The sequence below is a fragment of the Myodes glareolus genome, chromosome 4 (assembly GCF_982192425.1).
Source record: "Myodes glareolus chromosome 4, mMyoGla1.1, whole genome shotgun sequence".
Lineage (NCBI taxonomy): Eukaryota > Metazoa > Chordata > Mammalia > Rodentia > Cricetidae > Myodes > Myodes glareolus.
Genome location: NC_142029.1, coordinates 72,769,202 through 72,828,952, shown reverse-complemented (window position 1 = coordinate 72,828,952; position 59,751 = coordinate 72,769,202). Strand labels below are relative to the sequence as shown.

The 59,751-nt window shown below is 51.3% G+C and overlaps 4 protein-coding genes and 1 long non-coding RNA gene across 11 annotated transcripts; 2 read left to right on the top strand and 3 right to left on the bottom strand.

The window, feature by feature from the left end:
- Positions 1–3,846: 3,846 nt before the first annotated feature.
- Rnf26 (ring finger protein 26) lies at positions 3,847–6,574 on the top strand. Its single transcript, XM_048417106.3, has one exon. The coding sequence runs from the start codon at positions 4,405–4,407 to the stop codon at positions 5,683–5,685; it is 1,281 nt and encodes a 426-aa protein (XP_048273063.2). The 5' UTR covers positions 3,847–4,404; the 3' UTR covers positions 5,686–6,574.
- A 1,640-nt stretch (positions 6,575–8,214) lies between these two features.
- C1qtnf5 (C1q and TNF related 5) lies at positions 8,215–10,190 on the bottom strand. The gene is made up of 3 exons (XM_048417400.2): positions 10,060–10,190; positions 9,446–9,709; positions 8,215–9,108 (listed from the first exon to the last, which is right to left on the bottom strand). The coding sequence occupies exons 2-3, from the start codon at positions 9,657–9,659 to the stop codon at positions 8,591–8,593; spliced, it is 732 nt and encodes a 243-aa protein (XP_048273357.1). The 5' UTR covers positions 9,660–9,709; positions 10,060–10,190; the 3' UTR covers positions 8,215–8,590.
- Positions 10,191–10,255: 65 nt separating this feature from the next.
- Positions 10,256–16,048, bottom strand: Mfrp (membrane frizzled-related protein). The gene is made up of 13 exons (XM_048417573.3): positions 15,483–16,048; positions 15,291–15,393; positions 15,068–15,181; positions 14,819–14,986; positions 14,471–14,684; positions 13,961–14,091; positions 13,720–13,845; positions 13,522–13,598; positions 12,565–12,713; positions 12,058–12,188; positions 11,806–11,934; positions 11,165–11,292; positions 10,256–11,076 (listed from the first exon to the last, which is right to left on the bottom strand). Exons 1-13 carry the CDS (start codon positions 15,534–15,536, stop codon positions 10,852–10,854), a joined length of 1,749 nt encoding a protein of 582 aa, XP_048273530.1. The 5' UTR covers positions 15,537–16,048; the 3' UTR covers positions 10,256–10,851.
- Positions 16,049–23,756: 7,708 nt separating this feature from the next.
- On the bottom strand, positions 23,757–52,091 carry Usp2 (ubiquitin specific peptidase 2). Of its 4 annotated transcripts, none has more exons than XM_048416931.3 (13): positions 51,938–52,091; positions 43,194–44,047; positions 30,042–30,092; positions 29,061–29,184; positions 28,208–28,319; positions 28,006–28,116; positions 27,431–27,495; positions 27,159–27,262; positions 26,997–27,077; positions 26,827–26,905; positions 26,537–26,644; positions 26,075–26,195; positions 23,757–25,553 (listed from the first exon to the last, which is right to left on the bottom strand). In XM_048416931.3, the coding sequence occupies exons 2-13, from the start codon at positions 44,004–44,006 to the stop codon at positions 25,466–25,468; spliced, it is 1,857 nt and encodes a 618-aa protein (XP_048272888.2). In that variant the 5' UTR covers positions 44,007–44,047; positions 51,938–52,091; the 3' UTR covers positions 23,757–25,465. The 4 variants fall into 4 exon arrangements, with proteins under 4 accessions (XP_048272888.2, XP_048272889.2, XP_085544766.1 ...); XM_048416932.3 differs by lacking the exon at positions 51,938–52,091 and adding an exon at positions 49,604–49,736; XM_085688640.2 differs by lacking the exon at positions 51,938–52,091 and adding an exon at positions 46,838–46,948.
- Positions 38,741–42,226, top strand: LOC125388683 (uncharacterized). Of its 4 annotated transcripts, none has more exons than XR_015001612.2 (4): positions 38,741–38,877; positions 40,284–40,405; positions 40,496–40,588; positions 41,739–42,226. It is a non-coding gene; the product is annotated as an uncharacterized LOC125388683 (long non-coding RNA). The 4 variants fall into 4 exon arrangements; XR_015001610.2 differs by lacking the exon at positions 38,741–38,877 and adding an exon at positions 39,588–39,728; XR_015001611.2 differs by lacking the exon at positions 38,741–38,877 and adding an exon at positions 39,739–39,874.
- Positions 52,092–59,751: the final 7,660 nt, after the last annotated feature.

The window sequence follows — 59,751 nt, the reverse complement described above, 5'->3', positions numbered from 1 at the left end:
TTGTCATTGTCCATAGCTGGGATTCTTGGTTCAAGGGCTGTGTCTCATTAAAGTGGCTTTGGGCTGGGCAGTGGTGGCCCACGCCTTTAATACTAGCACTCAGGAGGCAGAGACAGGAGGATCTCTGTGAGTTCGAGGCCAGCCTGGCCTACAGAGGCAGTTCCAGGACAGCCAGGGTTGTTACACAGAGAAACTTGTCTTGAAAACAAACAAAAACAAGCAACCAATAAACCCAACAAACAAACAAAAGTAACAACAAAAAAAGAGTGGTTTTGAAGTAGTGTGGTCTCATAACAGGCTAGGAAAGGGTCTGTTTCCAGGCAAGCAGGAATTGCCTTCAGGGACTTTGCTAACTCTGAGAAAGTTTTTCTGACTGTGGAAAGCTGGTTGCTTTGTTTTTTTTCTTCTTCTTTATTTATTTTGACTTTTTGAGACAGGGTTTTTCCGTAGCTTGGAGTCTGTCCTGGAACTAGCTCTTGTAGACCAGGCTGGCCCTGAACTCACAAAGATCTGTCTGCCTCTGCCTCCCGAGTGCTGGGATTAAAGGGATGCACTACCACTACTTGGCTGTTTTCTTATTAGTATTTTTAAAATTATATTTATTTATCTATTTGGTGTGGTGGTGGTGTGCATGTGTGTGTGTGTGTGTGTGTGTGTGTGTGTGTGTCACAAGTCACAGCTGGTGCACAGAAGTCAGAGGACAACTTTTGGGAGAGCCAGTTCATTCCTTTTATGTGGGTCCCAGGGAGTGAAGTCATTAGATTTAGCAGCAGGCACCTTTCCCCACTGAGCCCTGTTACAGGCCCTGACTGGCTGTTTAATTGCAGCCACTGCAGGTGTGGCATGTTTGCTAGGTTTGATCATGGACACAGGGAATGTGAAGCTCTAGTGTGATCTCCAGGAGCCCCACTTGTTTACTCTGCAGGCTGAAGACGACACAGATGGTGGGGGGGAAGCACGCTAGGCCTGGGGAGATGGCTCAGAGAACTGACTGTGTGTGCCAGCAAGAAGACCCCAGTTTGAATCTCCAGCACCATAGAAAGCTGGGTGTGACCAAGTACACCTGTCACCCCAGTGACTGGAGATGGAGAGACCCCGGGAGCTCATTGGCCAGAGAACCCAGTCAACACACGACAAAGTAAGGTGGAAAGTGACAGAAGATACTCTCCTGTATCCTCCTCTATGTGTGCAGAATGTGTGCGTGGGTATGTCCATTCGCGTATATCTGTGGAATCAGGTCCCTTCTTCCACTGGGGGCTGGGCTCAGGTCACCCAGCAGGCTTTCACCAAGTAAGTGTTTTTACCGTCTAGGTGACAGCACAGAGAAACTACTGAACTGGACTGCTCCCTGAACAGATGGAAAGATTTAGTGGAGATCAAACTGCCAAGACCATCTCTCAGTGTGTGTGTGTGTGTGTGTGTGTGTGTGTGTGTGTGTGTGTGGTGAGGACAGAGAGAAGAGCAACGTGGCGGAAAAGCAAGCAGATTGTATATGACAGCCAGCAAGGGTGAGACACCTGAGCTGACACACGTTGTCCGGATTGATCTGAACTAGGTGGCCTAGGCAGAGGGAGCTGATCTTAGGGGAAGATTAAGAGAACTTCTTGGTTAGATCTGATTTTCAGCTGGGTCTTTAATCCTAGAGACAGGTGGATCTCTGCATTCGAGGCCAGCCTGGTCTACAGAGAGAGTTCCAGGACAGCCAGAGCTACACAGAGAAACCCTGTCTCCGGGATGGGAGGAAGGAGGGAGAGAGAGATTTGATTTTCTAATAAATAGAAACCTTTAGGCTTGTTGTTTACCCAGTAACAATCCTTCTGTTTACCCAGCCAGAGGCCTTCTGTTTAGGACAGTGCTTCTCAACCTGTGGGTCTCTACCCCTTTCGGGATCACATATCAGATGTTTACATTACAATTCATAGCAGTAATAAAACTACAGTTATGAAGTAGCAACGAAATAATTTTATGGCTGGGGTCACCACAACATAAGGAACTGTATTAAAGGGTCACAGCATTAGGAAGGTTGGGAAGAACCACTGGTTTAGGACACGGTCACCAGCACTGCTTGGACCTCTCTCTGGTCATTTTCTTTTCTCCTTCCTTCCTTCCTTCCTTCCTTCCTTCCTTCCTTCCTTCCTTCCTTCCTTCCTTCCTTCCCCTTTTGAAGACAGAGTCTCTATGTAGCTCTGGCCCTGAAACTTGACACAGACCAGGGTGATCTGCCTTTGCCTCCTAGATGCTGAGATTAAAGATATGAGCTAATTAGCCAGGTTTTGTTTATTTATTTATTTATTTATTTTTGGTTTTTCGAGACAAAGTTTCTTTGTAGCTTTGGAGCCTGTCCTGGAATTAGCTCTTGTAGACCAGGCTGGCCTTGAATTTACAGAGATCTGCCTGCCTCTGCCTCCCGCGTGCTGGGATTAAAGGTGTGTGCCACCACTGCCTGACTATTTATTTATTTTTAAAGACAGGGTTTCATGTAGGCAAGACTGACTGTCCTTAAAACTGCTACATATCTCGGAAGCTGACCTTCCCGTCTGTCCCACAAAGTGCCAGCGAAGCCTAGTTTACGCAATGCTGGGTTTGTGCACAGGACTTCGCTCATGCTGGGCGAGCTGTCTGCTGACTGCGCTCCATCCTCCACTGGCTGAAGCTCAGAGGGAATGAAGAACTCGGGTGGTGTCCAGAGTTGTCAACAGAGAGCTTGAATTCAAAACAAGTAGGAAATTAAAACAAACAGTGGTGACCAGGGGAAGGATAAGTGTCCTTGTTTACTTTCTGTTGCCCTGATAAAACACTCTGACCAAAAGCAACTTGGAGAGGAAAAGGTTTGTTGATCTTGCACTGCCAGGTCACAGTCTGTCTTTGAGGGAAGTCGGGCGAATTGTCAAGGCAGGCGCCTTAACGCAGTCATGCTTCTTATTCCACACATTACGTCCAACCATGAAACTCATTCCCAGCCAAAGAACCGCAGGAACCATGGGGCTGCTGCTTGCTAGCTGGTTCACTCTCGGCCAGCGTTCTTATACAGTGCAGGAAAGACCCCTTCTATATCAGTTAACAAGACAAGTTTACAGACCGACCCGACCTAGACAATTCTTAAACTGAGGTTTCTCTCAGATGATTGACTGTGCCAAATTGACAGTTAAGGACAATGATAGTAGAAAGCGCCAGGGCTCTTGATGTATGGGGCACAGGTGACCTACAAGCTAAAACAGCGGCCAAGGTAGGAAGCAGAGCTCCTTCAATCTGTAGTTCCTTTCTCAATGACAACGAACTGCCTCCTCAGGATGCTGCAAAAATCTGCCGAAGAGTGTGGAACAGCAATTTGGGAATCTCCTGTAACAATCTTTTTCTCTTTGTGAATAGCTTTGAGAATTTTAAGACGGCGTCTTAAAAAGGGTTGTATTCCCAAAGCATGGTAGGTGCTTAATAAATGATAAAAATAAGTGAGGAATGAGAAGATGAAGGGGGGGGGGGAGTTCCTCAGAGGGACACGGAGGCGGTACTATCCCAGAGTCCAGCCCAGAGCTTAGAGAGCGCAAGCTCCAGGACCCGTAGAGGGTGAGGAGGAGGGGGTTGAGGGTGTTAACTCTCAAAAGCAGCCTCACCAAAGTCTGGCTCTGGCTCTTTAAGAGGCGGGATGGGGATTATACTGACATGCAAACAGACCAATCACTGCTTCAAAGATTAGGGACTTTATACTTATTTTTTTTCCAACCTCCCTTATTGGAAACTATGTCTTTTTGGCACCGTTCAAAAAGACCAATAGCTTTTCGACATTTCTGCCACAGACCTTCACCGATTGGCCATAGGTCATCGTTCCGCCCCCGCTTGCCCCACCCCTTTGCACACAAGATGGCGGCGCCCACTGGAGTGGAGGCCGCGCTTGGGGCTTCCCGAAGCTGACTCCCTGCCTCTCTCTCCCTTTGGTGACAGTCGCCGCGAGTGGGAGGACAGGGGCCGGGCGGGGACAGGGGCACCTGCGTGGCTGGACCGCGAGCCCGCACCCAGCCTGCGCCGCCCCCACCCGGCCCCGGCCCGGCCCGGCTTTTCCCGATCTGGTCCCCTTCTTCCCGGTCTCCTCCCGATCTGACCGGTTCCCGGCCTTGTCTGCTGCTCCAAGCTTCTAAAGCTGAGCGATTTCCTCCAGTCCCGCTCGCTGTCACTTTCGACATGTTCTGCCTCTCCGCTCCCGAACAGCCCGCCTTCCAAACCGGGACTCCCTTCGCTCTCTTAAGAGTCTTCCCTCCAACCCGCTTCAGACCTTGGTTCTCCCTCGGTTAGGGGTTCGCATCCTTCCCAGATTAGCCCCCCCCCCCGACTCTCCAGATCCTGGCAGCCTTAACACCGCCTTCACGGAAGAGCCAGCCTTGCTTTTGTCCTGAACTCCGCAGACCTATCATGGAGGCTGTGTTCCTGGTGGTGAACGGAGTGGGCCTGGTGCTGGACTTGCTGACCTTGGTGTTGGATCTCAACTTTCTGCTCGTGTCCTCCCTCCTGGCCACCTTGGCCTGGCTTTTGGCCTTCATCTACAACCTGCCACACACGGTCCTGACCAGTCTTCTCCACTTGGGGCGAGGAGTCCTGCTCTCGCTGCTGGCCTTGGTCGAAGCACTGGTCCGGTTTACCTTTGGCGGCTTGCAGGCCTTGTGGACTTTTCTCTACAGCTGCTACTCTGGCTTGGAGAGCTTGAAGCTACTAGGGCACCTGGCCTCTCATGGAGCTCTGAGGAGCCGAGAAATACTCAACAGGGGCATCCTGAACATGGTCTCCAATGGCCACGCTTGGCTGCGCCAGGCCTGTGACATCTGTGCCATTGCCATGAGCCTGGTGGCCTATGTGATCAACAGTCTGGTCAACATCTGCCTCATCGGCACGCAGAACCTCTTCTCCCTGGTGCTGGCCCTGTGGGACGCTGTGGCGGGGCCTCTGTGGCGGATGACAGACGTGCTGGCTGCTTTCCTTGCTCACATTTCCAGCAGCGCGGTGGCCATGGCCATCCTCCTCTGGACCCCCTGCCAGCTAGGGCTGGAACTGTTGGCTTCAGCGGTCCGCCTCCTGGCCGGCTCTCTTCTTTTCAACTTCACTGGTTTGGTGTTGCTGGCTTGTGTGCTGGCAGTGACTTTGACCGTGTTACATCCAGACTTTACCTTGAGGCTGGCCACCCGAGCCCTCAATCAGCTCCATGCCCGGCCATCCTACCACCGGCTCCGAGAGGATGTTGTACGACTCTCTCGCCTGGCGCTGGGTCTGGAGGCCTGGCGTCGAGTCTGGAGCCGAAGCCTGCAGCTGGCCAGCTGGCCAAATCAGGGAGGAGCGCCGGGGGCCCCCCAAGGTGTCCCTAGGAGGGTGTTCTCAGCCAGAATCCAGGGACAGGACACTCTTCCTGAAGCAGAAGAGGACGTCAGGACCAACAGGACGGCACCCGCTAGAGGCCGAGAGAGACTCAATGAGGATGAACCGACAGCAGGGCAAGACCCATGGAAGCTGCTGAAGGAGCAAGAGGAGAGAAAGAAGTGTGTCATCTGCCAGGACCAAAGCAAGACCGTGCTGCTTCTACCCTGCCGGCACCTGTGCCTGTGCCAGGCCTGTACCGAGATCCTCATGCGCCACCCCGTCTACCACCGCAACTGCCCGCTCTGCCGCCGCGGCATTCTGCAGACCCTCAATGTCTACCTCTGATGACTCCCTCCCTGACCGCCCACCCTCCGCGCTCCACACGCTGGGACAGCATCAGCATTCTGCCTCTGGGTTTTGGCCTGAGTCTTCTTTGCCTCAGCACGACGACGCGACTCCGTCAAGCCTCAAGCCATACATCCAGGACTTGTAGCTGGAACACTCTGGAAGACTCCAGCCTGGGTGGGACAGGGTAACAGTTTCTCTGAACCCTGTGTGGGGCCCTGTGATGTTGAGGGTGGTGAGTCTGTCACTATGCAAGGGCCCTGAGACTACGATGGGCTTTTCCCCAGTCTGCCCAGGGCCCACCCAGATGCCAGCCTCTCGGGCTAGCCTTTGCTTCTGGCTTTTCTGTTGGGTTTTTTGGTCCTTTCCACCTAGGCCACACCACATAGTGTCATGTGAGGATTTTGGCGACTCATGGGCCTTGGAGTGATCTTAATTTTTCTATTTTTCGGTTTTTCTTGTTTTGGAATGATCTTGAATCTTTATGTTTAGCCAGAGCCTCTGCCCTGGCGGGTCTGGGAGTAGAATCCCGTAGGTGCCCTTAGAGCCACTTCTGCCTGTTACTGTCTTTTAAAGACTCCCAACTTGACCCAGAACCTGGGGTGAGTAGTTTATCCCTGGGTACAGGGGTGCAGCTAAACCTGGCTTTGGGACCATTTACCCTGAGGCACTCAGTTCCAGGAGGAGCCTCAGAAGGAAGACCCAAATTTCTGCTCATTCCCCTCACATGACACTGAACATGGCATTCCTCCTGGTCTCTCTCTGGCTTCGGGGAGGGCATTCTGCACATTTCCCTAGGGTTCAAACAAGGGACTAGGCCTCGGGGCATGCAGCCCCGGTAGGTCTGCCTGTCCAGTTTCTATGAATAAAGCTGTGTTGATAGCTCTAACAGTTTGGTCCTTGCAAGTGCTAGCAGGTGCTCAACCAGTGTTGCCTGGGGGCTTTCAGACTGGCTAGAGTAAGTGAGCATCTGCATTGCCTAGTTTGGGGGTGTGGACGAGGAGATGGGGTGGCAGGGCTGTGTCCCCGGGAAAGCTTGGTGCTCACCCCTTCTGATCTGACTTATGCACTCATTTCTGGACCAGGCTTCTCTGTACTGCATTAAGTCCTTGTGAGCGGAACGTGAACTCGTTGCCCCTGTAGCCTGCCCTTCCCTGTGTTCCCGATTGTGCCACTCTTCCTGGGAGGGCACAGTGGAACCTGCTGCCTGGAGGCCAGTCCCTGGAGAAGCTACTGCTTGTTTGTCTTTTGTTTGTTTTGTTTTTCAACACAGGGTTCTTCTGTGTGGCCCTGTCTTTCCTGGAACTCACTGTAGACCAGGTTGGTCTTGAACTCAGAGATCCACCTGCTTTTGCCTCCTAAGTGCTGGAATTAAAGGCGTGCGCCACCGTGCCCGGTGTGGTGCTTGTTTTTTTTTTTTTTTCTTGGTACAGGGCCTGGTACTGTGATGGGCTGGAGTAAGAGACTTTTTGCTAGAGGTGTGAGCTGAAGCCTAGAGATCTACTGGTCTGTCTGGAAGATACAGGAAACCCAGAGCCTTTGATCCAGCACCCTCTCATGGCTGCAGGAAATTAGGGACAGCACAGTGTCTTCTGGAAGAGGGGAAGATGCTGGGTCCCGAAGGAGGTTCCTCCTCTCTACATGGAGAGGTTGAACAATTGTGATTAGCAAACCCGGGATGTTTGTTAGTCATAGCCTGGGCCAGCTAAACTGAATGTCAGTCATAGCCTGAGCCAGCTAAACTGAATGTCATAGGAGGTGAGCCCTCAGGGGTTCTGTGGCCAGCCTCAGATTTAATGGCTTGGCCCACCCAGGCTGTGCCCAGCACAGTGGAGACAGTTCTCCACTGCCCCTGAATTGGAGGCCTGTGGCCGGGCTTGCAACACACCCTTCATCCCCTCCCTACCCTACCCCCTGCTGAGCAAGGAGAAGCCTGGCTCCTTCCAGTCTCGGTTTAATGTGGAGGATAAACATTTTATTAGGGAAGATAAACTTCCTGAGCTGGGGGCCAGGGACCTCCTTTCCTTCCACCCGAATCTGAAATTCTTTCTGCAGATCTTAATAACCTTTCCCCAACCACCTTAGAAGCGCAGACCTTAAATCATTGTTCTAGTCTGGAGCGTGGTCGCCCCCTTGTGGTCATTCCAGAAACTACTTATCTTTGGGTGGGGGTGACAGCAACGGCTCTACAGTTAACTAAGAAAGCAAGTTTTCTTTACCGTTATCTGGCTCACAGTGAGGGCAGCCATGACTGAAAGCTCCTGATTCTTTTTTAGACCAGACAGTGGCTGCTCCCACTTGGTTTGGGGTGTCTGAATTAGAAAAATGTCCTTTTTCTGGGTGGCCAGAGCCCCAAATCAGGAGGGCAATCTGCTAGTCAGGCAACCCCTTTTGCAATCTACGTAGCTAGGTTGCAGCTCCGTGAACCGACTAACCTAGGTCTGCCTACTGTTCTCTCTGCCTCATGGCTCCATCCCACCCAGGAACCCTCCTTGCTGTGGATCCTCAGAAAAAAGGCAGAAACCAGTGTTAGCTTTTTGAGGTTTATTGAGTGAGCTCTGAGAAAAAGGCTGGCCCTAGGAGCAGGAGAGATGGAGTCAGGGACCTAGAGGGGACACAGGACTAGGAAGGAGCATCCCACCTTGGAATCCTGGACCAGGACAACCAGGAACCCACAGTTGCCAGCACAGCACACTCCTGGGCAGAAACCCAGCGGCTGTTCCACGCTGCCTGCCTTGACCTCAGCCAGCCTGTCTCCATTCCTTGCCAGCAGTGGGACAGGAGGTGGCTCCCTCTCTTCCCTAGTCATTCACAATATTCCAGGGGGCCAGCCCTCCTGGTATGCGCCTGTCAATATCACACACCCTCTTCTAGGAGCAAGTGCCAGCTCCAGGTTCACTGTTTATTAGGCGAAGACTGGGGAGCTGTGCCAGTCAGAATAGACGAGAAATCCAGAGAAGGTGCTGTCTGTCTTGATGCTGGCATAGATGCCAATGTAATCACCCACGCCCACCTGCACCCACACCTGGTCCTCGGGTTCCAGCCTTACCATAGCACCCCCTGAGAGCGAGGCTGGCTTGGGCCACCCCCCGAAAAACTGGAAGAAAGAGGCGATGGACTCGCCATTTTTGACAAGATCAAATTGCAAGCTGGCCCGGTAGACGGTAGCGTGGACGGCGAAGTAGTAGACGCCAGGCACTTGGCAGGTGAACTTGCCCGTAGTGGCATCGTAATGTCCCTGCTCATTTAGCAGCACGCGGTCGAAGGGTAGGGGTGCGTCGGCTGGCGGAGGCACTCTGCTCTCGGAGCGCTTGGCACTGAAGGCTGATCGCGGGGGCACCGAGCACTCCCCAGCAGGTCCGATAGCCCCCACAGGACCTGCCTCTCCACGAGGCCCGGGCTCCCCTCGCGGCCCAGGCAGTCCTGGGGGTGGGGGTGGGTCGAAGGGGAGAAATTAGGAGTCACAGTGGAGCGCAGAAGGGTAACTCCGTTGACTGTTCCTAAGTCGCCCAGCCTCCCTGGTTGTTGCCTCCTGAGGGGAACAGATCTGAAGTGCTGAGTAGAGGGATCTAGGCTTTCCGACTCCCTGGGGCTGACTCACCCCTCCACCCACAGCCCACCTCTCCCCACCCCAGCCGACTGGAATGGAGGGGGAGTAGCGCCCCCTGGCGGGACCCTTGAACCCCAAAGGATTCATGAGAGCAGCTGCGGCGCTCACTAGGATATCCCCACGGGGACTGTGATGAAGATGACTTCTTACCCGGCCTCCCGCCCTCGCCTTTCTCGCCCGGAGCTCCGGGTGCACCGTCGCGGCCATCACGACCGTCGCGGCCAGGCAGGCCTTGGCTGCCATGGTGGCCTGGTGTGCCTGGAAGGCCGGGCTGCCCGGGACACAGGCTGGGGATCTTGTTGTCATCCAGTGGAGGAGAGCCTGACACCAACCCCAGAAGCAGCAGGGCAAGAAGTGGCCTCATGGTGGTGACCTCGGAGGCCCAGACGCCAGGATCCTCTTGTAGTCTGTGGGCTGGGCAGGACCAGAGTCGGAACCCAGAATGTCGGGACCCACCTCGCGCCCCACCCAGGTGGAACCCAGCAGGTCCCCGCTCCACAAACATGCCTTTGTGGCTGAGTGTAATGTGACAGGATGAAGAAGAGGGTGCCCCAGACCAAGAATTGGGAGAGCACAGGAAAGGAAAGGAAAGACAAGCCCTCCCTACCCGGTCCCCTAGCTGGCGCCCAGGCGTTCCCACAGTCCCCTCCCCCACCCATACTTCTCCTCTGCCAGTCTCACCCCTCCCCTCTCCCCAGCTCCCCCTGCTGCTCTCTCTGAATGGCTTTCTCAGACCCTCCACCTGGCCCTGCTCCCACTCCTACCCCAACCAGGCAGCCCCTGCCCTTGCTGACTGATCCCAGCTTCTGTTGCTCCTTGCCGGCTCCACAGCGCTCCTCCCAAACTCCTAGAGGAAACCAGTTGTTCAGGGGCCAAGAGCTCCGAGGCTGGGAAATAGCAGGGAAATAACTCGTGGTGTCGCCCGGCGGCCGGCCAAAGTTGTGGGGGTGTGGGGGGTGTGGAGAAAGGAGGAGGAGGAGGAGAAAGACTTGAGCCTGCTTTCCACAGAGGCTGGACTGTCAGACAGACACTTGTGACTCCAGTTCCCAGGAGCTGGGCGGGAGGGAGGGGTGGATGGGGCAGTGACAGGGACCAAGGTCAAGACTAGTGTGTGTAGGGGGGGGGTGGAGGCAGGTGGAGACCTGGATCAGGAGACCCCAGGCGTAGATTAGGGTCCCACCACACCAGTAGACTCTCAATATAGTTTTTGTTGACTAAATGGAAAAGCTGAAGTCTGGTGATGGTGATTTTAAACACTCAAACGGGAAGGGGTAAGGCAGAAGATAAGGTATCAGGGTCAGAGACTTGGATAAGAAATCTCTAGGCTCTCTAGGCTATAAGGCTGTCTTGGCAAAGAAGAGCACAGGGATGGTACAGGGAAGATCGGGTGGCCCCATTAGCCCTGGGCAGGATCAGGTCCCGCTCTCTGGGAAGCACCAAGAGAGGATGGGTGGAGGCCCATGCCCAGGTCACTCTTCCCTTTGTTTTCTGCCTGCCCTGTCCACCCACATAAGTAGAGGAGGATGGGCAGACAGAGGGTAGGGGCTGGCTTCAGGTCAGGGCTGGGAACAAGCTTCCAGACTAGCCGCCTCAGGCAGCCGGTTGCAGTTGAAGGGCCAGGGGGTGCCCAGTAGTGCCAGGCTAGACTGGCATTGTTGTTCTGCCTCCTGGCAGACAGAGCGGCAAGGGGGTAAGATAGTGCCTAGTGGGGTGCAGTGAGGTACAAGCAGTCTGCAAAGGAACCTCCGGAAGTTCTGATAGCAGGGTAGAGTTGTCAGACTCTGTGGGAGGGAGAGGCAGACCTCAGATGTCCAGTTCCCATGCGCCCACCTCTCCCTGCCTCCTCCCGCCGCCTCTGTGTCCCAGCACCTTGTAGCCTCTGAGGATGTCTGCCACCTCTGCCTGGGTGGCCAGGCCCACCCAGATGTTGGGGAAAGCTGTGGTACTGTAGCTTAGTCCAAGACACATCTCCACTTGGACAGGTTCACAGGTCAGCTCTGTAAGGGAGAGGGTGGATCACTGTGGGGAACAAGACACTGCCTGGCCCTGGGGCCTTGTTTCCACGTGGGTCACGGGGACTTCTGTTGAGCATCTCAAGAGGCACCACAGAACCGTTTCACACGCTTCAGCGGGCCCTTCTGTTTGCCAGAGCATGCACTGGCCAGCCTGTGCATCATGTAGGCCCATCTGATCTTAGGAAATGTGGAGCGCACGCTGGGGACTACTTGGAAGCACTTCTATCTTGTGATCTGTGAAGCAGGCTGTGGAGAGGGACTCTGAGTTGACAAGGTAGATAAGTCTCGATACCCCTACCACTGACTCCCAAATTCCCGTGTCCCTCTCAAGTGACATTAGTGTACAATGCCGTCACTGGCCGAGAGTCCCAGGATGAGGAGAGAGGGGCCCAGGCACAAACTTCCCAAGAGGGAAGGAAAGGGAGGTGAGGAAAGTGTGGCAGGAACCCAGCCTGTTGTGGCCAGCAGGACTTGCTCAGGGTAAAGGCTCCCTACCTGGTTGTGGGAACAAGTGGCTGCTGCAATTGTCATTGCTGTCGTTTTCACAATCTCTCCACAAGTCGCACATCCATTGCAGTTCCCCACACCCTCCGTCCTGGCAGAACTCTCTGGGCCCACAAGGATCTGCGGGCACAGAGGCATGACAGTGCCCTAGGACATGCCCGTACCCACGGTCCTCCAGGGTACCCTTTGATGTTCCATGGAGGAGCCTCTGTTGCCCACACCCCCCTGCCCAGGGGCACCTACTCTCTGTAGTATTGATGGCCTGGTAAGTGGCTAAGAAGCCCCCGCTGCTGATACCAAGATCGGTCTTAAAGATTACAGCCAGCTGGTGCCGTGAGGAGACGAGGTGGGGTGGCAGCTCTGTGCCACAGAACCTGCCCAGATCAGAAAAATAGCCTGGCACAGGCCTCTTGCCAGTCCTGGGGGCTCTTGGCCATACCAGATAGTGAACAAGATTGCTGATTCATGGAGTTTAGGGTCTAGGGAAGGAGACACATGCTGTCTGTCACAGAAAGTAGGAAATGGCTTCTTAGACTTGGGGAGAGTCAGGGAAGACGGCAGAAGGCAAAGGCCCTACAGGTGCAAAGAATAGGGCTGAGCAGCTGCTGAAACGAAGGCCCGGTCAGGAAAGCACACGCTATTTCGCGGGGCCGGTAAAGAGCTCTGAGTTTATAGAGCAGCCAAAGACAGTGAAGCCTAGTGTTGGGAGCCCAGGCTGCCAGATGGGGAATGGGGTGCCTTGACTGGTACCTGCCCAGGAAGCTGAAGGCCCCGGAACTGCTGGCCTCATACACCTCCACGTAGTCAAACTTGCACTCCGCTTGCTCTTCCAGGCTGAAGTTGTGGAACCGCAGTCCTATGCCGTATCCCACGGGCACTGAGATGTACCAGGTGCAGAGCTGGAGGAAGGCGTGTGTGAAATAATTCACTAGGACCTTCTCCGCTCTCAGCCCTGTCTTGCAGGGGGCACTCTATGCCCACAGCAGACTAGGCAGGGTGTTGTCTACCTACATCATCGGTGCCTCTTAAATAGGAATGGTCAGTCAGATAGGGTGACTTACACCTATAATTCCAGTACTTGGGAGCAGGGTTCAAAGTCAGGCCAAACTTATATCAAGTTTGAAAGAAGCCTCCTGAGCTATATACAGAGACTGTCTCAAAAAGCCATGAACCAGGGATATAATAGCTCAGTGGTAAAGGACTTGTCTGTCATGTACAAGATCCTGGGGTTGTTCCTCAGCATGGAAAAACAAAAACAAAACCAAAACCAAACACAAAACAATCTAGCAGGTGTGGGGTTGGGGATGAAGGTGTGGAGATGCACGCCTTTCTTCCCAGGCAGCGGCAAGTGGATCTCTGTGGGTTACATAGTGAGACCCTGTCTCAAAACAAAACAAAGCCAGGAGGCTCATACCTATAATCCAAGCACTTGGTAAACTGGGGCAGGAGGATTCTCACCAGTTACAAGATCAGCATGGGCTATAGAGGGAGACCTTGTCTGTAAATATATAAATGCCCTTTCAATTGTCAGAGATAAAGGTGTTTACCCAGCATAGAAATATCTGGGTATACCGTTGGTACCTAACAATGTTTCCTTCTGGCTGGCAGGAACTTATCTTACTCAGGTACACTGTTCCCAGGCTCACAAACCTAGGCACCCTGGTGTCTCATGAGTACTATACCAGTTCCTGAGGGCACTGCGTTTACCTGTTGTTGAGGGTAGTGCTGTGGGTAGTTGGGAGTAGAGAACACCCCATGGAGCCCAGTCAGATTTCCTCCGCACCCTGGAGAGACGTCAAATGGCCATGAGTAGCCAGGCAAGAAAATTCTGGGTCAGAACAGGGGAGCCCAGCCTGGGACAGAAGCCTGAAAATGTGCCTGCCCTGTCCCTAGCTGGGCCCGTACCCAAGGTCTTGGCACTGCAGTTGGCCTCGTCAGTACCATCGGCACAGTTGGTAATACCATCACATACTAAGTCGTGCGTCAGGCAGAGGAGCAGGTCACAGCGGAACTCATTGTGGGCACAGCTCCCTGGAGAAGGGCACGAACCATCTGGCGTCAGAATCCCCCAGAGTTGCCATCCCCTTTGCTGTATCGGGAGTAGCTGAAGGGGTGGCAGCTGGGGACATGATGGGAAGTCACTCACAATGCCCCGGGGCCACAGCTTGGTACCAGGCCTGGAAACCAGACCCTTCCACGTCAGCATCAGAGACGAAGGACACACGGAGGTGGCTGGTATTGGTGTTTAGTGTGGCTGGAGGCGTTTTACCACACACCCTGTCAAAGAGCCAGGTTGGGGGTGAAAGGGACCAGAGCCCAGAGGTGGTGGTGCACGCCTTTAATCCCAGCATTTGGGAGACAGAGGCAGGCGAATCTCAGTGAGTTCAAGGGCAGCCTGGACTACAAAGTGAGTTCCAGGACAGTCAGAACTACTGCACAAGGAATCCTTGTCTGGAAACTGTCCCCACCCCAACAAAAGAAAGAAATGGATCAGAGAGGGAGGTGACCTTCCCTAGGCCACACAGCAACAACGTGCTGGCAGGGGAGGAGTCAGAGGTTAGTTCTGTTAATTTCCTTCTTGTCAAGAGTTTTTGCTTCCACTCCCAGTTTCTCTACTTTTAAACAAGTGGGATCCCCTGGATGTAGAGGTACCCACCTGAGGAGAGGGCCTGAAGGCTCTGGGGTAATTTCCAAGCGATCAAAAAGACAGGCGAGCACACCTTCTATGCTGAGGGCTTGAATCTTGAGCTGTATTGTCTGGCCTGTGGCTACCTGGATATGCCAGACACAGTGACTGTGGGCTGGGTAAAGATCTGGGTAGTTGGGGCTGCTGAAGAAACCCCTTGGACCAGGAAGGAGGCCTCCGCAGGCTGCAGGGGGTGGAGGTTAGAGTTCAGAGGTCAATAGAAGGGAGGCCTTCCCCTCACTCCCAAGGTTCCTCTTCCAGGCTTTTCTTCCCCACTACCACCTTGGGCATTCTCCACGGAGTGCCCTTAGAACTCACTGGTCTGGTGTGTAGGGCTCACGGCTGCCTCCTGCTGCCCCGCGGTTGTTGGAGAGATGGTGGTGGTGCTGGTGTTAGGACTGGTACTAGGAATGCTACCCTTGGGGGCGAGGCCTTGGGTGGGCAGTGGGCTCTCGGTTGTCCTAGGGAGGGATGTAGCCTGCAGCTCTGTGGGCAGGAGGATGGAGGAGTGTCATTTAGAGGAACAGGTTCATGGACTCTCCATGTAAAGTCCTCCCAAGCACTTACGGGTCAGGATGACAGTCACCAGTAGCCCCAACAGCAGGAGCAGCAGGCCACTGAGCAGCAGGATACAGAGGCAGGAGAAATGGCAGTCTGGTTGTAGCCCTCGGAGATGCTGGGCTGCGGGGAGGACACAGTGGGCTTTTTAGAGGCTCCCCTGCCTGGGATGGCCCTCGCACCTTAGTTCCTGGACTCTCTCCTCTGCCTGGGCAAGTCCTGAGATGGTTACCACGCCAGGGAGCTTTGAGGCTGCTGCTGGCATCTTTCTGTAAGGCTGGTGGAGGGCAAGAAGGTCCTGCTTCAGGGTCGAAAGCAGGATTGCAGAACTCTGTCTGGAATGGAAGATAGAGGCTTATGGGCAGAGACAGGCAGGTTCACTGGGGACCGGGATCTTGGGAGGTGGATTCCATGTGGGCCTTACCTTACTCAGCTCAGTTGCCTCTGGATAGAGGATGACATCGGAATAGTCCTTCATGGCTCAAGATGCTGCATGGCTTTTTGGAGATCCTGTGACAGCCCAAGACCCCTAAGAGTCCACTCCGAGGTCACAAGCCACCTATCAAAGACGCAACCTTTACTCTCGAAGGAACAAAGCTATGAGGAGAGACCAGTTCTCTGACTGCCTTCGGCAGAATGGTTGGGGCTCCAGGCTACTCTGTCTCCATGTGGGGGAGGGAAGTGAAGCGAGAAGGAATTCACAGAAGGCACGGAATGGTCCTTAATCCAACTCAGCTGAGGATGCTGAGGTCAAGACCCTGGCACCGAGCAGCAGTCCTTAAAGGCACAGGCGGTGGCTGTGAGTACCGACAGAGAAGGAGGTGTTCTGTGGGGTGTGACTAGGTCAGTCACCATGCCCCCACCCCAAGGTATTGAGGGAGCTCCTGGGGAGCTGGAAGACAGAGAATGCTGGCATCGGAGTCTCAGGTGAAGAGAGACAGAGACAGGGAGCAAGTGCTGGGGTGGAGGTGGGCAGTCTTCTTAGGGTCACAGACAAACCCAGAGGCTCACTACTTTGCCCCATCGGAGTGGCAAAGTTACTGACTAACTCTGGACCTTTGGAAGAAGACACTCCTCCACCCTGGCTTTTTGTTTTTGCTTTCAAGTCAGGGTTCTCTTTATAGTCCTGGCTGTCCTGAAACTCTCCCTGTAGACCAGGCTGGCTTCAAACTCACAGAGATCTGCCTGCCTCTGCCTCCCCACCACCCTGAGGTCTGGAACTAAAGGCATGTGCCACCACCACCTGGCCAGCTTTTTTTTTTTTTTTTTAAGGTGGTCTCATATTGCCTGGGTTGGCTTCAAACTATATAAGCAAGAATGACTGTGAACATTTTTTTGTATATATATGTGTGTGTGTGTGTGTGTGTGTGTGTATGTGTGAGTGTATGATGTGGGTGTTTTGCTCATGCTTGTGTGTATGGCGGCTAGAAGTTGATGTCAGTATCTTCCTTGATTTCACACACACACACACATGCACACGAGCACACACACATATGATATTATATACTGAAGCAAAGTCTCTCACTTGAACCCAGAGCTTGCTTGGTTTTGCGTGTCTAGTCAGCCAGCCTACTCCAGGGACCACAGATGGGGCCGCCATGCCTGCCTGGCATTCACAGCCTTTCCATGAGTGACAAGGGCTTTCTCTCCTAAGCCATTTCCTCAAAAGGACCCGGAGCTCCTGAGTCTCCTGCCTCTGCTCCCTGGAGCTGTGTGTGCTCCCACATGGTGTCGGGGTTGAACCTTCATGCATGCTGGGTCAGCCTAGGCAACAGAGCTTCTGCTCCAACTCTGTATTTTTGTTGTTCTATTATTATTGTTATTGTTTCGAGACAGGGTCTCTATATGTTGAAGCTAGCCTCACACTTGGATCCATCCTTTTGCCTCTGTCTCCTTGCTATTAGGAGTGTGTTTTCATACCTGGTTGGGAAAGGCCCCTGTTTTATCCATTGTCTGTGTTACAAGAATGAGGAGAGAAGCCATTGCACAGACAGCCGGGCATGGGATTGAGGGGCTGGCTCCCCACATCTGGGTCCACAAGCCTGCAGGAGGAAGGACGGGGGTGGGGGGATGCCTGACATCGTGGGCAGGTTGAGTTGTGGAGTCAGGCTGTTGGTCATGGTTGCTGTCATTAGGTAGAAGGCCGACACCACAGCCGAGGGTCCCATCCCTGCCTTGTGCAGCTGTTCCAGTGCAAGAGGCAAAGGCCTGTCCGGCTGTCTCGTTTCATCACGGGGTTGGGCCGGGCTGAGTCTAGAACAACTCCGTGTTCCTGGTTATGACTTGTAGAATGTCGGTAATGTTTTAGGCCCTGGGCAAGAGGTCTGACATATTGTTTTCTCTCATTTCAGGCATAACCATTTTCAAAAGCCACTATTAAGGCTCTGAGAAGTCACACAGAAGCTAGAGATGAGTTAAAATGGAGCTTGTGTTCTGTATGTCTACAACTGTCCTCTAGAGGGGGCCATGCTGTGTTAGGAGAGTGGAAGGGGCAGGCAGATCTGTACGCGGAAAAACAGCCTTTCTCCAATGCTCTCTCAGAGGCTTGGCTACTTCTGTCCAGGCCTCAAGCCTCTTCTTGGACTCTGAACGGAGAGTTCAGCAGTCCTGGTCTTCAGGGAAGGCCAGCTTAGGTGGCTGTGGGGGGTGGGGTGGCGGGCAGGAGTCTTCAGGAGGCTGTGATAGGTATTCTTTGGCCACAAGTCTTGGCCCATTTCTGGTTGGACCACACTGAGCAGTATTCCTAGCCATGCAGCGTTTGGAATAGCCAAGTATGGTGGCTCCCACGTTTAATCCCAGCACTTGGGAGGCAGAAGCAGGCGGATCTCTGTGAGTTTGGAACAACCCTGGTCTACACAGTGAGTTCCAGAATAGCCAGAGCTACATAATGAGGCCCTGTCTAAAGAAAGAGAGAGAGAGAGACGAGAGAAAGAAGAGAGGAAAGAGGAGAGAGGAGAGAGAGAGAAAAAGGGAGGGAGAGAGAGAGACTGGATCAGAACCTATGGACTGGCCTGCGTTGGGCTCTGCAGATGGTGAGTTTGGGGGTGAGCCCCATGTTGTGGTTATTCACTAAAGGTTGCAGGCATCAGGTCTGGCTGGGGATGAAGTGGGTGGGCTGATGGAGCTGGTTACCCTCCTCTTAGTAGCTTAGTGGGGCTCAGAGTCTCCTCCTCCTGTCTATCTCCAGTTCAGGTTGGGTAGGATTTATCAGTCATGACTTGGTGGGAGTATAGGGCAGCACAGTGGAACCCTCTGTGTGCAGGGCCCTGCACTTGTCCAGGGGACAGCCACCAGGGATGAGCCATGTCTCAGCTGCCACTGAGTGAACTCCCACTACTTAGAGATAGGAATCTTCTGGAAGCCAGAACTTGTCCCTACACAGAGGCTCAATGACTTTTTTTTATTCTACAGATTAATGTGGACAGATAAGATGACATGACCAATGTGAACCCTGGCCACTGCTAGGGGCTTCCCAAAGGCACCCACAGACCTGCCTGGAGCCCGGGTTGGGGACAACATTGACACCAGATGCATGAAGACCATTAGACAATTATCTCCAAGGCCTTGAGGGCAGCCCATGTAGTCTATTAAGGAGGTTGCTTTCTCAGCCACTGCATCCTCTTTCTTGGAAACCTTTTTTATTTCTTTGAGACATGATCTTTTTTTCCTCCCAAGGTTTATTTTTATTTGTGACTTTGTGTGTGTATGCCTGTACCACATGTGTGCAGATGCCTGTGGAGGCCAAGAGCGATTCTCTCCTTCTACCATGTGGATTCCAGGGATTGAATTTAAGTTGCCAGTCTTTGGCAACAAGGGCCTTTACTTGCTGAGCTTTCTTGCCAACCCAGTTCTAACAAAAGGCTGTATTATCATCTAATAACGCATACTCATGTACTAATATTATCTAATAAAAGACGTGTGTGTCTGCACACATATACGCACAGGTGTGAGCTTGGAAGTTACGGGTCAACTTTCCGGAACCAACTCTCTCTCGCCACTGTGGGGATTGAACTCAGGTCTGCAGGCTTGTATAGCGAATGCTTTTAGGTACTCTCTGAGTAACTCTCTGACCATAAGTTGCTTCCTGTCAGGTATTTGGTCATAGCAATGAGAAAAGATTACCCCCCAATCGAGTACCTATTGTGTGCCACATTTTTTTCCTAAACAGTCTCATAGCTCTGAGTTGGTATTATCATAATCAGTTTACAGATGGGGAAACTGGCTCAGGGAGGTTAAGTCATCTTGAGCTGTGGTTGCCAGCCACTTCCTCCTGCCCTTTGCCACCCACACAGGTGGTTGTTTGTGCCCATGAGAGTTGAAGGGTAGGGATCCTTGGACGTGCCCAGCTCCAACAGATCCTAGCAGGGCTTGGCTAGCTCACGCTGGCTTTGCCACTGGGCACATGTGCATGGTACATGGCTGTTCGGTTCACTTCCTAATAAGGGAGGAAAATTCTGTTGTGAGGCCTGCCGAAGGCTGTCAACGATTCAACCAAAAGGCTAGGTGAGCTCCATCTTCTTTCTGCCGCAGCCAGGTCTTTGGCAGGTCTTGTTGAGCTCTCTGTACCCTGTCAAAATGACAGGTGGCCACTAAGTTCTCAACCCTAAAGATCCATAAAATATCAATCGGGCTGTGATTGAGCTATCAACAATGAACTCTGAGGCTGGGGTGATGGCTAGCGCGAACAGGTCTGTCCCTGCATCTCCTTGTTATCCGTTTCGGTATGGGCCCTTGTGGCAGAGCCTTGATTGACGTGGTAGGAGAACTGATTCTTGAAAGTTCCGCACGTATGCCACTGTGTGTGTGTGTGTACACGCTGTCCTCCTAGAACAGGTAAACGTAAAACAAACAAACAAACAAACAGCAACCTGTAAACTGGGCCAGGGGCCTTTGGGTGTGTTAAGTCCCTATTCAAGTGTATATTTGGAAGAAAAGTGAGTTAGCGTGAAAATTTCTGAGCTGGAGGCCTACAAAGGTGGGGGGGGGATTCTTGTTCAAGGTCACAAAAGCAACTGCAGAGGCAGTGCCTCCTCTCAGCCAGGGCCAGCAGGAGAATGGGCGAAATAATCCAAGTTGCTAGGAGGCGAAGCAGATCGCAAAGAAAATGCACCGACTGTTTGGGGTTTGGTGCAGTCCTAGGGACCGTTGCCATGGGGATGAGATGGCACCACAGGCTAAGCAGAGAAAGGAAAGCTGGGAGCAAGGGCAAGGGCTGGACTTGAGTCCCCACTTTACGGTCTGTGCTCTGGAAAAGAGAATGCACAGGGCAGCTTCTACCACCCCCGAAAAACCAGGCATCACTTGGCTGCGAGCCACTTCCTGTTTAGAAGACGTTGTTTACCTGTGGCTGATGGGAGAAGCCGTCAGCTTTTAAACATCTCATCCTGGGTCCTGTCACTCCTGGGGTGGACAGGGAAGTTCAAGTTCCTCAGAGGGAGCCACAAAGGTTTATTCAAATCTTTCTTATGTTGCTGGTGTGGTTGGGGGGGGGGCAAAGCTCCAGCCTAGCATACCAGAAGCCCTGGGTTCAATTCCCATTATCAGCTAAAATGGGATGGTGAAAGCACATGGGACTGTAATGGAAGCTCAGCCCCTGTAGAAGTCGAAGCTGGAGGAGCAGACTTAGCTCATCCTAGGCCTTAGGCAGCTCAAGGGCCACTTGGACTGTATGAGATCTTGTCTCAGAATAAAAGTTAAATCTTTCTTCCCCACTGTTGTGAAATTCCCAGATTAAAAAAGCTGTCTTCCGAGCTGGGCCTGGTGGTCCACGCCTTTATTCCCATCATTCCCAGCATTCAGGAGGTTGAGTGGGTCTCTGTGAGTTCAAGGTCAGCCTGGTTTACAGAGCGAGTTTCATTACAGCCCAGGCTACACAGAGAAACCCTATCTGGAAAACCAAAACCAAAACCAAAGCCAAATCCAAACCAACCAATGGACCAACCAACCAATGGACCAACCAACCAACCAACTAAATAAGCTGTCTTCCTCCGCGAGGTGAGGCGTACTGCAGCACAGGCCCCGTTGCCAGCAGGTACTTGTGCCACAGCAAGGATGGCTAGATGGACTTTTTTCTCCCGGTGTTTAGAGCAGTGAAGGTAGCCAGGAAGAGGAATCCTGATGGAACATTCTAAGCTTATGGGAGTGGGAGGAGCATCAGTTCTAAGATCAGCTGAAGAAATGATCTCAATCCCGTGCCCGGCTGTCTGTGCAGTGGCTTCTCCCCTCATTCTTGTAACACAGACAATGGATAAAACAGGGGCCTTTCCCAGCCCCAGCAGACAATGTCGCTGTGTGCCCTAAAGAGCTCGTACCCCTTTTGTTCTTGTTTTTGTTTTTGTTTTTCGAGACAGGGTTTCACTGTAGTTTTAGAGCCTGTCCTGGAACTAACTCTTGTAGACCAAGCTGGCCTCGAACTTAAAGAGATTCTTTGCCTCTGCCTGCCAGTGCTGGGATTAAAGGTGTGCACCACCATCACCCGGCTTCGTACCCTTTTTTGTTTGTTTTCTTACTATGTAGTTTTGACTGTCATGAAGTTCACTTATGGACTAGTCTGACCTTAAACTCAGAGATCCACCTGCCTCTGTCTCTCAAGTACTGGGATTAAAGGGGTGCGCTACCATGCCTGGCTTTTTAATGTGCGTGGGTGTTTTACCTGAATGCATGCATGTGCACCATGTGCATACGGTTCCTCCAGAGGTCAGAAGAGGGCTTCAGATTCTCTAGGACTGGAGTTGTGAACTGATTTGTGCTTGCTAGGAATTGAACTGGGATCCTCTGGAAGTGTAGCTGGTATCTTTAGTCAATGAGCCATCTCTCCAGGCCCTCTTCTCTTTTTTGAAACAGAAGCTTGTGTGTGTGTGTGTGTGTGTGTGTGTGTGTGTATCACCAACTGCCCTTCAAGTTGCCATGTATTTGGGAATGACTTTAGACTTCTGATTCTCTCACCTCTATCCCTGCTCCTCCAAGTGCTGGTGTTCCAGGCTTGTGCCACTATGCCTGGCTCTCAAATTTTGATGGAAATTCTTTAGAAAGTGGGAGTGTGACTCAGTATACTTAGTGTAACACCTGCTTAACATGCACAGGCCCTGCATTTAATCTCCAACATCCTAAAACAAACCAAATATCAAACCTCCTTAGTGGATATGATGGTTTGAATGAAAATGGCCCCCATAGGCCCATAGGGAGTGGTACTATTAGGAGGTGTGGCCTTGTTGGACTAAGTGTGACTTTGTTGGAGGAAGTGTGTCACTGGGAGTGGATACGAGGTCTCAGATGCTCAAGCCAGGCCCCAGTGTCACTTTTTCTCCCCAATGTCTGTGGATTGGGGTGTAGAACTCTCAGCTACCTCTCCAGTACCTTGTCTGTCTCTATGCTTCCCACCATGATGATAACAGGCTAAACCCTTTAACATGGGGGGGGGCAGTTATTTCTAAGTTTTTTTTTTAATGTATGCAGTGTCCTGCCTGCATGTGTGCCTGAATGCCAGAAGAAGGCACCAGATCTAATTACAGATGGTTGTATCATGTGGTTGCTGGGAATTGAACTCAAGACCTCTGGAAGAACAGCCAGTGTTTTAAACCTCTGAGCCATTTCTCCAGGCCCGATTTCTAAGTTTTAATGGGAAATGGAGGGCTTCGGTCACCAGTTTGTTCTAAGGTAAGCAACACTGTGTCCAGCATCTGTTGGGGACATCTGCAGCAGAGGTCTGGCCTACACAGATCAGTTCTCTTATGGAAATGTGAGTGATGTGTGGTGGCTCAGACCTGTAATCTCAATACCGTGTAGGTTAGAGCAGGAGGGCTGCTGAATTCAAGAACAGCCTGGGCTGCAGAGCCTGTATTTTAAAGGGGGTTAGCAAGTAAAAGCGCCTGTCCCAAAGCCTAATGGTCTCTTCTGATCCCTGGGACCCACATGGAGGGAAAGAACTGACTCATGCATGTTGTCCTCTGGCCTCCACAGGTACACGCATGCACCCCTCTCCCAGTAAATGTAAAAACCTCTTAAAAAAGAGTCACCGAAAAAAAAGAGTCACTGCCAGATATGTCAGTTCTCCCAGGGGTTTAGACAATGCCCTATAGGATAATGTCTTTGGAAGTATGCTATAGCCCATAAACATTTTGGCCAAAAGAATAAAATACATATAAACACAAGGACAAACTCAATCTTGGAATCCATATGTAGAATATAAAATCTGAAACACATACTATTTAAAGAACAAAATAAGAATCGAGCTGGGTGGTGGTGTTGCACGCCTTTAATCCCGGCACTCAGAAGGCAGAGAAGGCGATCTCTGAGTTCGAGGCCAGCCTGGTCTTCAAGAGCTAGTTCCAGGACAGGCTCCAAAACCACAGAGAAACCTTGTCTTGGAAAAAAAAAAAAAAAAAAAAAAAAGAATCGAATGCTGGACAGTGATGGCGCACACCTTTAATCCCAGCACTTGGGAGGCAGAAGCAGGCTCAACTCTTGAGTTTGAGGCCAACCTGGTCTACAGAGCGAGTTCCAGGATGGCCAGAGCTATACATAGAAATCCTGTCTCAAAAAAAAAAAAAAAGAGGAAAAGTTTAAGTAACAGGTGTGTTAAGTTTTTAGAATGCAGTGTTCAGAGGCCAGCAGAAGTGGTGAACTGTGTGGCCCTCACTAAGCTGGAGCGCGTCCCAGATTTAAGCCCCTCCCAAATCAAGACTGGCACACCGGCAGCTTCTTTCTCAAAGCTACTATTTATTCTGTACAAGGCTCCACTGTACAACAGACATTTGCCTCTTGCTTACATAGTAAACAAGTGTACACCAGCCCTTGGGCTCAGGTTCACAGTCTTCCCTAGAGAAGGGTATCAGGCCAGGTAAACTCGGTGTCTTTCTCGGGTGCCTCATCCTGGGAATACTCAAAGCATTCCAGGTTCTGAGGGCATCATCCGGGCCCACCTGTGGGCATGTGCAAAACACCTTAGTGCTGAATAGCTTGGCTCTTGGGACAGCGTGGAGTTTTGCCTAATGACTGAGGGCCAATCAAGTCCACGGAAAAGAATCCTCCGAGACAGCCCCGGACATGCAGGCTTTAGCTCCTAGGTAGGACCAGAGACTGATGCCAAGAGGGGGTTAGGGTGGCATGGGTGTCCCTGAGCAGCTCAGTCCAGAGGGCCTTTGTCCAGGAGACTCTGAGAAAGGGACAGGTGGCAGGAGGCTTGGGGACAGGGGCATTAAGAGGAGAATAAATTAAAGGTGAAGCTCTAGGGACAAGGGGCCTGGGCTGTCCTTCAAACAGCTGGGGAGTAGACCAGGGGTGGGTGAGTGGACAGCAGGAAGAGCTAGATACACTATCTGAAGAAATATCCTTTACCCATTTCCCGCTTACCCTCACTGCAATGCACAACAAGCCGGGGGCTAAAGGCAGCACCTTATGTCCCCAAGAGTCTCTGAACATGGCACTGGGATAAAGGGAAACAGCTGAGGGATATCTCAGGAAGGGGAAGTTACCCCCTGGTCCCCAAATGTTATAAGGCACAAATCTTGGAGGCAACTAGATTCCATCCAAAACATAAAAAAAAAAGAAAAACACACTTTGAAACATAAAACTTACTTAGATCCCAGGTCTACTGTGACTAGGCTTGGGCCTGGCTGACACTCACCTAACACCACAGGGGGCTAGCATTAGGGAAGTTGCATTTGGAGAAGGAAAAATAAAGAAAAAAAAAACAACCCCCCCAAAACCAAAACCCAACAAAAACAAAAGAGGGCCAGCCCAGTGTCCCAGCTGTGAAGAGGTGTGAAGGACGGCATCTCCAGTCGGAACATGTTCGTTACAGTTAATTTTTTAAAAAAAAGTTGAGCTTTTGAAAACCCAAACCAGCTTTTTTTCAAAGATGTCCCTCTCATCTGTACCCCTGGACTTAGCAGCGTTAAGCGGGCTCTTGGCTCATGGGTGTTTCCTTTCTGGGCTGGTAAGCAGGTCCAGGGGGCCTTCGGCCCAGGCTCCTCCCTAACTCCATCCAGCAGCGATGCTCCCAGCAGACTCCAGAGGGCGCTGTCCTCCCAGAAGGAGTGGGGCAGCAGAGGGCAGCAGGTGGCCTGAGGATCTTCTCCCCACAGACTGCTGTTGTTTATTACACACAGGAAAAAAAAACCACAAACTTAAAAATGCAAACAAGAGAAGCCGAGGAGCTGAGGAACACTGCTGTCGTCTCTGATGAGTCCGTCTTCCCTGACGCGCCATGGCTCAGGGGCACCTGGCTCCTTGCTCCAGACCCCGACCAGGCCGTACCAACTTCTGCTCGGCAGCTTTATTTTACTTTATTTTCTCTTACTTGTCAGGATTTTGTTGTTTTTTTGTGGTGTTTTTTTTCTGAATTTTTAAAAAACTTAGGACGTGGGGCCGCCACAGGGAAGAGGGAAGGGCTGTAGCTCCGCAATGCTACATACGGGAGGGTGGACTGGCCAGTTCATAAAAGAGCAAATAGGCGTCGCTGGTGCGCACTTGGCTGGAGGACATGGGTGTGACACTGTGGAGAGACCAGGTAAAAGTCAGAGCTTGTCAAGAAGGTCACAGGGACACAGAGCTGAGTGTCGCCAGCTTCTCTATACCACCATAAGCTCTGCCTCTGTCCTTTCAGGTTTTTTTTTTGTCAAGATTTTTATTATTTTTAAATATGTATATACGGTATGTGTGTGGGTACTTGCACAGAGTGCAGGTGCCCATGGTGGCCAATGGCAATGAACTCCTGTCCTCAGCAATAGCTGTAAGCACTCTTAACCACTGAGCTATTTCTTCAGCTCCACCCTCTTTTTTTGAGACAGGGTCTCATATAACCCAGGCTGACTTCAAGCTTGTTACACAGCTGAGGATGACCTTGAACTCCTGATCATCTTGCCTTCACCTCTCAGAGGCTTGGCTACAGGTGTAAGCCACCATGCCCATTTTTTGACAGCCCCAGAAAGGGCAGCACAGACTTTGTCTGTTCAAGATGGAAGCTGTATGAGGTGGTCTGCTGTCTAGGAGCCCTGTCTGAACCCCAGCTCTCACCTGGAGTCATTGAAAGTGTGCCATTCGCCCGTTCCTGGACTTCGGCAGTAGGCTGTATAATGGCCTCCCATGGTGGTTCCGGAGTGATTGGACACAGCATAAAGGTTGTAAACAGCGTGGTCTGAGGAGGAGACACAGGTGTCGAGCCCTGGAGGCATTCCCTGCCCCAGTCCTTCCCTTCCTCTCTTTTATTTCCCTATATTTTTTTGTCCCTTAAAGAAACCATAGCTTCTACCTAAAAAGTTAATTTTAGTTACTCATTGTGTGTGTGTGTGTAGGTCAGAGCGAAAACTTGAAGCAGCCAATAGTCGATTCTCTCCTAGGTGGGTTTTGGGGATTGATTTCAGGTCAGTACCTTACCTGCTGACCTTTCTCAAGGGCTCCTTAGTTCCCAGTTTTTCCTAATTTGCTAGCTTTCCCCTCTGGCCATCTTCAGGCTTCCTCCAGATGAAGTATACTCACTGGTGTTTTCTGAAGCAAATTCTCTCAAGTCCAGGTCTCTTAATGGAAAATTCACAAATGTTGTGAGCTTGCTGGTTCGTATCCTGGATTCCGAGAACCGCTTCAGGTCTGTGATTGTTGCAAGTCAAGGACAAAAAGCCGGAACAGAGTCCTTGGTGAAGGCTCTTCTCGGGAGTAGGAAGGCAGACAAAGAAGTCTACGCTGTTCTTTCCCTACTCGGCTCCCCTCCCCTTTGGTCCCTTGTCATTAGTCACACCAAAAAGTCAGGTCCCACCCTGGGTTAAGGATACGGAGCACCAAGATCTTTGGGAACCTCTGCACAGAGAACTTCTTTATACATCGTTTTCTGGCTCGGCAGCGGCAGCATGTCTGAAAGACAAGACCTTTGGCTAGACCCGGGTGACCCCTCCCCAGCAAGGCACTGGGAATGGCTTCTCTGTCACTGAGGAGCTTGACTTACTGGCTTTTCGTCCCCATCCAGCACATCCTCTTTGGTGAAGAGCCTCATGCAATCCATTAATGTCACTTCAGGATAACCTCTCTGGAGAGAAAAAAAGTCCAGGTCAGCTGTGCACAACCTGAGGGAAGCTGACGCGGGGGCTACAGTGGGGCATACCTTTACCTTTGCAATGGGCAACGAGAGGTCCCAGAAGGGATCGAAGACTGTAGAGCAGTAACCGCAGTCAGTACACGTCAGGGAGCTCTTCAGCTGCCCAACGAAGAGATCTGGGGAAGAGAGAGCCAGGGAGTGCTTGTCTTCCTTTTCTCTCTGCTCTTGCCTTAGTTCTAAGAGCCATAGGCAGAAGCAAGGTTCCCTGGGAAAACAATCCTCGGAGCTTCTTAGGCAAAAGTAGGGAAGAGGAGATACAGGTATTTTCTTGTCTGTGTACTTACCCCCAATCCGACTGTCTTCCCTCTCTAGATACTTCCTCCACATCTGCCGTCCCTTTTCGTCATCCCTGGGAACCACAGACAGGAAGGCAGCTGTGTCAAACCCCGGTAGGCGAGGGGTTATCAGCTAGAATCTTTTATGTATTCGTGTGTATTTTCTTTGTGGTGCTAGGTATGGAATCCTGGATCTTGCTTGTGTTCTTCACATAACCCACTGAGCTGTACCTCCCAAGCCAAGGTTTTTCTTGAGACAGGATTAGCTCAGGCTGGTCTCAAATTCATAATCCTTCCTACCTCAGCCTTTTGAAATCTTGAATTACAGGAGTGTACCACCATGCCTGGCTTCAACCTTCTAATCTTTAACATAACTTAGTGGCAGAGTGCTTGCCCATCACGTCCAAGGCCCTAGGTCCAATCCCCAGTAACACACACACTACCATCACCAAAATAAAAAAGCTCATGTTTAAAGCAGTAACGAAGCAAATCTGATTCTCCCCAGATCACTACTCCCAAAGAAGGAGGTGCAAATTTCGAGTTCACAAAGACTTCCCCTCCAGCAGCATTCTCCTCTTACTTACGGGAGGTGATCAAGGTTCTCAGGACTGGGCTTGGGCCTCACTGTCACCCGGTTCACCTCATTGTGGAGCCCATCCAGGAGGAAGCGAAGGAACTCCTGAGCATCCTGCTGACTGAACCCAGAGAAAGTGAGTGAGCAGCACCTGCCAATACTCTGCTCACGCTACCAGCCCCCTGGGGAAGGACATGCATCGAGGCCCTTACTTATAGCCAACAAAGCGTGGTGCATATCTCTGAATCTGGGTCTTGAACTCAGACGGGCTCACCACATCATTGGGGGATGACGTCCATATGGTCTGGATTAGTTTTGCAAACTCTGTTAGAGGGAGTGACCAGAGAGAGGGTGGAGGAGGTGAGATATTTTCTGTTTAAGAAAGTGATTTCATTTTAAACTGTGTGTGTGTATGTGCGCGCACGCACAAGCTTGTGAGTACCCAAGGATTCCAGAAGTGGATGCTGGGAACCCTGGAACTAGAGTTACAGGTTGTTGTAAACTGCCTGACAAGGGCTCTGGGGACCAAACTCTGGTCCTCCTGAAGAGCAGTAAACATTCTTAACCAATGAGCCACTTCTCTAGGCCCAGGTGAGATTATACACACACACACACACACACACACACACACACACATATATATATAAACCTTGAGCTGGGTGTGGTAGCGCACACTTGTAATCTCAAGTTAAGGTAAGAAGATCAGGAGCTCAAGGCCAGCTTGGGCTACCTGAGACCCTGTCTCAAAAAAAACCAAGACAATCATCTAAGCAAACCGTGGATCAACCAACCAATGAACAGACAAGATGAAACTAGAGTCAGGCTTGGTATAATCCCAACACTTGGAGAGCTGAAGCAGGAGGATCATGAGCTTGGGTCCAGCCAGTGTTAACACAGTAAGGCCGTGTTTCAAACAACAGATCCTGGACCGCATCCCAACGAACAACCGACAAAGAAAGAAAAATAAAAGAGGGGTGGAGTGTATCCAAAACACAACCATCAGTCCAGCCTGGTAGAACAGAGCTGGGAATGGAAGCAGGGCCACACCCACATAGGGCTCCTCACCTTCCATGAGGGCTGTGTGTGCGCTGCTGGTGTGGCCGAGGTCCCGCATGTATAGCCTTTGAAGGCAGTAATCTCTCAACTCTCGGGTGTTGCTCAGGCACTGAAGAATTGAGTTCATGAAGCACTAAAAGAGATGATCTGGGAAATTAGTGGGTGTGCACAGCTCTAAGCTTCCCACAAGTCATGGATTCCCAGTCAATGGCACTGTTGGGATGTGGTAGCAACTTGAAGCGATGGGGCCCAGTGGGAGGCCTTCAGGTATTGGGGGGCTTGCCCCTGAAGGACCCCAATCTCTTCCCTCTCTGTCTTTTGCATTCTGGTCATGAGGTGAATGGTTTTGTTTGCTGCACGTGTATTATCTCATCACAAGCCCAAAGCAATAGAGTCACTAAGTCAGCCACGAACTAAAACAGCCCAATAATCTTACTGTCATTTTAAGTTGATTTATCTCATGTATCTATCCGAGGGACAAAAAGCTGACTAACAGAGGGTTGGAGTTAAGACCTTTACCCAGCACCTCTGTTACTTGCAACTAAAGGCTCTGTTTCATCTCCCCCAAGGTGAACTCCCTCACAGCGCCAGGTTCCTCTTTCCTGAGAGAAGGAAGGCAGGGAGGAGTGAGGCAAGTCCCCACTATGGGGAAAGGCCATATAATTGGTTATTTCCTACTGGGGTGTACTAAAGGGTGTGAGCACACTGGTCAGCAGTGGGCGGGAAATGATGGGAGAACCAGGAGGAAGGTCCGGGAGACAAGCATGCTGGCAGTGAGTGGGGCAACTTCCTTTTAGCAGTACTTCCTGCTGGGGGCGGGTGAGACAGAGCCCAGCATTCACTGACACAGCCAGGAAGGGCAGGTGCTGATTGCCCTCTACGATAGGAAGTTAGCTGGAGCCAGGAGGGAACTCTATTGGATTATCCCAGTCAGGAGAATAGGGGATGACCTCTACTCTCCTGGAGAGAAGTGAGTTGGGAGGGACTTACCGTGTTCCCAAGGTTTCGAAGACCAGCCAGACCCTGGGCACTCTTCGAATTCTGTAAGCAAAGAATACGTGACTTATGAAGAGGCACAGAGCCTGGCTCTGCACAGCTCTCACTCAGCAGCCACCCCTCGCTGCTGCAGTGTTCCTGTCCCCTTTTCCTTCAGACCGGGTTCCTCTGTGTAGACCGAGCTGTACTTGCTCCATAGACTAGGCTGGACTCAAACAGAGATCTTTCTGCCTCTGCCTCCCGAGTGCTGGAGTTAAAGGTATGCACCACCATCACCCAGCAGAATGTCCTCTTTTCAACCTCGGTCTACGTGTCTTGGAAGAAAAGAGGGTGGAAGAATACCTATCTTCAATACACAATCTATTCTTCAGGGCTCACTTTTTTATGGTCTCACTGGGTAGCCTAGTGAACTTGTGGCAATCCTCCTGCCTCAGCCTCATGAGTGCTGGGATTACAGGTATGCCCTACTACATTTGATTTCTCTTATTCTTTCTCTGCTACAGTGGAGACTAGATAAGAGAACTAGAGGCTAGGGATCCATAAATCCAGCAATATATATTTCTTGCTGTAAGAAATTGACAATCCAGGTTAGGCAGGGCGAGGAATGCCTGCAATCCCAGCACTTGGTTCAAGGTCAGCCTCAGCTCCGTACACAGGTGAACCCAAAGGCTAGTCTGAGCTATATGAAACAACAAAAAGAGGTTTCCTATCTGAAACCCGGGTACTAGTTCACATGACCTATATTTGTAATAGACGTTCAACATATAAGGGACCCATCATAATCGTCACTTTAAGGGGGTTGAGAAAGGTTAAATGACAAACCACTCTAATTGAGTTTCGATCTTCAGCCAAGGTTGTGTGTGTGGGGGAGCTCAAGCTGCCTGCCATTCTGAGTTACCCAAGACAGGTGGAATTCCTTCCAGCTGAACTCAGCGTCTAAGGGCTGAGCCAAGGCAGGAGGATCCTCCCTGCCCGTCTCAGGTTTCAACATCCCAACTGGCCACTGGCTGCAAACACTTGCTGCCGGCGGTGTGCTGCTGCCGAGCTGAGGAAGCACCTGGCTGAAGGTGCTGCTACTATCTCTACTGCGGAGGCTGCTGAGGGGGCTGGAGAGAGAGCAGGTGCAAGGCTGAAGGCTCTGAGTGCCATTTGTCACACCTGGGAATCAGGAACCCTTCAGGCTCAAAGGGTTAAAGATACATTGGATGAGTTTGTGGACGAGGCTGCCACCCCCCCCCCCCCACCAGGAAGAGGCCTTGGAGCAGGCAACTCTGGAGCAACACTGGCTGGGGCATGCGTGGGGCCAGCTCAACCCTGATCAGAACAGAAGCCTGAAATAACTCAGCTAAAATTACTCATGCTGTGTGCTGACAGCCTCAAAGCCCAGGAGACTGTCAGCTTGAAGGGGGGAGGGAGGAGCAGGCCGAGGGAGGGCTTTTCTCAAGAAGTGCCAGGCCCATCCCACAAGTAAGAGGATCCCTCCCCTGGTCAGTTGTCAGGTCCAACTCTAGGAGGCAGAGAAGAGAGTACACCCAGAAGAGACGTGGTTTAAACCTTCAGCTGCAGGGAGCACCTGCTGGCATCAGGCAGGGCATAGCATCCTCCACTGCCCTGACCTGTACTGTTAACCATAAGTGGCTCCAAATAAAATGCGAATCCCACCACTGGGTGTCGTGGTTGATTGGGCTTGGCTAGCATTTGTGTAAGGTCCTGGGTTCAATCCCGGGTAGTGGCAAAATGGCAATTCTGCCTTGCTGACAACAGTGGTGGACCCTACAAGGGGGCTACCAGAGAGACGGTCCCTGCGGACGATAAAGTGGAAAAAGACTCCCTCTTCCCCCAGAGCCCAACAGCAAAGCATGGCTGCAATCTCCATGCTGCCCACTTGGAGACACCCACTGAGGAGTGCCCACACACGCTGCCCACTCACACCTGTTTTTGTAGCTCTTTTCTAGTCCTTACCCCCTGTGCCCGAGACGACATCGGTCTAAATAGGCTGTAGAGATGCAAAGCATCCTACCACTGGTGACCATGTCCACGTCCACCAAGGCGGGCTCTCGGCTGAGGCACTTATCCCAGCGCTAGTGAGGGTGGGGAGAGGGAGGCTGGAGTCACTAGTCCACAGAGACACTCCGTTTTCAGGCTCACTGGGCAGCCAGAAGGTGGGAAGTGCATTGCATCCCCCATGGTTAGTATTCTGGGCCCCAATGCTTCTGTTGGCTTGGTGATGGGAAGAAGGGAGAGGCTCCCCTAAATCACTATTAGGACCCTCGGATTAATTTTTTTTTTGGTGTGGGGGGAGTCATGTTTTAATCTAAAATTTCCTGAACCTCCAAACACTTGGCAAGTTTTTTTTTTTCCCCTTTCTTAGACACAGGGTCTCACACTATGTAATGCTGGCTGACCTAAAATTCACTGTGGAAATTCACTATGTAGACCAGATTGGTCTTAAACTCAAAGCTATCCTCCTGCCTCTGCCTCCCAAGTGATGAGATTATAGGCATTCACCACCATGCCTGACTCCACTTGCCAACTCTGGAGTGCTCTGTGTAGAATGGGGGGGCTTACAGGGCTTGAGGGTGGGGGCCGGTGGGGAGCAGGGCTGCTCTAAGCCAGGCCGATATTCTTCTGCCATGAATAGGAAATCAGGAGCTCCAGGGAAAGTCAGCACTTTCCATTCCAGAGAGAACAAAATGTCCCAGGAGTGACCTTTCTCACAGGGCAAACAATCCTACCTCAGGGCTGGCAGGGAAAGAGAGGCTAGGACTGAAAAGGTGGGACAGAAACCCTGCGCAGCCAGCCTCTCCCAGGGACGGCACAAGGAACCGATTCCAGCGGGGACTCGGTGCAGCGTGCAGCGTTGAGAAAGTTTGGACCCGGAGCTTCCTTACACTCAGCCATCGGCAAACCTAGCTTTGACTCAGTAGCAAGTACTGGTCTAGAGAGCAGATGCCACTTCCATAGTAAACAGCACTCCTCTGCCAGGGCGGGAGCGGGGGCTCAAGTACCCTGTCACTGGGTAATGCGGGTTGACATCTGGGGATGGGCCTGTAAGGACGGGGGGACTGAGATTGTGACTTCACACTGGAGACCCCAGCTGAGTGGCATTTTTGCTTTATCTGCATGGTGAGGGTCAGCCATGTGTCCTGGCTGCAACCAGGGAGTCCGGTGTAGCCCTGGCACGGGGCAGGGCACGCACTGCCAACACGGGAGCTGGTGCCTGTTACATAAGACCTGTCAAGCTCAGGCCCCTTTCTTCGTTCCCAAAGGGACAGTGACCAGCCTTAGCCCCAGCATTACTCCACGAGCTGCTTCAATCAAGGAATCCACTGCCCACTCCACACAAGTGAAGAGGGCCAGGAAGAGAAAGGGCTCATTCTCACACCTGTCTACAACCTCTGCCCTTCACAGGGTCAAAGCACCCTGACAACTGACCCCCAGCAGAGAGCCTATTTGGGAACAGAGACGGAGAGGCAACCCCTTGATTCACCTTCCGTGCTGGAGTTTGGCCTTGGAGGAGTCACCCCCCGAGTCCGGCGTGCTGTCCGTTCCCCCTAGTCACAAACCAGCCCTAGTCAAGGTTACTCTCGCCCGCACCTGTCTTGATAGGTGACAGGAATTAAGAGGCCAAGAGCCACCAGGTGCCCGGGTCACCCAGGGAGGCAGTCAGGGGCCTTACGGAGCTTGGATATCAAGAGGGGAGGAGTCTGGGGCAAGCCGGCGATTTCCAGGGAAGGGGGCATCCCTTGCCAGGAGACCCTCGGAAAAGAGGAGAAAGATCTGGGAAAGAACGTCCCAGGGTTCAGAGACTCGTGGTGGTCTGGGGTTGATCCCGGGAGCAAGCAGGACCCCAGACCTTCGGCGTGGGAGGTCCCAGAAAAGGGCCCACGTACCTTGGCTTTGTTGAGCAGAAGCCCCACGAAGGTAGAGAGCAGCAGGGACGGGGACAGAGGGGAGCGCGGCCGCAGCTCCTTGGCGAGGGCGGGAAAAGGGGCGGCGGGGGGCTCCTCGGGCAGGGTCACGGTGTATGAGGTACGCATGCTGCGGAGAGAGCGGTGGGCTATGCCCCCAAACCGACGCGGCTGACCAAGGGGTTACGGGGAGTCCCCGCGTCGTGCCACAACCCGGACACCGAAGCCAGCAGAGATCCCACAGGACCCCGTCGGTAACACGGGGCAGTTACCGCTATTGCAGGGCCCAGCGCGCGCTCTTCCGCCTCAACCTCCCCACCGCGCGCAGCCAACCGACCGGGCCCAGCGCTCGCGCCCCGGCGGACTGGCTGACCCGCCGAGCCTCCAGCCGCGCGACGTCAGCGCCGGGGCGGGGCCGGGCTCGGGACCACGCCCCACCCCGCCTCCGCCCCGCCCCTGGAGTCGGCACGCGGACTCCGGCGAGGTCGCAGGACCTGCCCAAAGCTGCTGACCCCGGGTCACAGAGACGCGGGAACCCTACTGGGGCAAAGCGGGGGCGCGCTGTCCCTGGCCGGCCCAGGGGTTGGACTCCACGGACAATCTTTGGGGTCTTTGGGGGACGCCCCCTTAAGATCAAATGTCAGTCAGCTTGGAGAGACTCCGCCCAGGCAGCAGACAGTTGTGAACTTGGGGGTTGCAGATCCGTTTGAGACCTCAGCGACAGCTCACTATTTTTCAGGACAAAATGCATAGGCGCACACTTTCGTCCACCTAGGTCTTCGTGACGCCCAGCCTCCTCACGTTTGCAGGGGTCGAGGAGCCCCGGCCAGGAAAGACTTCCGAACGTCTCCCAGGCTGAGCTCCGCTCCACCTCTAGACCTAGACCATTATCAAGAGAGGTGGTGTTCATTTTATAAGGTACAATAGGTCATTGGCTCTTTTGGCTCCAGGAAAGAACCATTTCTGGACCTTCCTGACCTTTTATCTAACTCCATCTCTTCTAGAACCCCAAATTTAACTTTTATAAGAGGATGGGAGGAAGACGCTCGTCTTGTGTGTGAGGTAGGGGTGGTCTAGTGTGGGGGTGGTCTCTGGCCTCCACGTGGCCAATGCTTAAAGACCTAGGTCTAGGGAGAGGGGTTTGTTTCTGATGCTCCGCCCCCTCACCTAACAGGGAAGCGCAGGAATCTGCCGAGAGAAAGTATCTTGTTTGGAGCTTGCAGGCTATTTTTAGCTAGTATTTTTAGCGTTTAAAAATACTCGGAGAGGCAGCAGTGAGCGCTGTTACTCATCTGTGGGTTGCTTCTGTTCCTCCCGGCAAGCGCATCCCCACATGTACACGCGTACTGCGCACACGACCACAGCCACATGGGGATTGCGTTCGAGATGTTTGCGTGGGTTGTACCCTAGGCCACCCACAAAGTATGGAATTTGGTGCCAATAGGTGGGGAGTACGGACAAGTCTCTCACCATTATGTCCCCGGCAGTGATGAGGGAAGGAGGCGGGAGCAGGAGCCTCTAGGCATTGAGGGGCGGCGGTCACGGTTGGAGGCACGATCTTCGGACTTTGCCCCAACCTTGAACCGTGGACACACGGCGACAGCCCTTTTCACCAAGCTTCCGTCTTTGCAGCTACACCCTTTCCCAGGGTGCAGCTCCCACACTGGGCGCATCAGTGCTCGCATTTGATCACAGCAATGCTGTAAGGTAACTAGAGCATCTTGCACGTGGTCCAGGAGGCTGTAAAGCTGTCTGTCTGTAGCCTCTTTCCATGATCATCACCCTCGTGCTTCTCAGATCCCTGCCACCAACTACCTTGCTTCTATTCTGCTCTCAAGAAACAGGGCTTGAGCTGGGTAGATGGCCTGGTAGGTAAATGTGCTTGCCTCCAAGACTGACTATCTGAGTTTGATCTCCAGGACTCACATGGCCAAAGAAGAAAACCGACCCCCACAAACTGTCTTTTGACTTCTAGGCTTACAAAACAAATAATTTTATTTTGACACAGGGTCTAACTAGGTAGTACTGAATGACCAGGAACTTGCTATGTAACCTCATAGAGGTCCTCCTGTCTCTGGCTCATGAGTGCTGTGATTTAAGGCAAACCATGCCTGTATTATTATTATTATTATTTAAAGAAACACAACTACGCCAGGTAGTAGCATACGCCTTTAATCCCAGCACTCAGGAATCAGAGACAGGTGGATCACTGAGGCCAGCCTGGTCGACCAAGTGAGTTCCAGGACAGCCAGGGCTATAGGAAGAAACCCTGTCTCAGAAAAAAAAAAAAAGCCAACCAACCAACCAACTAAACAAACAAAACAACAACAAAAAGCACAACAGAACTAGGTGAGAATGGCACCCCATAATCCCAGCAGCACTCAGAAGACTGAGGCAGGAGGATTGCTAGTTTGAGGCAAGCCTGGGCACATTTTCTCCAGCAGTGTAGCTGCTGCTAAGGTGCTATTCTCCTGGAATAACCTCTTATCCATGCCCCTGGTAGCCACTCTAGGGAAACTCACTGGGTCACCAAAAGGGAAAAGTAGAAGAGGGACTCCTTGGGAAGATGGAGGTCAGCAGAAGTGATAAGAGAGGGTGACGGGGAGGAGCTAGGGGAATCTGATCAAAATATGTTAGGAGCATGTATGAGAATATCATAATGGATTCATTATATATATATGTATATATATATATATATGTATATATACATATATACAGAAAACACTGAAATCACCCTGAGGTGAGGGCTGGTAAGATGGCTCATCTGGTAACACCATTTGAAAATAAATTTGGCAACTTATGCTCTGCCTTCCACCCCCATGCTTAGACAAGGGTGTGACCACACGCAATAAACGAATATAATAAAAACACTCATGCTGGGATGCAGTTCAGTTGGAGTGTTTGCCTAGCATCCACAAAGCCCTGGATTTAATCCCCAGCACCGCATAAACTTACATATATAATACCGTGAGATGAGAAGTTCATGGTCATCACTAGGTATATAGTCAGTTCAAGGCTGGCCCAGATAATGGCCTAACGCGTGTACGCGCACACATACCCCAAAGCTGCTGCTATTAAGTCCCTTGAAAGACCAAGCAGTGGTCTATGGGCTTTATGTATATTACCGTAGTTATACATAGTCACACCATGAAGCTGTGACTATTACTTTAGTTTATAGGTGAAGGACCTTAAACAGTGCTCTGCCAGAATGCAGAGCTAATAAGTGACTGTGTAGAGCTTGGAACCCAGACTGTCTTACGGACAAACTCACACTTTTAACAAGTGCTAAGAAACTCTAGGATGGTCCTCCTTTCCTCTGCCTATTTATACATTCTAAAAACTTGACTTTGTCCAGGTGTGGTGGTACACAACAGTGATTCCAGCACTTGGGAGGTGGAGGCAGGAGGGTTGTAAATTTGAAGCCACTCTGAGTTACATAGTAAGACCATGTCTTTAAAAAAAAAAACAACCAAAAAAACAATGAGCTAACCAACCAACCAACCAACACACCAGTTTTCTGAGCAGATGGAAGCCTCTGGGTTTGATCTCTTGGACCATACAAACCAGACCGAATCAACTGCTTGGGTCTGGGGTGGTTCCAGTTCAGTGGTAGAGCTAGGCCTTGAGCATGATTCCCAGAACAACAAACAAAACAGCAACCTTGAGCTTTCTATAAAGCCTTCCCTTAATAATTTCACCCAGTTCTAAATACCCGTCAGTTCATCCCCTCAATTTGCACGCTGTTCATCGGAATATGTTTCTCTTTGTTTTATGACTGTAGAACTTGCAAATACTCTCAGATGGTGTGTGGCTGTTTTGGTTGCTCCAGCACCCAGGGACCTCCTCTAGGACAGGGTTGGAGGTTCCTTAATGAGGTCTTAATGAAAAGGACCAGACCAAGCTCTGCTGGGAACCCTGCAGGTTGCAGTTTTCCTCAAGGGGGATGGGTGTGCCTGGTTTTACATGCCAAGCAAGGGTGCTGTGGGTGAGGGTGCTGCCCAAAAGATGCTCACCCACTGTAGCAGTCAGCCGCTGTCTTAATTACATGTGCACTCCCATCTTGGCTTTGCGCCAGCATGCTCTCCCTCTTTCCTGGGATGCAGGAGGTTGCAGGGGAGGTGTGGGTGTTTCTGGGAGCAGGGAGGGACAGATGGGAAAAGCTGTTGCATGGGAGTATTTTGAGAAATCTAGGGTGAGGGAAACAGATTCACACAGCGTCCAGTCTTGTCCGGCAGGTCTGGCTGCTGCAAGATGCAGTCAGCAAAGATCTATAGCTTACTTCTCAACTAGCTAAGTTTCTGTGAGACCCCCTTCTCTTCAGAGCCTTCTTTCTGAAGTGGGCTGGGTAAAAAGGAGATACTCTTTTAGGGTCTGAATCTGTCTGAAGCTCCATGACTCTAGTCTGAAATACACAGAGCCAAGTGGGGCCCCAAGGCTGCCATTCCTCTGGGCTAGGGCAGGACATTTTCTTTACTTCAGTCAGGGTTAGGTCTACAAGGACAGGGACTGAAACCATGCTGCTGCTCTCAGATCGCAGTGGGCAGCTCTGGCCAGGTGACAATGCTGGGGCTCGGGAAGCTGTTTCAAGGCCATGGCCGCAATCCTTGCAAGTGTCTGTCGTTGTCACAGAAACAGACTGCGGCTTGATGGAGGCGTGGAAAAGCAGGGGTTCTGGGTCTTGGGGGAGGGGCTGGGCTTCCAGCCCACAGTGTACCTTGGGGAGGAGGGTCAGTTTGCCTTCCCATCATCTCCAGGAAACTCTGCCTCCTTGAATGAATCAGACCCCCACCGGTCAAATGTTCTGTGCTCCTCCAAGCCTCAGGAAATCTGGCCTGAACCAGTCAAATTCTAGAAGCCCACACACTTCCTTCTCTTGCCTATAGCTCTGTCTCGGGTGCCAGTTTTATGTATCCACTGAGGTAAGAGGGGACAAGGGACCACGTGTACAGCTCAGCTCTGAACATGATGTTTGTTTCTGAGGCTGATGGTCAGTGGAGCGGGTCCCCCAGGGGCAGGGAACATTTTGCTAGGCTTGGATTAACTTGTGTTCCTTTGCTCCACCCCAGCACGGTATTAACTTATGGCGACATCCTGGAGTTTGTGTGGTGTGTGTGTGTGTGTGTGTGTGTGTGTGGTGAGTGTTGAAGGGAAGACAGAATGGATGGAGGGTTATGGGCACCAATTAAGAAGTGGAGCCAGGTAAAGCAGTGCCAAGAATGGTGCCAGGTTCACAGCCTATAGTCTTCACTGGACGGACGTTAGGACAGCACTGTTTCCAACAGTCGGTTCCAAACCCACTCCCCTGCCCTCCTAAGTAGTGAGAACTTGTCCTGGCCAGGGGACTCTCAGTGTTTCCTCTGAGTGACCTTCTCAGCACAGACTGAAGCTCTCAGGCAGTTTGGCCTCTTCAGAGAGACTGAGCCTGGCTGGGGTGGACCAGGTAAGGATGGGTCCCAGGGTCAAACAAGAGAGAGCAGAGGTACAGTCCAGTGTGACTGAGTCAACAGAGAGGGAGGTCCACTTTTTGTCCTGGAGTTCTTGGGCAGTCACTGTCACCCTCCACTTGTTCTCACTGCGGGGCACCATTCAAGTCCAGAGTCCCACCCGAGAGGTGGGTCACATGTACTTGGTTTATATAATCTCCCTGTCACTGAACAGCTGGAACCCAAGGCTTCAGAAGATGAGTCAGCAGCCCCCGTGGCAAACAGGACCAAGAGATTCCATCACTTCTAGAAACAGGTCCCCCAGCAGAGAGAGAAAGGGCAGGGCGGTAAGATTGTGTGCGGCAGAGGACAGCCTAGTCCCAGCGTGGGTCCCTCAGTTCCTGGTTCTGTTGTGGAGGAGGCAGGTACCTAGCCTGCTGACTGTGCTGAGGAGGGCCCTGGGCCAACCCTTGCCTCTTCTTGGGGAGAGGAGGTGAGGCCTGGGCGGGGCAAGTGCAAGGCCTGAGGCCAGCAGGCAGGGTGCCAGGGCTGGCCAGGGAGCAGCTGGGGGGTGGATCATAGGAGGATTAGAAAGGATTGTAGGGGTTAAAGCACAGGCCTGGCAGTGCTCAGCGGGAACAGCTTGTCCTTCCATAGGCCCGGGAACAGAAGAGGTGGGGCGGAGGAGGGGGGCAGCCTGGGTTGCTGCTCTCTGGCTCTAGATTGCAGGGCTGAGCCACCTGGGCTGGTTTGCAGTCCTCACTGGGAGAGTGAGTTTATTCCTTATACCTTGGTGGCTCCTGGCTCATTCTTCTCTATTTTTGGTGAACCGGAGCCTCAGGGGAGCCCCTCACAGTCCCAGGGTTGAGCTGCGCCCTCACCCACTACATTCTTCCCTACAGGTTATCTGCTCACACACGGTGGAGCGTGTGAAGCTCCAAGTGAAGGTTGTCCGTTACTGTTTTAGAGGCTTGAGATGCCTCCACCCTCACTGCTGCTTTGAGCCTTGTGGCATTCCTATGAGGTAGGTAAGGCAGGTGTGAGCACTCACTTTTATAGAGGAGGAAAGGCATCTGAGCCACCCAAGGTTAAAGGGTCAGACTGTGTCTTTCAGAGGTCACGGACAGCCTGGCTTATCCTCAGGTGACCTCTTCCTTCTCTACCGCTGAGGACACAAACATTCAAGTCTGCCTCCTATCGTAAGCAGGTAAGAATGGATTTCCTGAGGTGAACTGAAGGCAGGAGCTGGCACGCACATTCCCGCCTCCCCGAAACACGCGGCCAGGTGCAAAGATGACTGACCTTTCCTGAGCACCTACTGTGTGAGCACCTACTGCGATCTGAAGCACCTACTGCGTGTCTGAGCGCCTACTGTGAGCACCTACTGCGTGTCTGAGCGCCTACTGTGTGAGCACCTACTGTGTGTCTGAGCACCTACTGTGTGCACCTACTGTGTGTCTGAGCACCTTCTGTGAGCACATACTATGTGTCTGAGCCCCTACTGCGTGTCTGAGCACTACTGTGAGCACCTACTGCATGTCTGAGCACTACTGTGAGCACCTACTGCGTGCCTGAGCACCTACTGTGTGAGCACCTACTGCGTGTCAGTAGTGTTCCTCTCCTCTGGTCCAGTAATTTGTGCAATGGGACCTGTGGGCGCTTTCATTTTACAGAAGAGCAGACAGCTTCACCTGAAGGGAACTGCCCGGGAAAGCCGGGTACTAGGTTCCAAGTACTGAGTGCTAGGTGCAGAGTACTGAGCTAGGAAGCAGAGCACCATGAAGATGCTTTGTTTTAGAAGGAAGTCATCTTTGGAGAACAGAGAACTGGAAAGCTTATGAGGGGGCAGATTTCAAGGCTTCTACCCTCACTGCTTCAGGATACAATCAGCCCCCGGAAGTGAGCACAAGAGGGCGGAGGATAAGTTAAGGTCTATAGGCCAGTGAGACTTTGGAGGTCTCTCCTGGCTGGTGGGATTGAGTGGGGCTCAGGATGAAATGCTAGCTCAATTAGGGCATCCTTGACCACCAAACAGTGCCGTGTCTTGCTTCTGGGTGGGAGGGGATGGCGAGGCTGGGGACCGACCTTGCCCAGGATATGTGTTCCTTCTATTAGGTCCTTTCTGAAAACAAGTCTCTCTGGCTCTGGAGTGAGGTAGGGTCAGGTATCTCCAGGAGCAGTGGTGGGAAAGGGGGCAGTAGACTTCAGAAGAGTTGTACCCAGGCTGTGAGGGATCTGACTCCCAGTAAGGACAGACCACACTCTTGTGACAGCGGATGATGGGAGTCTGCAGTTCAGCCTTTGGCCAAGAAGGCTTCAGCCTTAGCATGCTTAGGCAACCATAAACCTTGTAACAGGGCAGATTTGACGGCACTATCAGAACATCTGGAGCGTGTGATCCAGAGGCCTGGTGAGCTGCTAAGTGATCCCGATGCAGGCTACCTGCAGACTCCATGGAGAAGCAAAGCACGCATATACAAGAAGAACTCCTTTTTTCTCCACAAAGGAAGAGCCAGCAGAGGCTCCCTCCACCCATGGGAGCATTGCCCCTCACCCTCACCCCCGTGAACAACACTGGGCATGTCCCAGTGCACCTTGCTCCATCCCATGTCTGTAGCCAACCCTAACGGTTAGGGTACAAATGTTCTGGGAGACACAGTGTTAGATCTACCATGACACTTCCCAGATGTCCCAGCCAGGCCGAAACACTTTAAGGAGCATTACCAAAGTTGTTCCAAGACCTTTCATCATGACACACTATAGCTTATGACCCAACTATGGCCCCAGGTCCTGAATGCTTCCCCTGAGTGTCTGAACAAACTCTCTAAAGCACCATTTCTTCTTGTGGCATGGCTCTCATTTACGTTCTATGAGGAGGGGTACAAAAGGAAACAGAGAACACGGCACCCAACCCTCTTGTCCACACGCTTGCCTACTTCTATGTTCTTCTGCCCATTAATCCACCCACCCACACACCCCTCCCCTCCCCCAGACCCCACCTTCCAATCTAGTCACTCATCCATCCATCCATGCAATCAGCAGGTCAGCTGAGCTCTGAGTTGCGGGAGGCACCCGGGGAGGGAGGCAGAGATAGGATCATTTGAAATCTCCGAGAGCTCGCCACCTAATGGACACACCAATAACTACAGGAGAGGCAGAATGTAGTCACTGCCCCAGGGGAGGTGTGTTCAGGGATTATATGAGAGCGGAGACCACGCCAGCCCTTGGTCAATCTCCAGCAGAACCTCTTCCCTCATTCCAGCCCAGTCAGGGCTGGAGTATTGCGGTATTAGATCATCCCCAGACAAAAGACTCTGCACTATTTTCTCCAAAGACACAAATCCTCCTATCCAGATACTCTGGATCTGAGCTGCCAGCGTCAGGGGAAGAGTTCTACTCTTGATATCTCATGGGAGGAGTAGGGATGAGGTGGGAGGATGGCTCTCTTCACACAGAGAGCACTGTGGTCACCTCCACTCTGGCATCCATCCCTGGATGGACCAGGGCCTACATGGGACCCTGACATTTTGGATGGGAAAGTACAGGGTGAAGAACAATGCAGACAGGGGTATCTGAACATTCTAGAGTATCTTTGAACCATTCCCAAGTGTGAAAGGCTTTGGAACCTGGGTCTGCCCTTCCCCTCAGCTCTGAGCCATGGGGCCACCATGCTGGGATGACCTCTCTCTTACTTGTCTTCACTAGTGCTGTCATCAAACATCGGTCAGGTTGGGAGTTCTGTTCCTAGCCTGGTCCTTTATAAGTCTGTCTGTCTCCCCAGCCCATCACAGGATCCCCAAGAGTAAACTCACCATGGTGTCTTGCCCTGGGGAACTGGAGCGGCTGGGCCCAGAGACCTGGCCCTTGCCCTTCTCCCACAGTGTATAGCGGCCACTTGGTCGGTAGGTGGGACTGAGGACTTCAGGGACTCGGGAGGGAGGGGCTTGGGTGACCACCTGTGGTGCACTGCCCTTGCGACCATAGTTCTCCAGGTAGTCTGTTAGGTACTCATTGCGGCTGGCTGCTTGGTAGAGGCCCTGCAGGGCACAGAGCTCCTTACGGGTGCGGGCCAGCATGGGGCTGCGGCCCAGGTTCCCCGGGTCTATCCGGTAGCCATCTGAGGTCCGGTAGCCATCTGAAGTCCGGTAGCTATCTGAGGTCCGGAGGCTGGAGAAATCCCGGGCCAGGTCTGAGTGGCTGTTCGATTTCTTCTGGCTCAGGGTCACCCCCTGGTCTCGGGCACCCATGGGCAAGTAGCTGAGGGAGTTGCTGGTCACTCCATATGTGAATCCACTGCCTCCGTTGAGTCCACTGCCTGAAGGCCTTTCATTGCCCCGGGTCTGGCTCTCAGTACGTTTACTACCCCCAATGATGTCAGGTCTCAGCATGGGGCGGCCCCTGTCATAGTCCAGGATGGAGGAGGGGCCGTAGGTTCGGGGCCGAGGGAGGAAGCTGGTTGGGGAGACCGGCTTGAAACCAAGTTTTTCCTTCTCCAGGAAGGAGGTGGCCAGGTTGGCCCCATAGGAAGAGGGGGTGTAGGTGCCATAGCCCGATTTGGCATAAGGGGCATCTGTGTAGCGGGACGACTCTGTATAGCGCTTCAGGGTGGAGGAGAGCTGGGACATCCTTCAGGGTGGCACTCAGTGGGTACTGGGAGCCTCATGGGCTGAAAGACAAGGAAAGCAGTTGTCAAAGTGTCCTGCAAGGTGCCAGGCTTACTCTGTGCTTGCTTTTTATGCCATATGGGCCACAACCTTAAGACCTAACAGGCGCTACTCAGGGCCTGCCCACAAGAGGCTGGCTAGTTTCAGAGAAATACATATGCAAACAGGTATGTACAAGGGCTTGTGTGTACCATGAACACACAAGAGAAATCAGCATCTGTCTGTTGCGGTTCCTTGATTCTTCTAAGACCCAAACATTCATTTTCCCGGCCCTCTATGTCACACACAACCTCTAGGCAGATCCCACCCTGGGCTTCTGGTAAGTCTTGGCAGGAACTTCAGAGCTGTTGGGGGTTGGAGGAGTCCCGCCACCTTCACTGTCTGGACTGAGGACAAGGAGTATTTTGAGTTACAACTGCTTCCCTACCTTTGGCAAGCAATACTCCTTCAGGTACAGACTGCCCCCTGGAAATGTGCTGATGATCACAGGGCCAGATTCCTCATGAGGAAAAAAAAGGTCTCAGGAGAGGACGTGAGCTAGAGGAAGTGGTGAGGGAGTGTCAGGCGGAGGGGCTGGACCAGACCTACCTCAGTGCTCTTCCTTGGACACAGGCACCTGCTGCTTGGTCACCCAGTGAGGGGTACACTGGTAACATAGAACCTATCTTCTTCCTTGAGTTTGGTGTAGTCTAAGTGGATATTGGGAACCTATGGTCTAGGAGGTTTCCTGATCAAAGCAGGTGCCAAACTACTCCCAGTTACTTGACTTGTGCAAGAGGCGCCCCCTAGAGTCAAGATCCTGTACTGCAGAAGAGAGTCCCAGATTTAAGTGTTTTTGCGCATTAATCACTGAATGTGGAGGTTGGACAGCCCTAAAGGTCATACATTTTTAACCTCTCTATTGTACAGATAGGAACAGTGGCGGTTGTTTGCCCAAATTCACATGCTAGCTAGAGTCAGGACTGGAACCCAGGTCGTGGCCCAGCACTCTTTCCCCTCAGCCTTGAGTTAAACTGGTCTAGAGATGCCCAGAATCCCTCCACCATGGGGCAGCAGTGGAGAAGGTGCTTTGGAGAAAGGAGCAAGGAGCATTAGGTTCCTTTCTTCAGGCACTCTTGAGTCAGGGGCTCGGATGGAGGCCTATCCAGGATTCTCAGAGTAGCATGTGATTTAACTTCCCCTCCCCCACATCCCGTGTGTGTGTGTGTGTGTGTGTGTGTGTGTGTGTGTGTGTGTGTGTGTATGTGTGTGACACACATGAAAGTCAGAGGACAACTTGTGGGAGTCAGTTCTATCCTTCCACCATGCTTAGGCTTTAGGGTTTGAACGTGGGTCGTCAGGTTTGGTGGCAAGTGCTTTTTGACTTGCTGAGCCATCTCACTGGCTCCAGGGTTAGTTTTGACTCCCCCGTGACAGGCTAGCTGAGCAAAATTACCCTAGTTATTCAACCTCTTTGAGCCCCAATTTCCTCACGTGTAAATGAGCATAATAATCATCAGGAATCCTATCTCGTTGTTGTAAGGAATCAGGGAGATAATCACACGTGAAAGCATTTAACAATGGTTATTATCTCCTCCGTGGCCCCAGCCAGGCAGCCCGGCTCCTCCCTTCGTAGTCTATAATAATGGTAGGGTTGGCCATCTCCTGGCTTGGCTGGCTTAACCTCAGCTCAGGCGCCAGGCTTCCCCCTGCCACCCCCAGTGAGTTAAGTGGGCAGTGGGCAGACATCTGGCCATTCAGCAGACACCGGCTCAAGCAGCCCACAGCTTGCTTAGGCCAACAGCCCAGCTTACTAGGGCAGCGAGCAGTTTGTGCCAAGCCCCAAATGCTGAGAGCTTGGCAAAAGGCTACAGAAACGCAAGCTACTCATTAAGGCTTGGGATAGAGGTAGAGGTGCAAGGTGAGCTGGTGGCCACAGGACAGTGTTCCTTATCTGTGCCAGAGACCTCCAGCAATTGTGAGTCCTGGCTGGCATTAGAAAGCCTGTCTATCTCTACTGTCTGTCCTTTCCTTGCCTGGCTCAGGGGACCCCAACACCCCACACGCACACTTCCTTATCTACTATGTTCCCTCTTCCCATGCAACTTCCACTCTGCTCAGGGAAATAGTAACTGGGGGAGGATCTGAAGCAGGGATAGAGGGAAACCACGGTGGTGGGGGTGTGGCAGGCAAAGGCTTAGGGATGGGGGCAGGGGATCTGTCCTGCTCTATTTCACTTTGGAGAGCTCCATCAATAATGCAAAGTCAAAGAGACTACAGGTCTCAGGATCTGGACTCTGGGACATACAGCAGCCAATCAGATTGCCCCCCCCCACCCCCAGAGTATGAGCTCATGGCTCCTCCCCACGGCTCTCCCTCCCTTCTCCCAGACTGAGGCTCCTAGGGAATTGGTATTCTGCGGGCAGTGCCCCAAGCCTGTGACCTCTCTTAGCCCTGAGAATGACGCACAAGTGCCCAGGCCAAACAAGATACAGCAACAGGGACAGACAGCGTTGGCACTGTTAAGGCTTGGACACATCTTCTAGCTCACAGAACCCTGGGGAGGGCTCCCCAATCCCAGCTCTCTTGCCTGCTCCAATCAGGCAGGCAACTGCCAAGCCTCTCTTCTCCCCTCCCCCCAGTTCCACCAGTTACTCCATCACAGCCTCAGGGAAACTGCCTCACAGTTTCCAGGGCTAGGAGAGGATTCTCTTGCACATTCCACCCCCCTAAAACCCCTCTACTCTTAATGGAGAAAAGTCCCAGGACCTTCTAGGTGAGAGACAATTTAAGTTGGTATCTCTTGGCATTACCTGGTTCTGCAGTCCCTGGAGGCTACAGAATGCACCATGGGCGGGAGCCTCTGTTGGGGATCTGGCTGTGGCCTTGCTGCGCAAGACAGGGACAGGAAGGGCAGCACTCACATGGCTTCGAGTCTCCCTGTTGCCACAGGAACGGCTGGGACTGAATGGCTCTTTCATGGGGCAGTGGGAGGCTAGCCTATTGGCTGGGATCCCCCATACTCCTCCCTGTCCAGCGTGGGGCCCCTGCTGCCTGGCTCCTTTCATTGTTTATCCACAACTGGCAAGTTCAGGCATGTGGCTCCTGTCTGTGCCTCCCCAGGTGCCTGCCACCTTGGACAAGGCGGGTAGTCCCAACTCATGTTCCTTCTTCATGCCATCTTTATGGAGGTGTTGTTGTTTCCCTTTCTGAGGTTCCCCATCGTTTCGCAAAAATTTCCCCAGAAACTGGTGTGCTGGCATTGTTGCGCATAGACACATTCAGCTTCCTGTGGGGACACGGGAGCCATCCAGCTGTGGCTTCCAGCCAGCTGGTCCCACACACCTATAGACCAGGCACTATGCTCACTGGGGATCTTGTGATTTTATCTGCTGGACAGCCTCATACCATATGCACAGGGCTCTCTCTAGCCTTCTTGGCGGTGTGCTCAGATGTCGAATCCTAAAGTCTCAGTGTGGATGCAAGCTTGAACTTTGTCAGGTACATAACTACTCAGGCTTACAGACATGATTGTGAAGGTTTATATTAAATTAAAATGAAAAGGAAATCCATAATTCTAAACGGACAAAAGATTTAAATAGTGAATTTTTGGGATAGATATTACTTTGTAGATTAGGCTGGCCTCAAACTTTGTATCTTACCTCATGTTCCAAGTGCTGGGATTATAAGTATGAGCCACCACCCCTACCTAATAATGGGACTTTCATATGACGTTTTTATTGCTCATATTTCGGAAGGTTTTAACATTTAAAACTGCACTGACTTGAGCTATAGTGGATTAACTCAGGCCTCCTGGCTGCTTTAAGCAGTAGATGCTAACAATATGTCTACTTGCAGATATGGAACTACTTCTTTCTGTGAGTAACGTGGATCATCTCCCAATGAGCTGCTGTATTATCAGAGCTGGACGGGACCTGGGCTCTGCCTTCTACAGTCACTCTGAAAGTATCCCTGTCCCCCGATTGGGAGGGTAGAATTGAGAGAGGACCCCGTCAGGATGCAGATGATCATTTCTCTAGGAAACGCTCCTTCCTGCAGGAGCAGCCCCTGGATTTTCCACTGCAGGGGAATGAAAGTGAAGCCTGGTGCAACCTGAGCCGCAGCACAATACCGATCGGCCGCGAGATGGTGAGAGAGGCCTCCATTTCACTGGCTGTGCCAGGCTCTGTGTGTCCCCTGGTACTGGCATCTACCCCAGCACAGGCTCCTGGGCCCCAAACCTGGTGGTGGACATGCCCCTGCACCTTCTTCCCCGGCTGCTGCTTAGCCCACTCCCTGGGTACCCACACTAGGTGAGTCAGGGGGTAAAATAAACCCTGTTCCCTTGAGGCGGCCAACCTCCTGGCATCAGGTCACTGTCATCAGTTGCTGTCATTTCCTGTAGCTCACGTGAAGGGCTCCCTAACCTGCCCAGCTAGGGGAGTGGCTTAAACCTCAAGAATCCCAGACACTCCTGGCCCTGGAGGCAGGGGATGGGTGATGCCCCACATCTCCACAGACTCCATGCCCCTTTCTGTCTGCATGTGCTCTCCTTCCCGAGGTAAAGGCATATCCGAATCTGCGGCTTTGCTACTGCCTTCTATTCCCCCCAAGACAAACATCACAGGCACACCCAAAGCAGCACTAAGTTCCTTTCCTCCTACCTAGATGTTCAGGGCAGGTCAGTGGGGAGTCCCAGTTGGTCTCACTAGGTGCTTGGGAACCTCCACCATGGTGACCTCAGAGCTTCCCAAAGCTGTTTGCTAACTGCATCAGAATGTGCTGACCTGAGGGGTAAGCTAGGCGTGAGGGGACCCTGTCACAGTCTGTGACCTTTCTTCCTGGCTGCTTGGATCCCTTGTTACTCTTTCCGGCCACAAGTGTCCACTCAGCAGATGTCGAGAAAATGGCAAGAGGACAGGGGTGGCAAGCATTCACATGTCATCCCCTTGGGTCCCAGCCTGACCTCTGACCTGTTGCTAGCACCCCTCTCTCTTAGAGGCTGGTTCTCAGGAGCCCACCCACTTATCACAGGATGCTGCCGCCTCCTCTGGGGGATCGTACAAAGGAATTTGTGTCAGTCTCTATTATTCTCTGTTTGGGAAGATAACTTAAGACTTGGGGAGGGGGTGGGAGACAAGGAGGTCGGATAAAGAGATCAGAGATTGAAGAGATTGCCACAACCATCCTGGCATGTGGAGAAGAGGGTAGGCACAGGGACATCGCTATAAGGTGTTTTTTTTTGATTTGGGGTTAGGAAGGGTGGATATCTCTGTAAGTCCAAGAAAAAGCAAAGCAACAGGCTTCCTGGAAGAAGAGATGGCTTTCACTTCTCTTTCCCATCCCCTTTGCCCAGGTACCTTCCCAGCGAGTGACCCTGTCTCTCGAGAGAACCCCATCTCTCTCCCATGAGGGCGGCAGCTGTCCTCTGCTCCATGTCTTAAGGAGCATTTGGGCTTGGTGACGGTGCTCACCAGGCCAGTGGGTGGCGTCTTTCATGCTCCTCCAAACTCACTCAGGGCTCACTTGGGTCACTCAGCTGCCCTTGGAGCTCAGAGACCAAAGAGAGAGCTACTGACCTGTATCCAGGGGTGCTGGATGGGAGCTGGGGGCTTCTTTCCCCGCAGGGAAGGGACCGCAGTGTAGAGTCCAGAAGCTGGAGTCTAACTGGGGCTGGGTAATCCGGAGCTCAGGTTACGCTAGCTAGTTATATATAGTATCTTATCTGACCTCGAAGAGATGGCAACTCACTTGCATTCCAAGCCCCAGGAGAATTAAAGGGGCAGTGACAGGCCCACCTTCCACTCGATGCCCAGCGACCGGGTGATCGCCGAGGAGAACTAGCTAGAAACCTGGGAGGGGATATTTGGAAGTAAACCAGGAAGGGTCAAGGGGGAACAGAGCAGAGGGCTGGGACTGAATTGGAGTCCCAAACATGGAGAAGGTGGATTTCCTAGAGCTGTCAGTCACAGACTGAGTGAACAGGCACAGGCCGAACTGTCAGTCCAGCTGCGGGGATTCTGAGATGGGAGGACCTAGCTACAGGACACATGGGCAGAGAGGTGCTGGAGACCAGCACTCAATGTCAGCCCACTACTTTTTTTTTATTATTATTATTTTAATGGTGGACTTGTACATCTAGACCCACATTCCCGTTCTTCCCCTTATGGGATCTAAGACAGCTTGCAAGGGTACTTAAGCTTTCTGAAATTTAGCTCTATAATTTGTACAACATGAATAACAGAGCCAGGGGTGATGGCACACACACCTTTAATCCCCACGGAAAGTAGAGGCAGGAGGACCTCTGAGTTTAAGGCCAGCCTGGTCTACAAAACAGACGGCTAGGGCTACCCAGAAAAATCCTGTCTTAAAAAAAAAAAAAACCCAAACCCCAAGTGAACAAACAAGCAAAAAAACCCATGAATAATAACAACAATAGCAATTATGGTATCCCTCACAGTGCTGAGAGTAAAACAATAGTTTTCAGCTTCCTTGACCATAGCGAGAGCTCAATAAATGACATTCTTATAGACTATTTCCACTTCGTATCTAATTACTACTGTTAGCTGTAGCAGGCAACCTTTCCTAGACGGTGACCCTTCCTAGAAGAAAAAGGCCTCAGGCCACCCCTCAGGGAACTGCACTGATGCCAGAGACCAGCCCTGTGGTTTCCTGAACTGGTCCATGTCCCCAAAATGGAAAGGGCAGACGAATCTTGCCACCTTCCCAAGGCGACAGGCCAAGCCTGCTTGGGCTCCTTTCCTCTTTGCTCAGAAAAAAATAGCAAGTGTGGCTTCCCTGGGCTGCCAGGAAAATGCCTAGCCTCAGAGAAGCGGTTCCAGTCTACCTGTTGGAGGGCTCAGGATTCCAGGGCGGCAAAGGCAGGCTGGACAGGGTTACTAGAGGAGGGCGTCTCTGCTCTTGGTGCACCTGTCCGCTCCCAAGACGATTCTTCTGTTTCTTGATGGCTCTCCCTGAAGACTGGAAGGCCCCGGGGCTGGTGCCTCCACCCTGTCTCAGCACAGGGTACTGACTCAGACTAGGTCCTGATGATGCACTTCAGAGGACGCCCTCATTCCAGTCCTCATTCCAGAGTGGCATGCATCTACAGCATCGAAGAGTAGGGGACACCCCCACCCTAGCCCAACTACCAGTTCTCCAAGCCTCTGGTTTTGTAGGTTATGTGTGTATGTGTGTGTGTGTGTGTGTGTGTGTGTGTGTGTGTGTCTGTGTGATTATTCCTATGTTTGGAGAGATAAGCAGTCGCTACCAGGATCTTCAATTTGCCCTCATTCTCAAAAGCACTGGGGTCAAGAACTGGGAGTTCTCCCTCCTCATCAGAGCTGGAAGGGGTTGGCCAGGACTCCTCTTGGCTAGTTGCTTGTCAGGGAACACTGCATGGCTGCCTTTGCTTTGGGATTGGTGAGAATTTTAAAGTTGCCTCTTTCTGATTTGGGATTGGTGGAAAAATTTCCCTTCCGCTTAACTGCTGGCTTTCCCCAAGCCCCCTTCCCCCGCTTCGGAAAACTGACCACAGACAGCCCCAGGAGGTTTGACAACAAGGAGGGAGGTAGCTGCACGCACACGTGGGAAGAAAGGGTATCAGGGTCCAGGCGTCATTCTCAGGTCATACACGACACAGGGCACGGGGACCGGTACCCGCGGTAACTGTGTTTTCTCAGAACACATTGATCAGCACACAGATGGCTCTTCCTGGCACCCTGAGCTGTCAGCTGGCAGCCCCTCTCGCACACTGGCACCCACAGCTGGAGTTCCCCCGCACAGCTGGCCCTCGCCCTACATTTCTAATGTCCAGCTTGCCCAGGCTGTCGTTGACACCCTACTTTCCGAGCCTCCAAGCTGGCACTGACCCCGGCTTTCCCCTTCTCTGATCTGCGACAGGTGGCACGTACCTGCCTCTTCTCGGAGGATGGACGAGTCGAACCGGGCACAAGCATGGAGCTGCGGATGAGTCCTGGCTGGTACTGGCGCGGCGCAGCGAGCAGTGGCTGACGCAGAGGGCTCCCTGGCCTCGCTCGGTGCCTGCCCGCCTCTCCCCCACCTCCGCCGGGGGCCCAGAAAGGACCTCCCCGGGAAATCGGCGCCACCCAGCGGGCAGCCGCCTCATTGCGCCCGGGCCGGGAAAGCCCCACCCCGCGTTCGCGTCACTGATATACGTCACGACTATTGGCTTGTTTCTATTGTGGCGTCAATATAGCCCCGCCCGGCGTGAGTCTCCCAGGCAACCAGTATATACAGAGAACCACGTGGAGCAAAAGCACGCCTGTTTGGAGCCGGTGGCGCAAGGAAAGAAGTGGACTGGAATGTGACAGGTCCGGGCAGCTGGAAGGTCACGTCACGGGGAAAGGCAGCATACCAGCTTTCAGATTTTAGGGAAGACTTAATGTTACTGCACACTTTCTTACCGGGCTGGGAATGATCTATTCCACAGTCTCTTCTCTTTCTGCCTACTTAATAAAATAAGTTATTTAATTAACGTCTTAAATTAAATAAAAGTTAAATTAATTAATTTTTAATTAAATTAATTAAGATGCATTTATTTAAGCCAACTGTATAGCAGTATTTATAGAGCCGCATCAATCAAGCAGATAAGATTATGTCTGTTCAACATAGTTACTACATTACTATTCAAAAGACTCATCCTATGGGCTACTTATTAAGTACCTTATTAGACACTGTGATAAGTACGCTGCATGTATTAGTTTTCTCATTTAATCTTTTTAATGGTCCTGTAAAATGAGAACCACTATTATAGCCATCTATTGCACAATGTAGCTGAAGCCTAGAGGGACCATGTGTAGATAGGTCCAGTGTCACGAGGTGGAAAATGCCAAGGGCCAATTGCATTTCTACCAACACAGTATGGTGGTTCATTTAGGTGACTCACCCCAAGAAAGGGTAGATATTTTATCTAAACTATTAGCATTATAATTAAAGAGAGGCAATTTGTATTTTAATTTTAAGCAAACCTGACTTCTAAAAGTTATTTACTTATTGTATAGTTGCATAACGCTCCTAGCAAATGAGAATCACTTTTGTTTGTTTGTTTATGTGCTTTTGTTTTTGTTTTTCGAGACAGGGTTTCTCTGTGTAACAGTCCTAGCTGTCCCGGAACTCACTCTGTAGACCAGGTTGGCCTCAAACTCACTGAAATCCACCTGCCTCTGCCTCCTAAATGCTGGGATTAAAGGCGTGACCCTCCAGAGTTACTCTTTAAGGCACCCTGCTCCTTTGGCTTGTGTAGGTCTGTGGTGAATGATGCCTGGCTGTTGAGTACGTAATTAAGTCAGGGAAGAATTCTCTGAGCTCTGAAGAGAAAGCAGAGACTGGCCATGAGGATGGCTGGTGGATAAAAGCCCTTGCCACCCCACGCCTGACAACCTCAGTTTGATCCCCAGAATTCATGGGTGGAAGGAGAGAACCGACTCACGTGGGTTTGTCCTCTGACCTCTACATGTGTATGCACATACAAACACGTAAACAAACAAATATAAAAAACAAAATGAAAACGAAATGCTAACCTGTTGGGCATCCTCTCAAAGAGAAGAAGAAAAGACTGAGACAAATCTTGAATTTTTCCCGCTTAATTTTTATTACCACCCCTTCTCCTACACTGATGGAGAAAACTGCCCCACTAAGTAGGGTGGTGCCAAGGTACATCCAAGACTTCAGCTTTGCCTGGATCATTAATTCTTCCAGGTGCCCTTAGCTCCTCCTCCCATTTTCCACACTCTTATCACAGTGGGTCTCCACTCTCAAGTTCCTCCTCCTCTTACATTTCCCAAATAATTTAGATGCAACCAGAAGGGGGATACTTACAACCCGCACCCCATCACTTCATTAGTTAGGTAGGTGTGGAATATATGAGACTCTATTCTAGATACTCAGATAGGGACACAAATAAAGCAGGCTCTTTACTGGGCTCACGTCTTAGGAGGAACAGAAACACAGTAACAAAAAGTACAAACTATAGTGTGTGAGGTGGCGCTAGAGCGGTGGAAGCTAGTTAGACAACTGGGGTGACAGGGCCTGCGTTCGTTGTGATCTGAGATGACCCGATGAGAAGGTAACAGATAAATAATCTGTAAGTGGTCAGAAGTGAGTCGTGTGTGTGTGTAGGGGAAGAATGTTCTGGGCAGAAGGAGTGGTAAAAGCAAAGGTCCTGAGGTGGGAGCCATATGCTACTTTTGCAGGAAAACTAGGTGGGTGTGGCTGGAGTGGTGTGTGAATACAGCTTTCGGTGCCCGTAGCTAGCTTGGGTCATAATCGTCATGATTTCCTGAGTTGTCGATTTTTCCTAAATATTCTTGATGTAGGATGTTCTTCTGTATATGTGTTGCTTTTATTAGTTGAAGAGTAAAGCCAGGTGGGAAATCTGAACAGAAAGAGAGAGAGAGAGAGAGAGAGAGAGAGAGAGAGAATAGGTGGAGTCAAGGAGACGCCATTTAGCTGCCAAAGGAGAAAGATTCCAGAACATTACCCATATGTCATAGCCTTGTGGTGATAATAGATTAATAGAAATGTGTTAATCTAAGATAAAAGAGATAACTAGGAATATACTTGAACCATTGGCCAAACAGTGTTGTAATTAATATAGTTCCTGTATGATTTTTCAGGTCTGGGTGGCTGGGAAATGAAGGCGCAGTCTTTGTCTGCATATTCTCTTGGTGTGCTGGCTAATTTTTCTCAACTTGATACAAACTAGAGTTATCTGAAAGGAGGGAACCTCAACTGAGAAAATGCTTCTATAAAATCTGGCTGAAGGCATTTTCTTAACCAGGGATTGATGGGGGAGGGTCCAGGCCTTTGTGGGTCGTGCCATCCTGGTCTAGTGGTTCTGGGTTCTATTAGAATGTAGGTTGACCAATCCATGATGAGCAAATCAGTAAGCAGCACTCCTCCACAGCTTCTGCATCAGTTGCTGCCTCCGGGACCCCGCCCTGTTTGAGCTCCTGTCCTGACTTCCTTCAGTGATGACAATGACGTGGAAGTGTAAGCCAAAGAAACCCTTTCCTTCCCAAGTTGCTTTAGATTATGGTGTTTTATCACAGCAATACTAACCCTAACTAAGACACCCAGAAAACTATCAAAGGTAAAACCATTAGAGTCATAGATAGGACTTTATAGTCAGATCCTGGCTCCCTATGCTATTACCTTTAAGTAAATCAGGAATATTCTAGTCGGTGTCTTAACCCAATAATATGCTCCTCTTTTTGGCTCAAACTGTGGGGACTCCAGTCGATCTTGCTGGTGCTCAAGACCACCTTCTGTTGGTCTCCATACACTGAGATGGGAGTCCTAGAAGGTTTGGGGCAGAGCAACAAGGATCTGATTTCTGAATGGTGATTGGATTCAAAGAGAGCCAGAGCAGAACAAGGTTTGCGAATTCACTGGGAAGAAATGATAGGAGCTTTCTCTGATTTTTGTGGAAGCAAGAGAATTGATGAGAGGTGGTTGTAACCCTGGCGTGTTTTGACTGCAGCACGAACAGGGTTTGTGATGAGTTATGTAGCAAGAGGGAGAGGGGGAATTGTTTTTTTCTGAACGTGAGAGAGGGAAGCTGTAGAAGGGGCAGGTTTCGGTGGGGAGAAGCAGGGGGATTAGCCTGGTAGTGTGTCATACATTTGAGATGACTGTTGGATTATTTTATTTTATTTTATTTTATTTTATTGGGACAGGGTCTCACTATGTAGCCTTACTTAACCTTGAATTCACCATGTAGCGTGTCTGGAGCAGTGCCCCAATTATACGAAGAGATGAACTTGGGTCTGGTAGTAGAAGGACTGGCCTTCATGTGGGGCATGAGCCACCTAAAATGAGGGGAGAAACCTAGAGCCCTGGGACAGGCTCGGGGGTGGATGGATATGGTAGAGATTCTGGACGGCATCTTCTTTCAGTAAACTAGAAAGTGAGGTCAGGTAGCGAGGCTGGCTGAAGAAAGGCAGGCATTTGCTGAATGAAGAGAAGTTAGAAGAAAGCAGCTATTAAGTTGGCAGTGGTGGTGCAGACCTATAGTTTCAGCCATTCAGGAGGCTGAGTCAGAGGATTGCAAGTTCAAGGCTTCCCTGGGTTGCAGAGTGAGGTCAAGGTCAGACTGGGAAACCAAGTGAGACAGAGAGTATGAAATCCCTATCAACAGTGCTACAGATCCACCTGGGTGGCAGAGCGCTTGCTTGAAGCCCTGGGTTCAAACCACAGTTAAAATAAAAAGATAGTTATTTAGATCAGAGGTTCTCATCTTGAACCAGAACCCTCTCTCTGACTCAGGAGGTCTAAGATGGCCTTGAGTGTTTACGTTTTCAATGCATTTGTGGCTACTGCAGCACCTGAGGACAGCTGTCAGAGAATTGTTGGGCTATCCTGGGGCAGCTATGAAAGAGCGTTATGAACAGCAGACGGTATCAAGGTTATGACTCCAAGGTGTCTCTGATCCGTGTTTTCACTTGTGAAAATTTGCAGTCCCACATCTTTGCAAACATTTTTACTGTGTGTGTGTTTGTGTGTGTGTGCACACTGGCACAGCATGGAGGGCAACTTCTGGGTGTTGATTCTCTTCTACAAGGTAGGTGGAAATTAAAGGACAACACACAGGAGTCCGTTCTCCTTCCACAGAGGGTTCTGGGGATTGAACTCAGGTCTTTAGGCATGTTTGACAACCACTTTTATCTACTGCTCCATTTCTTCTGCCCAATGAATCTGGCTTGTTTTGATGCATATAATAGCTTCATGTTCTCTTGGGGCCAGCGCCCCCACCCCATTCTTTGACTATACTGAGGGCTGAACCCAGGGCCTTGTGTATTCTAGGTAAATGTTCTACCAGGCGAAATCCCCAGCCTGACTTCCTGACGTCAGAGTTTCTATTTGCCATTGCCCTCAACTAACTCCATCATAGCCCTTGACCTGGGCTTTAAGAAACCTGGCTTCATCCTGCAGATCTGGATGTCTTGATTAGGGAAACAGGAAAAAAAAACCCAGTCACTTAAAAGTAGCAAATAGGCACTGGAGAGAAGATACAGAGGTTAAGAATGCTCACTGCTCTTCCAGAGCAGCCAAGTTCAGGCCCCAGCAACTGTATGAAGGCTCACAGTCATCTGTAACTCCAGTTCAGGGCATCTGAAGCCTTCTGGACTCCACGGGCACCGCACATGCGTGCTGCACATCATAACATGTAGGCAAGACACCCATACATATAAAATAAACTACATTAAAAATAAAAAAATACATTTAAAAAGACTGCAAGTAGATCTGTGTCTAGAAAGGGAGACTTCCATTCACTTTGGGAATGCTGAGTTTATGCTCTGGAAAGTTCCTGCAAGGGGCTGCCATTTCTGAAGTACGAGGCAAGTGCCTGCCATCGACACAAGAGGAATACTTTATTTCTTCTTTTTTGTACTTCCCAAACGTCCATGAGGGTTAGGGTTAGGGTTAGGTTAGGGTTAGGGTTTAGGGTTAGGTTAGGGTTAGGGTTTAGGGTTAGGGTTAGGTTAGGGTTAGGGTTTAGGGTTAGGGTTAGGTTAGGGTTTAGGGTTAGGGTTAGGTTAGGTTTAGGTTTACGTTAGGGTTAGGTTAGTGTTAGGGTTGGAGTTTAGGGTTAGGTTAGGGTTAGTGTTAGGGTTAGGATAGTTTAGGGTTGGTGTAGGGTTATAGATTATAGTTAGGTTTGGGTTAGGTTTAGGTTAGGATTAGCTCGGGGTCTTCGATAATGTAGTGTTAGGTTGTGTTTGAGTCAGAATTAGTTTTGGTTTTAGTCTCCCTCCACGCCCCCAGTTCAAGAACCTGTGAACCACATTTCCTTCTATCAACAGTTGTGAGTATTCTAACTCTTTACTTGCCAATCCATATTACCTTTTTGATTGGAATCATTCTATAGGGTGTGATTCTTACTTTATTGTATCGATCAACATTTCTCCGATGCTGAGCATCATTCCATTAGCTTGGTCACTTGTATCTTCTTCAGAGTAAGTCTCATTCTGATTGTTTGCCTCCCTCCTTATTTAAGAAAATGACAGTTTCAAAAAGAGCAGTTTTAGATTCACAAAAAAATCAAAGATCAAATATGTACTGTTTCTCATGTATATGTAACTTCCTCATTATTTGTGCCTCCATCACGGTACGCTTCTTATATTAATGCTTCTACATTGACACATCACAGTCCCGCAAAGTTCACAGTCAGGGCTCACTCCTGCTTCCACTTCTTACTCGCTCTTTTTATTCTTCTCTTATACATTAGACCCCAGCCACAGGATTGCTGTACTTTTACTGTTTTTATTTATCCATGCGTGTGTTCATGCCCCATTGGAGACAAGAAGAAGGCATCAGATCCCTTGGAGTTGGGGTTACAGGAGGTTGTAAACCATCCAGCATAGGTGCTGGGAACTGAACTTGGAACCTCTGGAAAAGCAGCAAGCACTCATAACTGCTGAGCCATCTCTCAAGTCCCAGAGATGCCTGTTGAATATGTTTGGGTGGGGATCCTTTTGTGGCTTATTGCTTTGTAGACAGTGATGGGAAGATAGAGATTTCTTTGGGATTTTCAGAGCCATACAAAAGAAAATTGGTCCCGTAGGAGCTGATAGGAGCCCAGGAGAAAGGCAGAAGACTAAGGCCAACAGGAAGGGCTAGGAAAGAGGAGCTTTGGTGCATCTGGGGACCAACAGAGATGAGGAAGATAGACACCTTTCAACCTATTGGAGGGGGGACTCTATGCAGCGGGCTGAGACACAGTTTTGTGTGCACCCATGTGTCAAGAGCCCTGGGCTTGTGGGTGGCTTGTTAGAGTTAGAGGCCTCACTGCTGTGTGCCGTGCTCAGTTGTACTCTGAGGAATTTTCACTCTCAGCTGTGCTGAGGCGGAAAACAAGAACTGTGTGGTGGCCCTGATCTGGCACAGGAAAAGAGTCCCCTGCTCTCAGGACTCTAGGATGGAGCGCTCGGAGCATTTCTAGGCTGAAAGTGTTGATCTCAGCCTCCGGCAGCTGGGCCGAGAGGTTTCTGGAAGCCCCCTTGTTCTATCTCTTCTTTCGGAGTTTGGCTATTACATGTAAGAACTGTAGGTCAAACAACCCACAGCTGTAGTCTAATCCAGAGTGGCAATGGTTCTCTTCTCGTGAGTGTAGCCGGCATGACTGAGCAACTGAACATTTTTTTATTTCCCTGCCTACTTTTTATTTTTTATAATTTATTTAACTTTATTTTATGTACATTGACATCAGAGTCCCATGAATTTGAATTACAGACAGTTGTGAGCCGCCATGTGGGTGGGGGCTAGGAATTGAACCCAGATCCTCTGGAAGAGCAGCCAGTGCTTTTAATTGCTGAGCCATAACTCCAGCCCCACAACGGAACTTTTAACAACCCCTATTCCCCACCCCCACTTCTTCTTTTCCTCCTCTTCCCTCTTTCTGACAAGATCTTACAGTATAGCCCTGTCCGGCCTAGAGCTGGTTACGTGGATCAGGTTCAAATTCACAGAGGCAGGCCTGCTTCTGTCTGCCCATCAAGTGTTGGCTTGACTTCCTCCTCCTCCTCCTCTTCTTCTCCCCTCCCTCCCTCCCTTCCTTCCTTTCCTTCTCCTTTTTTTTTTTTTTGAGGCTTCTCTGTGTAGCTCTGGCTGTCTTGGAACTCGATCTGTAGACCAGGCTGCCCTTGGACTCACAGAGATCTGACTGCTTCTGTCTCCTGAGTCCTGGGATTAAAGGCGTGCACCA

Bases quoted from the DNA above. Each gene is read 5' to 3' on its own strand.
- Rnf26 (XM_048417106.3), top strand. From the start codon at position 4,405: ATGGAGGCTGTGTTCCTGGTGGTGAACGGAGTGGGCCTGGTGCTGGAC.
- C1qtnf5 (XM_048417400.2), bottom strand. From the start codon at position 9,659: ATGAGGCCACTTCTTGCCCTGCTGCTTCTGGGGTTGGTGTCAGGCTCT. The intron at 9,109-9,445 runs GTAAGAAGTCAT...CCCCACCCCCAG, and splicing joins AGGCGAGGGCGGGAGGCCGG to GACTGCCTGGGCCGCGAGGG.
- Mfrp (XM_048417573.3), bottom strand. From the start codon at position 15,536: ATGAAGGACTATTCCGATGTCATCCTCTATCCAGAGGCAACTGAGCTG. The intron at 15,394-15,482 runs GTAAGGCCCACA...CTTCCATTCCAG, and splicing joins AGGCAACTGAGCTGAGTAAG to ACAGAGTTCTGCAATCCTGC. The intron at 14,987-15,067 runs GTAAGTGCTTGG...TCCTGCCCACAG, and splicing joins GGTGACTGTCATCCTGACCC to AGCTGCAGGCTACATCCCTC.
- Usp2 (XM_048416931.3), bottom strand. From the start codon at position 44,006: ATGTCCCAGCTCTCCTCCACCCTGAAGCGCTATACAGAGTCGTCCCGC. The intron at 30,093-43,193 runs GTGAGTTTACTC...CTTTGCTTACAG, and splicing joins CCCCAGGGCAAGACACCATG to AATTCGAAGAGTGCCCAGGG. The intron at 27,078-27,158 runs GTAAAGGTATGC...TTTTCTCTCCAG, and splicing joins TCTCGTTGCCCATTGCAAAG to AGAGGTTATCCTGAAGTGAC.